General features: G+C 39.8%; 1 protein-coding gene across 9 annotated transcripts; it reads left to right on the top strand.

Annotated features, from left to right (window-relative positions):
• The first annotated feature begins 19,343 nt into the window (after positions 1 to 19,343).
• LOC18426503 (bystin-like protein) lies at positions 19,344 to 50,416 on the top strand. Of its 9 annotated transcripts, none has more exons than XM_020662527.2 (12): positions 19,344 to 19,874; positions 20,578 to 20,753; positions 20,829 to 21,035; positions 21,436 to 21,559; positions 26,772 to 26,823; positions 26,920 to 27,247; positions 32,836 to 32,915; positions 33,035 to 33,082; positions 41,372 to 41,518; positions 42,613 to 42,685; positions 42,895 to 42,970; positions 50,106 to 50,416. In XM_020662527.2, the coding sequence occupies exons 2-12, from the start codon at positions 20,607 to 20,609 to the stop codon at positions 50,186 to 50,188; spliced, it is 1,365 nt and encodes a 454-aa protein (XP_020518186.1). In that variant the 5' UTR covers positions 19,344 to 19,874; positions 20,578 to 20,606; the 3' UTR covers positions 50,189 to 50,416. The 9 variants fall into 9 exon arrangements, with proteins under 9 accessions (XP_020518186.1, XP_088727219.1, XP_088727221.1 ...); XM_088871093.1 differs by having other exon boundaries at positions 42,895 to 42,962; positions 50,083 to 50,416; XM_088871095.1 differs by having other exon boundaries at positions 42,895 to 42,950; positions 50,083 to 50,416.
• Positions 50,417 to 72,089: the final 21,673 nt, after the last annotated feature.

Raw genomic sequence — 72,089 nt, forward strand, 5'->3', positions numbered from 1 at the left:
TAGTCTCTTTTCACCGACTTCATCCCAACATATGGGTGATATGCACTTCCTCTCATATAGTGCCTCGAAAGGTCCCATCTAGCTACTAGCCTGAAAACTGTTGTTCTAAGCAAACTCTATCAGAGGCAGATGATCATCCCAATTTCCTTTGAAATCTGCAATACAAGCCCTCAATATATCTTCCAGGGTCTGAATAGTCCTTTCCGACTGGTCATCAGTTTGGGGATGGAAAGTAGTATTAAAAGTGAGTTTGGTCCCAAAGCCGACTGCAGACTAAACCTTGAAGTAAATCTAGAGTGTCCCTATCGGACACAATACTAATAGGTAGTCCATGCAGTCTCACTCTCTCTTTGATATATAGTTGTGCCAGTTTATCCATGATATATGTGGTGCAGATCAGTAAGAAATGAGCATCTTTAGTTAATCGGTCCACAATGACCCAAACACTATCGTGCCCAATGCCTGATCTAGGCAGGCCAGATACAAAGTCCATGGTGATGTGTTCCCACTTCCACTCTGGCACGGGTAAGGGCTGTAACAGACCGACATGTTTCTTATCACTTGCTGACATGTCAAGCACTTAGAGACAAACTGTGCCACTTCCTTCTTCATATCATTCCACCAGAAGACCCTTTTCAAGTCTTGATATATTTTTGTGCTTCTTGGGTGCACCATATAACGGGAGTGGTGTGCTTTTTCTAGAATAGCCCTTTTTACATTTTCTTCATTCGGAACACATATCCGACCTTTAAATCTCAACAATTCATCACTGCCTACAGCGCAGTCCTCTTTTCTTTCCAATTTCATTTCCTCGAGAATCTTCATGCGTTGAGGATCTCCTTTTTGTGTCACTCGGATCTGCTGAAAGAGCTGAGCCCCTACCCTTATACATGAAATCATTCCTACCTCATCACTAAGGGGTTGAGTCGGGTGTCATTCTATTGCATTTTCCAATAATTTCATCTCTCGGACCATCATGTGAGCCACTGATACCACATGCCTCCTACTCAAGGAGTTTGCTACAACATTTGTCTTTCCCGGGTGGTAGTTGATGCTATAGCTATAGTCATTTAATAAGTTCATCCATCTTCTTTGCCTCATGTTCAACTCGTTTTGAGAAAACAAATACTTAAGGCTCTTATGGTTAGTGAACACTTTAAACTGGGTCCCATATAGATAATGCCTCCAAATTTTCAGGGCGAAAACTACTGCCGCAAGCTCCAAATCATGAATGGGATAATTTTGCTCATATGGCTTTAATTGTCTGAGGCATAGGCTATGACCTTGCCTCGCTACATCAACACACATCCAAGCCCTTTGTGTGAGGCATCAGTATATGCTACAAAATCTTCATTTCCTTCAGGTAAAGTCAGTATCGGGGCCGTAGTCAGTCTCGTCTTCAGCTCTTGAAAGCTTTGCTCACAGGCATCTGACAACACAACCTTTACTTCCTTATGGGTTAGGCGGGTAAGGGGAAGTGCTACTTTGAGAAACCTTCCACAACTCGTCTGTAATAAGCTGCTAGTCCCAAAAAGCTGTGGACTTCCCCATTTAAGCACAACCTCGATTTTATAAGGGTCAACTGTAACCCCATCCTTGAAAACAATATGCTCGAGGAAAGCCATGCTCGGGAGCCAAAATTCACTCTTACTTAACTTGGCATATAACTTCTCAAACTTTAAGGTCTAGAGGACCATTCTTAGATGCTGTTCATGTTCAGTCATATTCTTCAAATACACCAAAATGTCATTAATAAAAACCATCATGAAGTCATCAAGGAAAGGTCTAAAAACTCGATTCATCAAATCCATTAAGACAGCTGGTGCATTGGTTAACCCAAATGGCATCACCAAAAATTCGTAATGACCATATTGGGTCCTGAATACGGTTTTGGAAACATCCTCTTCCTTAACCTGCAATTGATGGTAGTTCGACCGGAGGTCAATCTTAGAAAATACTTGGGCCCCTTAAAGTTGATCAAACAAGTCATGAATTCTAGGCAAGGGGCACTTATTCTTCACCGTCACCTGATTCAGCTGTCTATAATCAATACATAGCCTCAAAGACCCATCCTTCTTCTTTACAAACAGGACTGGTGCGCCCCATGGTGATACATTAGGTCGGATGAACCCCTTATCCAATAGTTCCTGCAATTGCTCTTTCAGTTCTTTTAACTAGGCTATGGCCATCTTGTAAGGGGCTTTAGAAATGGGAGCAATACCAGGGGCTACCTCTATTTCAAACTTTACATCCCTTAATGGGAGCAGAGAGGTTAACTCTTAAGGGAAGACCTCTGAATATTCTCTCACCACAAGTATCCCATACATATTTTGGCCAATAGGCGAGAAGCCCACAGGGCTGAGATGATATGTAGAGGGGAAACATCCTTGATACACATAAAACTCAGTTCAGGTTGGTTCGGGCATTTAAAAGTTACAGTCTTATCATGGAAGCTCATTGTAGCGTGGTGTGTGGATAACCAATCCATGCCCAAAATGATATCAAAATCTTGAATGTCTAGGAGTATTAAGTCTATAGGTAACATATGCCTCTCAGGCACAACCCCATAATGTTATACACTATGTCAGTTTCTATAGCTTCTCCCATAGGTGTACATACTACCAAAGTCCAATCAAGTTGTGCAGGTTTAACATTCAGGTGCGCAAACAGAAAGCGTACCTCAAATAACAGAGGTCGACGCCTTAGCCTCTTGCTTTGTCAGGGTGAAAGCTCAACCTTGAGTCCTTGGCCAGTCCTTTGGTCCCGTCACCGGGCAATCCTTCACTAAATGGCCTGGCTTGTTGCATCTAAAACATGCCCTCTCTTCCTGAAGCACTCGGCTGCCTTATGGTTACTTCGACCACAATAAGGGTAGAATGAGCGACGATTGCCCCTTATATCACTTTGAAAATTCCTCTGAGTCTTGATAGTGCCCTGATTATTTCTGTTCTTAAATCCAGCCCTTGGGGGTGGTCGTGCTTCCTCTTAAAATTCTCGAGCTGCGCTCGTCACTTAAATTGGACCGAATCAGGTAGCTTTTGAGGTCATCACCTGAATTGGACTCGAAGAGGCTTTTAACATCTTCACTCTCATTGGACGTAATCGATGACCTTTTAATGTCATAACTCTTGTTGGACGATTTTAGGGGATCTTTAAGGTCTTTACCTTGCATGGACTGTTGAGTGGGGATTTTAGAGTCTTCACCTTTGTTAAACAACTATGGGGCTTTTAATGTCCTCACCCATGTTGGATAGGTTTTGAATTACTCTAATAGCTATGTATTGACCCCCCTCAGGAAAAAGAACCTACCTTGGGATAAAATCATACAAAGTGGGAAGAGGGGGAATAGGGAGAAGAAATGATTCTTCAACTAGTAGTAGAGAAGGTTTTGCTTTTTCACTTTGAGATTTTGAAGGCCATTTGTTCTCCGTCTTTCTCTTGACAGGTACAGCCTTTCGGGTTTGTGGTATGGAAGCCATATTTGCTTGTCCACGAGGCTTTTCATTCTGCCATGGCCCTGATGCTTTTGCCATGAGCTGCGTATTTTGATAGGAGCTTGGGGAATAGGGACTTCCAGGGTTTCATGACTAAGGTTCTAAACCTACTCCATTATCTAGTGCAACAAAGTCTTGAACTCTTTAGTGACTTTTTGTTGTGCGGGTGGTGTGTTATCTATGAACACTTTACCGTTCTTCACGAGTTTATCCAAGATGACTCTGAACCCATCGCAGCGGAGCAAATCATGTCCCTTCATTTGGACCTCAAGTCCTGACCCTCCTTTTCAAGATATTTCGACTTCTTAGATAGGCATGGTGTAATCATCTCTTGTTGTACCAATGTGTCGAAGATCATAGGGAACATATCGGGAGATAGCATGTCCATGGGAATGCTACAAGGCTGTTTCTCTTGTACTCCAACCATATGTGAGGCTTCCATAGTCTCTTTTACCTTATGAGACCTGTTCGATTGACCTCTCTCTTTTGCCTTCATACTGTGAGAAGTAGAGGAGTGCGCTGTAGTAGAATTTTGAGAGGTTGATGGTTTAGGAGATCCACGAGTTTGAACTGGGATGTTCACAATGATGCGTCCTTCAGCAATGGACTCTTGTATAAACGTTTTGAAACTTGCGCACTGAGATATATTATGGGCCCACACTAGGTGGAATAGGCACCAGAGATTTTCAGTACCTTGAACCAACCCTTGCAGTGCCAGCATTGCAAAAAGATCCAAAAGAAGATTAGATGGTACTTCTTCAGGTTGCAAGGTCTGTATCGCTCTTCTTTGATAGTGACTACATGCGAAGCCTCTACAGTCTCAAAAGCCTTTCTAAGACTTTCTAAATTAATTTGCCCTTTCTGAATCAAGGCCTCGATGTGGTCTTTGAGTTGAAGGCAGTCCTGTACCGGATAGCTCAACATCTGGTGATAAGCACACTATTTCTTGTGATTGGCAAACCCAACTTGATCCGGTCTCTTTGGTTTAAGAAGAATTATCATGCCTTGTTCCAATATCATTCTCAAGAGTCGGCACCCAAGCTTTGTCAAAACTGTATTGTTTGTTCAAATTTTGTGTGAATTGTTTTGACTGATATAAGTTATGTGGTAGAGGCACCCTATTATAGCCCTGAGGCTGAAATTGCTAACATTGGAGTTCCCCCTGACCCTGTAACAGCATTATCCCCTGAGAGGTGTCTAAAGTCTTGAGTGGGGTGACATTAGGTGAGAGTTTGGGGAGAATGGGTGTGGCTGCAACTGCTACACTGACCGTGTTTCTTTGCTAGCTAGCACGAGGGTTAGGTTTATTATTGGTGAATTGCGTCCTTGACCTCCCGCTGAGGTTTGAGCCTAAGTTCCACAATGATGCTTGAGCAGGCTCACGATTTTTACTGCCTTGGAAATCACGTTTGAGAAGGTGAGGGGATTTGAAGCTTCGACTTGAAGGGTAATTTCTTTCTTCATGTTACTTATGCATGTCTACACGGCATCAATTTTAGACATGAGGTTGCTTTGATACACTACGAGATCCCTCCACTTATGTATTCATTTACCGGTTCATTCAGTCCTTAAGTCATCATGAGAAGTTTTATAGCTTGAACTTCTCGTTCTACCTTGTAAAAGCATTTGTAGAACAAATGTTCCACTTCTTCCCAAGAATGAATTGAATTTAGAGGTAAACATGTATACCACTTGAAGGCAGGTCCAACCAAGGTTTCCACAAACTGTCGAATCAGCAGTCTGGGGTCAGAAACTGACTCTTGACATGCTAACACAAAGTGTGCCACATGTGGCTGAGGTAAGCCGGCGCCGTCAAAGACAGGCAATCTTCCTTTTTGATAACCCAGGGGAAAAGTGATTTGATCAATAAAAGGTGGATACGGCTTCTTGTAATGAACCTTTTCCTGTGACTTTGAAGTCTGTAGGCCTTGGATACTTCTATTGATCATAGTTTGAATGTCTTATTGGGTCACTGTTGAGGAAATAGCTTGAGAAGCTATATTTAGTTGGCAGTCAAGAGAAACAAGGGGTTTGGAGGTCTTGGAATTTGGGCCATAAGAGGAGGTGGAGGCCTCCTTTCTTCTTCTTCGAATTGAGGATCAAGAGGATAATTGGCCTCCTGGTGTGAGGATACGCCAATCGGTCAGGCGTTTTCTAGGCCTTTGAGACTGTCCAATATATTGTTTAGGATCTCATAAAAACGCGCCATCGGATCTTCAAGACCATTATCGTTCTGACTGACCATCATCACATCAAATTGTTCTCCAGAGTTAACTGATTCTTCGATGGTGGTAATCCTGGTTCTTTTCACACCTCGATCTGGCAATCCAAGTAGCAAGAGCTCAAATTGCCCCAATTGAACTTGGGACTACCACAAAGATCGAGTGATTATTGGCTCTTGACAGCCTTGGGGTAGCATTACCGGTAAGCATGGCGCATGAAGGCCTTGAGGCCATCTCTCAATTCGGATGGGCTCATGATGGACTTAGGGCCATTGCTCAATTCGGATGGGCTCATGATGGCCTTGAGGCCATATTTCTCTTCATTGCTCTTGACGACCTTGGGGCCGTAAATCAGACAAACTAGGTTCATCTTGCACCTCTACGACACAACAATGAACAATGTCACTCGTCTCAGGTTCTTCCATCGTTCACAACAGATAGAATGAGTTCTGCTTTAGTAGATCTTCTGAAGTTGAAGACTCTACTTTCTTTTTCCGAAATGGCGCCTCCATCCCTTTTATTTGTTTGACTCATAGATTCCAATAAATTTTCTCCCAGAATTGGATCTGGTTTTGACATCCTGATCGACTGGTTTGTCCTAAGAGATGAGAACAAAGTTAATCAACTCGGACAAAGTGTGATGCCCTGAGAGGAGGGAGCTCAGAGAAGGAAGGGGTTGCTTTGTCATTTTTGGGGGCATCATTTTGCCTCGAGTCTAGCCTCGAGGGCTAGCTCGAGTGTATGAAGGAGTAGACATGAGAGTGCTCGAAGGGAATTTCTTCGAGTACCATGTAGTCATGGGTTTAGGGGTAGATGAGGGCTTATTGACCTTTTCCCTTGTACCCGGTAGCAATATTTGACCTCCATGTATGTGCAAAGTCCACATAAGTGTTTGGGGTGGCATGGGAACCAGCCCCCGATGTGGTGAGAGGTTTGGTATTTGGAATGCCAACCTTTGCAATTTGGATGGGTTTGGTGCATATTTGTATATGACCTTCGATTAATTTGAAGGTTGTGTGCTAGTTTAGGTATAGCCTTCTGACTGCCCCGAGCTGAAAGATTAACATGCGATGCATGGGTGGTTCGAGGACCACCTTTAGTGGGTCAGGGTCCCAAGAGACCCGAATTAAGTGAGGTGATTGGGGTGAGCTTTTGCTTACCTTGATTTATCATAGCAATGGTTGAACCATTTGCCATGACACATGTAAGCATGTGTGAAATGGCTTTGGAGGCATCTGAGCAAGATGGTCTGGCGAGGGAATCCCAGCAAACGTGTATGGGACAATGTACTGGTATGAGCAGTGCCCATGTAGAGAGAGGGTGGGGTAACTTTGCCACTACCCACGGAGATGGTGGTCTTAGATGAACCAACCATGGGAAGAGAAGGAGTGGTGTTAGACTAGTATAGTGTTTACTAGTAGCAAAGTGAACATGAAGAGGGTGGTAGTGAACATGAAGAGGGTGGTCTTAAGATCACTCATGCAGTTTACATCAATGGACTTGCCTTTGATGTCGGTAGAGAGCGAACAAAAGGTATGAGTACCCTTTCCCGAGTTTCCCTTAACTTGGGCTAGGGTGATAGTGTCAGAGGGACCATTCAAGAGATACATGGGAGTAGGGATGATGAAATCCCCAATTCGAATGAAAGAGGAGTAATTGAACTCCATAGCTGTTTTTATTTTTAAGAAAGAAAGAAATGAAATGTTTACTCCGGAGCAATCCATGCCAACTAGAGGGTGGTTTTTCCCCAGTGGAATCGCCAGTTGGTCAGGGCTTGGGTCGGACCAGTTCGCATCTAACCGCCTCTCGAACAACTACGTGGCCCCCATGAGGGTCGCTCGCACGTCTCGTCGTGTCATTTTGTGTGGATAGGTGTGTCTAACTTGTGAGAGGGTTTTAAAGAACATCGAAGAGATGAACTAGAGCACCTTCCTCACAGCGGTTGGGGTCGTGGGAAAAGTCCGTGAAAGAACACCCTCTAGATCACTTCACGAAAGCCCTCCGGCTATCCAGCAGTGCGGTTTGGACGCGAACCCCTCTCAAACATCAACACTTCATCTCGGTTCTTTCTTATAAAATGCTATGGGAATTCAAATGAAAATGCTCCTCTTTAGTGGGTTGTATGAATGAGTGGCTCTGACATGGCTTAGGAATGGGGGAGAAGAAAGTCTTATCGCAGCTTGCACACTATATAACTGGGTAGTTGAGATAGCGAGAGAATCAAAATTATGAAGAAGACTTACTCAGGACGACTACAACTCTAGTGAATGGGTGTCAGAGAAGTAATGTCTCTTACAAACCGCAATTCACTGTATGAGAAGGTAGATAGAGTAACAAATCCATAATTAAAACTCTAAAATATTATCGTATGACCTTCTCGGTTCAAGTGTTTTAAGCGATGAAAAAGACAATCAGTGAAATAAATGCAGACGGCTAGGTGAGGGTAGAGATACACAGAGGTGAGTGCAATTGAAGGTGTGCGAAGAGAGTGCTGGTAGGAATGTGCATAGAGCATAAGTACAAATGCGCGAAGAGAGCGCGGGTACTAATGTGCATAGGGCATAGGTACAAGTACGCGAAGAGAGTGCGTGTAGGAATATGTGTAGAGCATAAGTACAGGTGCACGAAGAGAGCGCGGGTAGGAATGTGTGTAGAGCACGAGTACAAGTGCGCAGCATGGTGCATGTACAAATGTACGTAGAGCACAAATATAGGTGAGCGAAGAGAGCTTAGGTAGGAATGTACGTAGAGCATAGGTACAGGTACACAAAGAGAGCTCGGGGGGGAATGTGAGTAGAGCACATATACAGGTACGCGAAGAGAGTGTGGGTAGGAATGTGCGTAGAGCACATGTACAAATGCGCAGCAGGGCGCGGGTAGAAATGTGCGTAGAGCACAAGAACAACTGCGCAGCAGGGCGCGGGTAGAAATGTGTGTAGAGCACGGGAACAAGCGCACAGTAGGACGCGGGTGAACGAGTGCACAACAGAGTACTTGTAGACACAGGGGGAAGTAAGGCCTGACCTAGGCATGGGTTGATGACCTCAGGCAAGAAAGAATGAGAGCAGAAGAGAGAGAAGAGAGAGAGAAAGGGAGGCGAGAGAGTGGTCTTATGGTGTGTGTGTATGCCTAGGTGCACCTCCACAAGTCTTCTTTGAGGCACGTGAGAGAGAGAAGGTAAGGGTTTAGGGGTAGTGTGGTGTATTGTGTACGATGTGGGCTATAGTGGAGTTGGGAAAGGGCAGTGGTGTATGGTAGACTAGGGGTATTTCTCTCTCTAACAAATTTTTCTCTCTCCTTTTCCTTTAGTCTTGAACTTACGAGCAAAGCAAAGATAATAAACAAGAATTCACTCTCAAATGCTCATGTATTACTATGATCAAGCCTTCAAAGACTAAAAATTCAATAACTTATAACAAGTGATGGGTTTCCTTATGAATAGCAACCACTAAACATGGGTGGAATGCTTAAAAGTATCCCAAATTATCAAAAAAATACACAATTACTGAATTACAATAATTATCCCATATTTGGACCAAATGACCAAAATACCCCTCAACACTTGTCAACAAATGACAAAACCATCCCTCCATGAGGGGCCTCTTGTTATGGCTAATCTTTGGGAGCTTTTTCGGATACCTATGATGGTAATTCGAACGATCAATCATCGTATAATTGATGCTTGCATACTTGTGAATGTTTTGATGCCTTTTGATTGTTTTGAGACTGATTTTTTAGGAAGAACTCAAAATCCGACCAAGTTCATAACCTTTGCAAATCTTTAACCCTCAATGTTGCTTGATTTGTGATGTTCCAAGTCTTCATTTTTGTCACAACTTGGAGAGGACATTGTCACAATTATTTTGCAGTAATTTTGGTCCGTTTTAGTCTGGAATTGAGCATTTTCCAAATTCGGGAGGTTATTAGAAAATAGGTTTCTAGCAACCGAAAAAATATGCCTTTCTTCAATCTTAAAATGTGCATTATCCAGCTTCCAATTTCGCATAAAACTTGTACCAAATTGTAGCTCTTCAACACACAGTTGCAACGAACCCATATTTGTGATGATCCGTCACCAAAATCTTGAGTTATGGCCTTCCAAAGAATTGGATGTTTTCTTATGAATCCATTTTTTGGGCACATCTTCTCTCTAGAAATTCTCTCACTTTGGGTCACGTCAGGATGCGTGCCGTATATCAAAATGATTGGGTCGTCATGGTCTAGCTTGTGTCCAAATTTGAGCTTAATTGGATTGAAAACAAGCAAAATATGACCATTTAAAAATCATCTAGAAATGAGAAAACACAGTTTCATAATGAAAACTGGTTCACTGAGGCCGCACCGTGATAGTAAAACCCACTTTTTTTTTATGGTAAGTTAGGCCCAGAATAGTCCCGAAAGGTCTGATTGAGCCGAAATTTGGTACTTGAGGTTTTTTTGACGTTTTGGATTCAATGACGATGGTCTGGTACTAATTGGAGACCTATAAAATATGGATATAGTTGTAGGGTCCACTTTCAGCATGATAGGAGCTGGTCTTGAAAACCAAGTTTATTCTGATCATATGAAAACTTATCAGAATGTGACAAAACTTTACAAATGTCCTTGGGGTATCCCAAACTACCATTTTCATGCATTTTGAAGCTGTTCCAATACTTCTTTAGAGGTTGCCCAATTTTTGGCTTATTTTTGTAGTGTTCCCATGGTCTAGCGATATCTTGAGTATCGGCAGGACCAGGGTGCTATTAGCTCTATATTTATTCGTTATGAGAATACAAGTACGTTAAAAATGACATATGACACCGTCAAATGATGAAAATACAATTTACCATTTGGAGTTATTTGAAATGGCATTAGGGACATTTCCAATGTAGCCCCAAGAACGCGCTTCACCATTTCATGACAATCCCCAAGGGATCAGAGGCTGGCCTATAATGACTGGAGATTCCTTTGGGGCATATGTCGATAAATAGCAAAAATACCTTGAATGACTTGAAGACACTCGTAATGTCACCAAAGGCATTGCCAATGTCGCCCAACCCACAATTCTACAACAACCCCCAAGGGATCCAAAACAATATCCTACCGGCCTAACATTGGGCATGCCGAACCCAATGGATGATTACCATAAGAGTATGTATCAATAAATGACCAAAAGTCCCCTCTGTCATTTGGAGACAATTACAACTTACTGGCAACCTTAGCAAAATCGCCATATCTTACTCTCCAAATTGACCTAGATCCGACCTAACACGGATACCAGATTCCCCAAATAATTAATTAATTGGTCAAAACCAATGATCCATCAATACTTCCCAACAGATACTGGAAATATCTGCTAGGGGCAGTCCAATTCGATATTCGTCCCTAGAGGCATGATGTTAAACTGATTACCTCATCCATGGATGCATGATGTTAAAGTACTTACCTCGTCCATCACCGCATGTTGTAAAATTTCTTGGATGGCTCCTCGATCGCATGAGTTTAAAATGCGAACCAAATTTATTTTCAATCTTTCAAAAATATCTCTTTTAAAAACCCAAAAGTTCAGTATTAGGGGCAATCTTGGTATGGGAATTTATCAAAAAAACCTTCACTATGTGTATGTCTTTTCCCAAGTTTTGGTTCAAATCGTAACCCAACGTTAGCATTTGTTCTAAAACCTTCCTCCCTGATTTCAAAACTTTCTTGCTCTGAAAAATGATTTTCGAAAACAAAGGAGTCGGAACAGCCCCGGTAATGATGATCACATTGCACTCATAATCACTCAATCCAAACAGGAAATAACTACGGCAACTAGGAACTACTTACCATACCCAATTTCCCCATTGTAGACAGAAAACAAAAAGAAAAACTCCCAATTCCTAAGTCATCACCAGCCTTAGACAACCCTAGGAACACACAGGGAACATGAGGCCATCTATGATCAATTCAGTCGAGATTTCTCCGCCCTTCTCAACTACTACGTTCCATACAAGATGATTTTGACTTAAATCTTCTAAGATGTGGTACACCGGCCCTACAATCTACAAACGAAGCTACAACCTTCAAGACCCAAATGATGATTCCGGGAGCGACCAAGCTGTGACGCCCCAAACAATGGGCTAAGCTAACCATCGGGTCCTAGGTGTGACCACCAGACATGACAGGCCCCTCTCTCAAGAGGCCATGACTTCATGAATGAAGAGTCAAGATTTTCTCATCTACTCAACTCTTTTACTACAAGGGTCTACTTCTTTGCATCTTTGTGTCTCACCATTTGAGTGTCACCATTTGAGTGAGACACAAGCAACAAAGAGGGGCAATTGTAGGCACCCCGATCTCGATTGGAAGGGTTATAGATAGGTCAAAATGTCACAAGCAGACTACCTTGGTGTTATAAACCATTCACCCCACCAGTATCCCTTCTCTGTAAACCTAGCCTCATTGTTCAAGTGGGACCAAGGGCGCAAGAGGTTGAATAAGGCGAGACAGACCCAAAGTGACCTGACTATGAAGCATTCAATAGGAAAGGCTCTGATGTTATCTCAACGGGCACCAAAGCCTTACCAAAAGTCTGACAGTAAGGTATTAGAAGCACCACAGTCACAGCATGGGCGACCCGGGACACCAAAGGCCTAGCACCAAGTCCCAAACCCCCATTTTCAAGCTACAATAGGATCCATTTTCAAGCTACAACAGGATCAAGGAGTCTAGCGGCTCCAACACCATTTCCAATAGCGCTAGGTCCCGAGACCTTCATTAGGAGAGACACAGCTTGACCGATATAATTGAAGTGATAGACTGACATGTCAGTCCGTACATGCCATCGCGGCAGGCCTGTACTGACATGTCAGCTGTCAGTACGGAATAATATTGTCAATCTCCTATTGGTTGATGATCAAATGAAGGTACAACAAGAACGACAGGACAGTCGGTATCCGGCAACAGTTGGAATGTCGTCGATGCTAATCCAACTTCAAACTACGATTGATCAAATTAGAGCTATCAGACCACAACATGTCCTGAACAGTGCTTGAAGACAGTCAAAATGCCACCGGCGCCATTGCTAATGGCGCCAGAATTTGACAAGTTGTACAGAACCCGCATTAATGAGCAATTAATATCTACTGATCGTCATTATTACAGCATTAATAACATGGTGTCATTCCAACTAGCACCAACGCCAATCCAAATAACGCAAAAGCTCTGAAGACTCAAAAACTCGCACAAAACTGGATATAAGTTGTCAGGGGCTCATTTTCACCTATAAAAAGCCCCTTTTACATAAGGAAAAAGGTCCAAGTTTTGTCAATCTTGTGCCTCGACTATGCCTAAAAATTTCTTGATCTTAAGCATAAGCTTGAACTTGAGAGAAGACCCCTTTTGAGCAACTCCTATCCTACCAAACCCTTCAAGCCAAAGCTACGACACAAACCCCTTCAAGCTAGACTTCAAATCGAAGGCAGTCTAGATAATCAAACCTTCAGACCCCCTTCTTCCTATTTCTATTTGTCCAGTTAATAACTGAGAAAGTTTGGGTTGATTGCAACTTTACTATCTAAATCGGCGCCGACTCTGGGTATCAGGCCTGGGGGACCGACCTAAATGTTTTCTTCTCTTCTCTCTCTTTTATTAGTCTTCTGAGATTTGTTCTCATTCATCACTTGCATTTATGGTTTGCATGTTTTTCATTTCAGTCAGATTTGTTTATTTTCCTTTAGTTCCCTTGTTCTTGATCCTATTTGTATTCCCTTAGTTAATATTATATTTATTGTACTATATTAGTTATATTTAATATCTTCTTCCTTCTTTTATCTCCTTTACTATATAATCATTTTTCCCTTTTAGATTTGTATTTATTTCTTTTGATTTGTTATATTTACCCATCTTCTTTATCTCTCTCATTTAATAAGGTAGACCTTCTTCTTTCACCCCCATTTCTTGTCCTCCCATTGAATAGTTACTCTTCTCTTATTAACAACACTTATCTCTTGATAGGTTTTATGTTTATTCCTTTCTCTCACTTCACTACTTTATGAAGTAGATCCCCCTTTCCTCCACCTTCACTACTTCATGAACATACATTCTCTTAGTTTGTGGCATTGTTGCCCTTTATTAATTTTCCTTAGTAAATAGTACAGTCCCCTTTTTCTCATTTATTAGTTTTCATTTCCTTTTGTGTGGTTATTTTTCTCTTTTCCTTGTGATATTAACTTCTATTTTAATTTGTTGTGCATTCCTCTTTTCCCCTCTTATTTATGAAATAATGTAAATCTCTCATGTCTCTCACGCGTTCTAATATCGCACTTGTTAGTTTTCCTTTATTGGGTCTTTCCATTTTAGCTTCAGATGTTTACTTTAACATCTTTTATTTGCTTTCATTTTATGGTATGAATCTTTTCCCTTATATTTTGTTCAATAGGTTTCCTTATTCTTTTCCAATCACATCTATCGTTCTCAGCTTTTTAACTATCTTTTGTTAATAGTTTGGGTTTGTCCACCCCTCTCATCCCTTACCCTCTCTTATAATTAATTTATTTTTTCCTTATGATTTTGTTCAATAGCTTAGTCTCTCTTCATTTCTTCTTGTTATTTTTGTTTTTCTTGATCTTCACTATCTTCTATTGGGGATTTGTATTTATCTATCATCCTCTCCCCTTTTTTTATGAATCATTCATTACTTCTCTCGATTTCAATCATCTTAACCCTCTTTCTTATGCTCTTTCCTTTTATTTCTCTTTTATATTTAGTTTTGTTACTTTTGTTGCATTTAGCTATCTTCTACTCTCATCTCTTCTATTTTACTTCTCCTCATGTTGCATTATTATCTTTATTCGTATTATATGTCATGCATGCTTAGATTAGTTTTATATCCTTATCTCCATGCTTTTTACTTTCTTATCTTTCTTGTACTTCGTAGTTAGATTCTTTATTCCGATTTATTTACATCTCCCTAGTTTAGCCGCTTATTTGTGATTCTCTTCTCTTGTTCTCTTTCCAAATTCATTTTCATAAAATCTTCCTCTTATCTCAAAACCCTTTTAAAATCTTCTTGGTCGAGTTCCAATGTTAAGATAGTACGGAAGCTGACTTTGTCGACGATTCAAGAGGGAAGGTTTTAGGACCAGATTCTCACTCGGAGCGTAAATTGACGGGACCCATACTCTACCAACTTATCGATTTGTCTGTACCCGAAAATCAAGGTGGGGGCGTAGTTCCCTACCCGCAATTTCGAGTATAAACATTTGGCTAATTGGATCATCCTATCTTTTCCTATATGAGCAAGCTTAACATACCACATTATGGAGTTGTATGTAATATAAGAGGTGGAAAAAGATGATGATGTCATATAGGTAGAAGGAAATAAAACATTAACATCTTCATTATCTAAAACAAACAAGTCATTCATAAATTCGGGCCTATCAATGAAAACTATCTGGAAATGTAAATGTAGCATAACTAAGCATGAAACTGCCTCTAACTATACATAGAATTGAAAACAAATTTTTTCTCATTTCGGGAGTATAAATGACAGACATCATGGAGAAGATGGGTCTGTCCACTTCGAAATTGGCGTTGGTAAGTTCCGACCCTAGCTCATCCTTTAGGGGTTGTTTGGATACTTGGAAATATATTGTCCGTGAAATATATTACTGGCATAATACATTACCTGTAAATGGATTGTTATTGTTTGGGTGGTATTTAGATGCAACCTGGGAAATACATTGTTATCTGGAAGGAATATAGGAAATGCATTACCAACCTTGTACCAGCACGTGCCTATAAACTATCATTTCTTTCTCTTTTGTCACAAAATTCCACTAAAATGTATAATTATCATTTCCTTCTTTTTTGTCATAAAATTCCACTAAAATACTGAATTAAAATCATTATCACACTATTCCAAAAATATTTATAATAGTAACATTATCACCATTCCAAAAAGATTTTCTAATAATAACTTGTACCATTTTACAGTCATGACACTATTTTCTACTTATTTTAAGTGCCTTTGGCACTTGTATGCAATCACATGCTTTCTAACATGACATTGGTTTCAACATGATAAGTCATCGAAACAATATGATTGGAATAACATGATTTTATTATGATAAGCGTTATTTTTATTTATTTTTAATAGAAGTTTTTCAAATGTCTCTCAATATAATTTCAAACAAATAATAAATTTATGATACTAAATTCAAAATTTGTAGGGTACAAGTTAAAAAATGGGAAATAGTTTGATTAGTAAACTAGAAGGTGTGGTAATTGCAATATAAAATTTTGAGGTATTGGAGGAGACTAAAGATGTATGTTATTTCAATTGAGATTTTAGTAATCTCTTATGAGGATTATGTTGTGTGAAATTTTTTATTATGATTGTGTTGTGTAATTTATCATTGATTACTATTTTTATTTTTATTATTTTTGTTTTTATATGATACTGATGCCTTCAAATGAGGGTATGAGCGTAAAAAGGGAGGGATTTTTATTTTTATTATTATATGACATTGATGCCTTTAGATGAGGGGATGAGCTTGGGAGGGATCACATTATGTTTTGTAAAAAAAATTATATGATTGTGTTGTGTAAATTATCATTGATTACTGATTTTTATTTTGATTATTTTTGTTTTTATGACAGTTGATACCTTCAGATAAGGGGACAAGCTTAAAAAGGGAGGGATCACCTAGTTATTATAAAGAGAGAGGGTTTAGAAGATTTTTTTAATCAGGGGATTGGGTAGGAAAAAAGGCACGCAAACGATTTCCCAAGGTGATGGGAAAGTTAGAAAAAGTTATTATAGCCTCGCACCATCAATGACTTTATGCTTTCCCAAAATTCTAGAAGAGGCCTAAGCAATCCGAACATCTGTTGCTCGTGACTAAGTTTGTTTTCAGCTGCTTCAAGGTCATGTATCATTTTAGACATTTTTCGAACACGGTGAAGAAAGGAATTAAAAAAATCACATTTTTATTTCTTAGAAAAGAACAATTTCAAATTTCGATTATTATCATAGTTAGAGTTAGATATCTTTTCGAGAGAATATTATCATAGTTAATATTGTTGAACTCTAAAATTTACATCTTTAAAATATATTTTGTTTAGGTGCAGTTTGTATAGAGTCGATGCTCTAAACAATCAAAGTATACACACCTTCAAATAGTGTAAAAAATGTGGTTTCAATACTGAAAAACTTTGTGATACCTTTAAAATAAATTGTCATCTTTAATTATAAATTTTAAAGCTTCAAAAATAGTGTAAATCGAGCAGATCTATGAAAACTTGAAAATCTTGAAAATTGACGATCTAAAAATGTGTTACAAGATGCACTATTTTCAAAACTTGAAATCCATTTTTTTTCTCATGTCCATGTATCTTGATGTCGGGATTATCAATTTGAGGACATTTAGGCTTCAAAATAACCTCTTCTAGTGAAATTTTGTGGTGGGCTCTAATTTGATTGTTTAGAGTCTCGGCTCTATATAAACTTTTTCCATTTTGTTTTGTGGGGACACAACATACACTTTTTCTAGATAAATTTCCATGTAAAAAATAAGTGAATTTATATAATGAGACCAGTTATGGTCACATTACTTTTGACCATTGGATGTGAGATTGGGTTATGCAATTATTCCATTGACCATGCTAAAACTTCAAAAAAACAAATTTCTCAGACTTTGTGACACATCAAAGCTATCAAATTTCACATTAAATGGTTTTAAGGAACTGTGACCACCTTGTATCAAAAGTAAATGGTCTCATTCCATACAATCCTAAAAAATAAACCATGTACTATAAATCTCTTTCGAGCTAACCTAGGTACAAAACTAAGTTTGTATGAACCGGCCAGGTCCACTGGAATAGAAACAAAGAAAAGAACAATAGAGCTCTAATCATAATTAGCAAGTCATGGATTATCAATAAATCAGTTCACTATAAAATTGGAAACAAATCATTTTTATTTTAAAAAGTCGGATGAAAAAATCGGGTAAAAAATACGGATCAGCAAAAATACTTCATATAAGGATATCGCTAATATATCGGATTAGGCTAAAAAAATCGAAGTAAAAAAATCGGATAAATTTATAATATTAGAAATTTTGAAATTCTAAAAAAGAAAAACTATGTCAAAGCCATCAATAACTAATTCATCCATAAAATCTTTACTAGATTGATATAATTAAGTCAATTAATTTAGATGCCCCGTGACTCTTATCCAATCATCCAATATTAAATACATAATTAACTAGTATATACTAAATGAAAATGTACCACATAAATCTACCCATTAAATACTTTGAGAAACATCACATCTACTTATTACATACCAAAAACAAATATACTATATAAACTTATTCATTAAATACTTTAACTATCGTATGGTGACAAATATACTCTATAAATTTATTCATTAAATACTTAAGCTATGGTATGGTGACAATATACCATATAAATTTCTTCATTAAATACTTAAACATCACACCTATTTAACCCAGTATAAAAAACAATACAATATTATTTGTTTGGGAAAATTGTTGAAAACCCCTTAAAATATACTTTTTAGATACTCTACCCCCGTCCTAAACTTTTCTCACTTCTTTTTCTCAAAAACTATCTTTTCTAACTAATACCCCATAACTCAAAAAGTGATATCTTTTTTGACAAAAATACCCCTTCCCGTACCTTCACTGTACGAACAAATCATTTAGACGGACCCCAATAGTATTTTCACCGGACCGCGGTTGTTATTTGCCGAACTTATGATGTATGTTGGATTGCATTTCTACAATACCAGACTTCTTATTTAGACAGTGATATGCTGGACCGTAGACTACTAACGCCGAACCACCCTACTCATGTATTAAAATGTTGAATCGAGACCATGAAATGCCGGACTTACGTCTTCAATAGTAAAATCACCGGAGTAAAGTTCTGTAATGCTGAACCGCGAGTAAGATATTGCCAGACTGCATCCTCCCAGTGCCAGATAAATCGACCATAACGCAGAAGTGAAATAGTTAAACGCCGGACTTAACATCATTCCAGAAACACATGTCAGACTGTACATTGCAAACTCCGGACTGACCCTATTCCAGTGAGTAAATTGTCGGAGCACTACTTCAAATCACAGGTCTGTCCACGTTACAGTAAACATATTGCCGAACCGTGCACATACACTGCCGGACAACTGCATCAAAACGCCGGAGTGATTTTATTACAGTACGTAAATAGCCGGACGTAACCCACAAAACGTCGGACGCCTAGTCAAATATTGGATCGACCATCACAAAATGCTAGACTGCCTATGCAAATGTCGGACTACCTACACAAATACCCTTTTTAACATAGAAGTTAAAAAGATGGGTAATTTTATCTTGATTTCTATTTTTATTAGGTTGAGGGTATTAATTAGAAAAATATAGCTTTCGAGAAAAAGAAGTGAACAAAGTTTAGGGTGGGATAGAGTGTCTTAAAATTATATTTTAGGGGGTTTTAAGTAATTTTCTCTTTTTGTCTCACAATGATTTAACTATGCTATGGTGACTATGGTCGCTCTATAACTATGGTTAAAGTTTTTAACTATGGTAGGGTGACTATGGTCACTTATTAGTTTTATAATTTTCTTTAATCGAAAAGAGGCTCGTAGGATTTTGGGCTCTGTGTTTACGGTTTAGAGAGAGACGAAGGGAGAACAAACAGAAGAAAATAGGGCTGGAGGCTCTTAGGAATTTGGGTTTCATATCTCTGCATTTACGGTTTAGAGAGAGAAGAAGGAAGAACGAAGGGAAGAAAATAGGGCTGGGCTCATAGCCATTAGGGTTTACAGAGAGAGCCAGTAGGGTTTATAGAGTTAATTAGGGTTTATAGAGAAAGCCGGTAGGGTTTATAGAGTGAGAAGAAGGAAGAAGGAAGAGATCATGGGCTTCACAAACCCTAATGGAAGAGGCCCTAACTGATTTTTAGAGAAAGAAAAGGAAGATGGGATGATGATTAGGGATAGTTTGAAGAGGATTGTTTGAGAGAAAGCCCTAATTCTACTGATTTGTGAAGTCGCCCTAACTGATTTTTAGAGAGAGAAAAGGAAGAGGGTTTTTCATTTTCTTGGGGAAACAACAAGCAGAGCTGAAGAAGGTTTGAGCAACTAATCCTATAGGTACAATTGCTTGCTCCTGTAAGTTTACAGTTTACACTATATTGTTTATCTTTGTTATCACGTAATAAAAGACAAAATATTGTTTACATAGTCCTGTAGTCACACTCTCTGTTTCTCATTCATCAGTAAAAGACTATGTTTTGAGTTCTAGTTTGTGCCATAAACAGTATTTTCACAAAAACAATTATCACAAATAATCACAGAAATCTGCATGTATTTGATTTTCTTTGCACAATGATATACTTTACAAAATGATTTGCTATAAACAGTATTTCATTACACAATGATTTTCCATAATAATAACAACTGAAATGTCCATCTATTTGTTTAAGTTTAAAAAAAAAGGGAGAAAAAAAATTCATACCTTCAATCTGCATCTGCGGCTTTGAAGAACACAGTGGGGATAAAACTTTCCATTTTAGGTTTTTTTTTGAAATAATATTTTTTTTTCAAAAGCATGAAAGTAGCAATGGCTGCAATAGAAGAAAAAAAAAAAAATGTTTCAAAAAAAATTATAGGTAAAAAAAGATACGATATTTTGGCCTGATTTAAATCGTATGAAAAAATCGTGTTTTCTTTTTATGAAAACTTTTTTTTATGAAAACTACTGATTTTTGCCGACCTTTTCTGAAAGTCGCCATGTAAAACTGTTTCAATAAAAACGTCGATTTTTTTAAACAATGCCAATTAAAAGGCTATTGGCTAACTATGGTTCTGATAGGGTTTCTGCCCATCAATCCACAAATCTTTATGGCGAAGAAGAGGAAAGAGAGGGGTGGCGATGGAGAAGGTTCCTCCATCTCCAAGAGAAAAGAGCGGATCGGTATAGCAGACAAACCTGAATTCATTTCCAGGAATCGCGCTCGCCTTCCCAAAAAACACCAACAAGATGAAGAAGTAATTTTCTCTCTCTTTCTCTCTCAACGATTTCTACTTTTTCTTTGCTCACCAACTGATTACTGTTTCTTTCAGTATGTGGCTACAAAATTGAGCCAAAAGATTTTGAAAGAGGCACGAAAGCAACAGAAAGAAATAGAGGACGATGAAGAGTCGGAACTTGCAAAAACCCAACTCTCGTTCTCGGATGCAGCTGCTGAAATTCGAAATAATCTATCTGAAAGTGATGATGAGGATTTTGGTGGGTTTTCGGAAACTCAGAGCCGTTATGAAGATTATGAGGTAAAGAAGCCATCTTTATACTTTTTAATGTTCATCTGGTTTTGTTTCTTATTTACTCTTTAGAGGAGGCGCTTTTTTCTTGATTGGGGGTTATATCCTTTTGATTTTCTTTTTGTATTTGGATGGATTTTTTTGTTTTTAATTGTGGAGTGAATATTATAAGTTATCTATTAAATGTTATGTTTATGTTTTTTTTTTTTTCACTTTGGTTAGGTGAATGAAAACTTTGTGCTTTATGTTCTGTGTCGCCGCTTTTGTTTCTTCTTCTTCCTTTTTTAAATGCATTTCTTCTACATTGTTGGGGTGCTATTCCCTATGGATTTTTTTCTGTAATTTATTTTAGTTTATTTTTTAGTCAATAGATTGAGGTTCATGACTTGTGGTTTTTTTTTCTTTGCAGGAGATCAATGAGGAGGACGAGAGAGTGTTGGAGGCATTCATGTCAAAAGATGCTCCTCCCTTGAGGACCTTGGCCGATATTATCATTGCAAAGATTAGAGAAAAGGATGCCCAAGTTGCTCAAGGTTGTTTTCTTCCTCTAGAGCTCTCCTCTGATCACTTCCACCTCTGTTATTATTGCTACCACTCTGAGTTCTATATCCTAAGACAGTATTACTACAATATTACATTTGATTAGGCATGAGTTGTATCATTGTGATGATAAGTAGCATAATTCATGCAACTTATAATGTCCTTTCCCTTCTTTATGAGATTTGTATTGTTATATCCATTTTTGCTAGGGGTTCTTCATAATGTGTTAGGTAGTAGGTTGTAAGTGGTATTACCAATCAATATGCTGTTGGGTCTTACCAAATGATGTCCTAGCTGATATTCGGATCCATAATAACAAATGGACTCCATAGACATATTGATTTGCCACTGGATTATCTCCACTTTGTGCGAGCAGTGGTTTTTTATTTCTGCTTACAGAACTGTCATTTGTACATTGTGTTCCTGGTTCATTATCATATGTTGTTGGTAGTTTTCAAGTATTGGTGCATTTTATGAAGCATGGTTTGGATCCCTAGTTGTGATACTGATTAGAACTTTGTGCTATTTATCAAGATAAGCAGTTTCATACATTTTATGGAACATGGTTTAGATCCCTAGCTGTGATACTTATTAGAACTTTGAGCTACTTAAAATGTTTGTTGGGAGTTGTAACTTTTTCTTTTCACTTCAGCTCTTATCTTTTCTATTTTGTTCCCAATTAGAATGATCAATTAAGGTCATTTGAATGATCCAAAGCCTGGTGCTGCATAAGTAATCATTGTGTTGTTGAATGATGCAAACCTGCGTAAGTTTCTGTTTGAATGTTGCGTTTGCACGAGCATGATGGTCTTTAGGTTTATAACTATTTTCATAGATGTTTTGAATAATTGATAATCAACTTGGACTGAAGTTGGTAGTCACATTCAGTGTATGAAAAGTTGGCTGCCTTTGCTGACTAGGCAGCTTTGCAGCCTCTAGATGATTTGGGCGCTACATGCCTGCAAACCAAGCCCCTATCCAATGGTGGAGAAAATTATAGATTCATAATAAATCTTCTAGAATTGCAGGTTTAAGTGTCCACAGTTTGTTGGGCCCAAAGAGAATCTAGGAGAGTTTTGGCATCTGAAACTCATCTATTTGGTTTGCCTTTGATTAAGGCTTGAAGAGGTTGGCATTCTTTGTTATTATTATTTTTTTAAATTTCATCTTCCGGGTTAAATAGACAATCTGATTGGATGGAAACATGCAAAACTACCAACTATACATACTAAATTTCATTATTTTGAAAATTTAAATTCAAAAAGTGAGATTTAGGCAATAAATGCTCTACCCCTCAACATCCTTTCCCTCCTGTTGTTGTCCATAGCTGATGGCGCCCTCATTCATGATGCAGTCGCCTAGGCTCCGCTTACAGCACTGTTCATGGTTTGGTTAGAACCTCTGTGCTCTTTACTAGGCCATATGGTTTTTAGGCTGTAGATTCTACTGGCTTCTATCAAAGTTTCAAAGGGAGAATCCTTATCATTGGGGGCTTTCCTACTCCCTACCTTTGTATATCGCGTGCTACTAAACAAATGTGATCAGTGTCCAGTTTTTGCTACTAAAATATGATACTACTGGCTGTTGGGATTCAATCCTATTACTTTATAGGTCAGCTCAACTTCAATGTTGCAAAAGGTGCCGCCTTTGTAACCCCTTTCTCTTCATCCATCTTTTTTCTATTTAGAGTCATATTTGTACTTGAGGGGTTGTGTTTTACTGTTTTTCTAAACCTCTCAAAGAACTTGATGGCACTATGGTGTTATCAAATGCAATATGTGGACTCAAGTTGCTGGGAGAGTTCGATGTGCTATGCATGTCAGTGCTGCCATGATGCAGGTACATCACTTTTGATGCTGGTAATACATATAAAAACAAAATTAATAAAATTTTAAGAATACAAATGACAACATGAATATATGATTTATGTGTCCGTAGGTATTTTAATTGAGTATTTTTCTCCTAAGATATAGATTTTATGAGTTGCTGATGGAGATTAACATAGACATGTTTTCTCTCTATTCTTTATATGGTTAACTTGTAAAATAAAGTGATCCAATCAATTTATTGCATTCAATAAAACACGAAAGATTATTGTTTGTTCCAACCAAGCGCTTAAAATATTAGCATTTTGCAGCTAAGTACACTGTAGCATACAGCCAAAAGTAATAGTCTAAATTAAAATTGTTTACTTGGTTTCATCTCCTGGGCCCTTGAAACCCTCAATAACTCAATAAATCTTCTCATGGTATCCTTCAAAAGATATCACAAAATCGATATTTTCCTGAAAAAGCCGACAAAGTTTGTTGCAATCCTTCAAATCGAAAAAAAAGTTTTACTTTTCAAATCTTGAGTTTCATCCCTTAGAACCAACAAAGGATTGGTTCTAAGGGGTTATTTGGGGCTTATATACACCTCCCACACCAAAACCCCCCCGGGGGAAAAACAGAAAAAAAATATCTCCCCCCTTTTTACAGCAGGATGTGTGGAGGGAGGGGAGTGTCTTTTTTTACTGGTGATCGTGGGCATTATTTCTTCCCAGGTCATGCATATATGGGTGCATCACATGGTGTGATTCACTGCTTAGGCTTGCGCATCTTGCAAGCCTGCGTCGGAGGCTTGTCGGCACTGCTTTGATGCAGCCACATGGTTTGTTATGCGGCTGTATCTGAGTATCTGATAACCATGGATGGAACTCATAGCTACTAGCAGTTATGGATCAATCAATAACTTGTTGGTCCTTAGATATGCTTGTATTTTTTATATCAAGAATCTTTGAGCAATGGCACGCATGCTAAGAAGGGATCTACTATTTTTAAACTAAAGTCCTTCAAAGTTTGAAGGTCCATGTAATTCCTATAATTTATCTGATGCAACATTTTTTCAGAGTTGAACTTTATTTTGATCCAAATTTGTTTCACATGATATTCAACAGTGTTTATTTATTTATTTTAAATTGACTTAACCTTGTGGACCTTCTTAAATGCTCCTGAATATCTATGTCATTATTTTATCATTACATCTTATGATTCTGGTTGTGACATAACCTTGTAGGAACTTTTAGTTGATTTATCAGGGATGATCATTGTGATTGATCAAGATAAAACATTATTTTGGGCTACTTAGCCCATGTCTCGGATGTTTCAGTAATGACCGTTTCAGAAGGATGTTCGGTGGTGTGAATGGTGGGTTCTTTTTCTTTGGTTTTGGTCACATTTTAGAAAGAATATTAAGTTTTCGGAATTGAGGGATGCGTCTTTTGCTTGTTAACTTAGAAGCTGTGTCTATCTCATTCTCTTGGAGTATACGATGATTTGCCGGTTGGATGCCACTTGATGTTTACTTTGTTTGGTTTTTCGTTGAAGTATTCAGCATTTGTCTGGTCAATGGTCATTTGCTTGGCTTGTTTTGGGATTTCAATACTAATGCTCTTACTATCCAATCATATATGCGAGAATCATATCCTTCTGCATTGTTCATTTGTCAAGATTATGTACTATATAGTGACTTTTTCTTTCTCTTTGGTGTCTTAAGTTGTAACTGCTTCGTAGACAATCTTTCGGGTTGTTGGATTTTTAACCGGTATTTTAAAATGCGGGATGCAGTCCTGATGCGGTTGGGGGGCTAATGCGGCGATGCATCTTGATCCGGTCTAGATGCGGGTGCATCACCCTGATGCGGTTAATAAAGATAATGTATGAAAAAAATATGGAGGTGATTTATGTGATAATAGGTATTTAATTTATTCATTAACTCCAATATTATCAGCTATTTGGAGATTCTGAATCGCTTGTTAGAAGACATTATAAAGTCGAAACTAGAAACTTGGAGTAACTTTATAGAAGACAATAGAAGACATCATATTATCATAATTCAATAACATCCAAGAACCATAATGGCAATTGCAAATTCTGCCCTTGAAACCCTTGATATGTTGGTGAATCTATGTTCAAACTTCTCAAAACAATGCCCAAGCTAATCCCAATTGACAACCCAACCCAACTCAGAGAGCAAATCGACAATTTTTTGCAAAACAAATTCGTCCTAATTTCTTTTTTCTCTTCGTTTGATCCAAAAACAGCCACGGGGTGTAATACTCCAAAACCCTTTCCTTGATGGGGATGGCCAAAATACCCATGCTCTTGGACATTATTTTCACCCACGAGCTATGTTGTGCATATGCGCTATGTGCTATTCGGCGGCATATGCGGGTGCATCCCACCAAATAGCATATGTGCCCCTATGCGATGCTCTTCAGGGAGCATAGCGCAATATGCGGCGATGCTGCTGCAGTTCAGAACAATGTTTTTTAACCGTTTTTTGAAATGTTGTTCATAAGAAATTTTCTACAGCATATAAAATTGAAGAAACAAGTGATCTTTAGGGGAATATATGCACATTTAGATTCTTCTTGATACTGGGTTTGATATTCAAGGATTTCATGCTAGGAGCTCCTTTTGACCAGAACTTTGGATCTGGTTCAGTAGCGTATAAAATTAAATTTTATCCTTTCTGTTTCCTTATTCTTCTTTTGAAATCTGTTTAGTTTTTAGTGACTTAACCTTAGTATTGCTCTTTTTAATTTCATGCCTCTTGTTTGCTTGGGGCTACTTCCCTTTGGTTGCGTTGGAAGATTGACACAATCCCCGTATATAATCGTTATGGTTAGGAGACGAGGGCAGTTACCCAATTGAAGAGTTTAAAGTGAATTAGGGTTTTTGTATGCTGTAGCTTCCATGAGGACAAACTTTGGATGGTTATATGTCTTGTGGATCAAATGCTAGACTTGGCTGATGTCATGCAAGCTGTGTCTTTTGGGTACATGAGCCGTGTCTTTTGGGTGAGTCTACCCTGATGAATCACGATCGTTTTAGTTCACTGCTTTTTAACCTTTTCCACATGGCTCATCCATCTATCATGATAAAGGACTTACTAGATGAATTACATACATATTATTGTACAAGAAATTTATTTTTTGAATGAAGAAGCATTGTTTTGTGGCATTGGCATAATCATCCTCCCTGGTGTTATAAGAAAAATAATTCTCCTCCACATGTTAAATTGTGTATATCACCATTTGTAGTCTATTTTAGTATGGAAGTCCTTCAAATTCCTCTTTGGAGATCTGTTTAATGTTTGATACAGCTGTATGCTACATAGATCATCTTTATTTTACGAGTAAACCTGTGTTCTTTTATGTTGCAGAAGAGCGACCTCTTCCAGCTTTGGACAGCGCTGTTATTGATGTTTATAAAGGGTATTTGGTCTTTGGAAACATAGTTTTTGGTTTTTTTAATTGCAATCATCTTTTATGTGAATATTTATAGATGCCTCGCTTTCCCACATAATGCAGAGTTGGTAAACTGCTGACCAGATTCACAACTGGTAAAATGCCCAAAGCATTTAAGGTCATTCCATCGCTTTCTCTTTGGGAAGATGTGTTATATCTTACTGAACCAGAAAAGTGGTCTCCTAATGGAATGTTTCAAGCAACTAGAATATTTTCGTCGAATTTGCCTCCTAAGAAGGCTCGGAGATTTTATAATCTAGTCTTACTTCCACGAGTGAGGGAAGACATTAAGAAGAACAAAAGATTACATTTTGCTCTCTACCAAGCCTTGAAAAAATCTCTCTATAAGCCATCCGCCTTTTTCATGGGCATTTTGCTACCATTGTGTCAGGTATGTTTTTAGTAAAATGGCATGTATCTGTTGCTCATTGTTTGTTTTTTTTTCTTTTTCCTTTTAAAGTTTTTGATAGATCAACATCAGCATTACTTTCATGGTTTATTTCTCAATGAATATTATGATGACCGAACCATTTGCTTCAGTTTTGTTTGTGATTCTACCTTCATGATATAATCCATGAGGATTTCATACTATGATAAGAAAAAGGCGTCATGTATGAGTTTGTTTAGTGATGACATCCAGATTAAAATGAGGAAGTTTATGTATAATTTATATTTCTTTGGCCTGATGTGCGAGGGGGAGGTTTGGAGCTTGTCCTTCATATGACCATTCTTACATGACTCAATATATAGGTGCATGCATGCATGATTTTCATTTCCTATGGCAGAAAGCTGTTTTGTAAGTCCACACACATTATCTACCATGAGAACTGGTCTTTAGTATGTAGTTCTTGTTAAAGAGGTTGTTTATTGAGATTTTACTTGCATTTATTTCATTCTCTTCTATCTACTTGTATCGTTTTGATTGTGATGCATATAGTGAAATGTATTAATCTCTCACTCTTAAAGTTACGAAATTCACTTTTCTACTCAAACGGGACATTTGTTTTTCGTTAATTAGAAGACTTGGTGAGATGTATGTACGATGGAGCGCTAACTAGTGTACCAACAACTAATGGAGAGAGTTCTATGCAAGAGCTCGATGGGGTAGAAGAGTCCAGACCCCTCACTGATACAGAAGCTAACCTTAAAACACAATACAAGCTGGACTACTTTTCTACCCTTAAGAAAGAAGAACTCTTCTGGTACCAGAGATCTAGAGTCAAGTGGCTTAAAACAGGGGACCAAAACACAACTTTCTTTCATCGAATAGCAAATTGCGAAGAAGAGACAATACGATTTCCACCATAAAAAATGGACAATCATTTTCTTACTCTACCCGATGAAATAGAATCTGCCATCCTTGTTTACTTGAACTCCCTGTACACTAGCCCTTTGGACCTCAGGCCTAGAATGACTACCTTGGACTTTTTAACTCTTCTTGCTAAGTGGTCACAGTGGTTGGAATGACCTTTCTCTCAAGAGGAATCGTTTGTGCTATTGACCAACTTGCCAAAGACAGCTCCAGGGCTGGGCGGCTTCCCAGTCACCCCCTTCAAATCCTTCCAGGGTGTCTTTTTACCTGATATCAGTAGCTTCTTCGAAGAATTCTACCATAGGGGGATCCTCAAGAAAGCGATAAACGCTACCTTTATTGCTCTTGTTCCCAAAATTGAAGGGGCTGAGGAGCTTAAGGACTTTCGCCCCATTAGCTTGCTCAATTCTTCATACAAAATTCTGGTGAAGGCTTTAGCCTCCAGACTAAAGCTCATCCTCCCTCTGATCATCTCAATCTGCCTTCATCCAAGATAGGTAGATTTTGGATGGGGCGATGATTGTGCATGAGTGTCTCCACTCAAGGCACTTATCCAAGAAGCCGGGTTTAATTTTCAAAATCGACTAGGAAAAGGCTTATTACCACGTCGATTGGTCCTCTAGTGGACGAAACGATGGCTAGGATGGGCTTTGGTAACCGGTGGAGAATATGGATGCAAGGCTGTATCACCAACTCCCATTTCTCTATTCTCATAAATGGGAGGCCGAAAGGTTTCTTCCCAACCTCGAGGGGCCTTTGCCAAGGGGACCCTTTGTCCCCTTTTCTCTTCGTTATAGTCGCAGAGGTCTTCAGTAGGTCCATTTCCCGCCTTTATCAGGAAGGCCTTCTTTCAGCCTTCCAATGTAGCACACAAGGCCCCTTGGTGTCTCATCTGCAAGATGCAGAGGATACACGAGTCTTCCTTGACGCGTCCCCACAGGAGATCGACAACCCGAGGCTGTTTCTCATTTGTTTTGAGACTGCCACGGGATTTAAAGTTAATATGGATAAATCAAAGATGATGGCGGTGGGCCTCACGAGTCAAGAAATCAGAGCCCTTATTCCTTCTTGTGACTGCAAAGTAGAGGACCTCCCCACCACCTAGTTGGGCATACCTTTGGGCTTGGGGAAGCCCAAAAAAAGACGATGGGCTCAAATTATTGACAGAGTGGATAGGCGCTTGGCCAGCTAGAAAGGGAGGTTTCTTTCCCTGGCAGGCCGATCCATGCTGGTCAAAGCCACTCTGGCCAATGCCCCTATCTACTTAATGTCCATTTTCCACATGCCAGCCTCGGTAGCTAACAAGCTGGACCAGCTCATGAGAAACTTCCTTTGGTCTGGCCAAGGGGAAAAAACCAGACACCACCTAATCTCGTGGGACACAGTCCGACTACCCAAATCCCATGGAGGGCTCGGAATCAGGAATCTTAGAAAACAAAACCTGGCTCTACTAGGGAAATGGTGGTGGATATTGGCTACTCAACCAAATTCCCTCTGGACAGGTCATTCGCAACAAATACAGGATCCCTGCTCATAAGTGGGTGCTTGACAGGACCTCCTGCAGTAGGGCCTCAGGTGCTTGGAAGTCCTTTGCATCCTCTCTTGCTCTTTTCAACCAATCCATTCGCTTCGACCCCAAAGAAGGTTCTAGAGTGCGCTTTTGGTCCGACCTTTGGATTGGACATGCCCCTCTTTGGGATCTTTTCCCCTCTCTCTTTCACCTCTCCGTCAACAAAGAATCAACCATCGCTGAAGAGATGGTCCTATTAGGTGGCAGAAGGTCTTGGAATCCCTCTTTCAGAAGGAACTTAACCGAGGAAGAGACTACACTCGTCATCTCGATGTCCGCAGCCTTACACCCCATCTTCTTATCTCCCTCAGGGACTGACTCATTGGTATTGATTCTCTCTCCCTCATGTACCTTCTCAGTAGTCTCTTTCTACAACAAACTTATTCAACCCCCTACTTACCCTTGGAACCCCTCTTCCGTCCAATCCAAAGTCTGGTCAACCATAGCTCCTCCAAAAGTCCAAACCTTCAATTGGATAGTTTGCTGCCAACAGGCTCTCACAGTCGACCGTTGTCAAAGAAGAGGACTTTCGCTTCCAAACAGATGTAGTTTGTGCCTGCACTAGGAAGGGACTAACCCTCACCTTTTCTTACATTGCAGCCTGGCTTTTGAACTCTGGAGCTGTACTCTTCAGCTGTTTAAAATTCAATGGGTTCTCCAACCCTCAGTCAAGGCTCTCATTTCCTCCTACCCCGGCTACCATTGGCCTAAGGCCGACAGAACTTTGTGGAAGTTAGCAATCGTTGCAACCATTTGAGTTATTTGGATAGAGAGGAATGAGAGTTTCCAACGCCACAAAAGAGAAGTTCCAGTGCTTTTCCAGAAGGTTACGTCCTTAGTAACTTTTTGGGCCTCAACTCACAAGGATTTTATATGGATCCCTTCTAACACCTTTCTTAGTAAGTGGGAGAATATTTTGAACCTCCAACCTCACAAGAAACAAAGGCCTCACAACTAGTTGGCCCCTCAAGTCAACGCCATCAAACTCAACTTTGATGGTTGTTCACTGGGAAACCTGGGCCATCAGGGGCAAGAGGGGTATTTCGGGATCACAACAGCAATATTCTCCTCACCTACTCGGAAAATGTGGGACATTGAGATTCCCAGTTTGCTGAAGCGATGACTCTCCTGCTGCGTCTCAAAAGATTCAACCCCTCTTGGGGCCAACACTTGGTAGTGGAAGGAGATGCCCGAAACGTCATCTCTTGGGCAGCTGGCACCTCCCCTTCTTCTTGGTACCCCACCACGATTTTTGATGAAATTAGTCATATATGCAGGGATATGAACGTCTTATGGAGGCATACTTGGCGGACGTCAAATGAGCTCGTTGATCTTCTTGCTAAAGACGGAGCACGGGCAAGTGTGGAAGACTTTGACGGTCCATCTCCTTTTTTGCTCTGGACCATAGAGGCTTCCTTGGACTATAGCTACCTTTGCTTTTTTATTGTACTCGGGCGTCTCTTATAAGCCCCTTTTTTTGCTACACTCTAATTTTTGTAATCTGGCAGGACAGGGTCGATTTTTTGTATAGGGTCTCCAGACCTATGTTTTTGACTAAGGTACTCGCCTCGTGGGTCCTCGAGGTCATCTCTTCCCCCTTTCACTGGTACTCTCTCTTACAGCAATACAAAGTTAACATTATCAATAAAAAAAAACACTAGCAGAGAGAGGAGTAAGTTCTTAGTGACAATAAGTCTGCATCAAGGGTCAGTGTGAGCCTATACCTCTTTGTCTTAGTTATGGACGACTTAACTAGGCACCTGCAAGATGAGGTATTGTGGTGCATGTTATTCGCAAATGACATAGCTTTGATCGATGAGACTCGAAACGGCGTCAACACAAAGTTAAAACTTTGGAGGGATGCTGTAGAATCTAAAGGTTTTAAATGAGCCGGACTAAGGCAAAGTATATGGAATGCAAGTTTACTAATAATAGGAGTAGAGACGAGGAAGTAGTTACGATTGATGGACAAAAAATATCAAAAAGACTGTATTTTCAATGTCTCGGGTTGATAATCCAGGAAAATGGAGAGATTGAGGAAGATGTTGCATACAACATTTGTGCTAGGTGGGCGAAGTGGAGATATGCAACCAATATTTTATGTGATCCCCGCATACCAATGAAGCTGAAGGGCAAGTTCTATAAGATAGATGTGAGACCAACTTTGCTCTATGGGGCGAAATGTTGGGCGGTCAATATATGTGTAAAATAAGTGTAGCGGGGATGATGATGTTTAGATGGATGAGTGGCAAATCAAGAAGGGATAGAAAATGAAATGAATCTATTCCTAAAAATTTAGGTGTGGCACCAATAGGCGATAAGATGAGATAGACTTAGGTGGGCTGTCTATGTGTGGTGCAGACCCAGTACAACACCTGTTAGGAAGTGCGAGTTAGTTCAAGTGGAAGGTTCAAAAAGAGCAAGGGGTAGGCTCAAAAGGACATGGTTGGAAGTAGTGAGAAAAGATATGTGGACTTATGGCTTCATTGAAGGTATGACTCTTAATAGAACAGAATGAAGGACCAGGATTTGTTGTAGCCGACTCCAAATTAATTGGGAAAAGACTATGATAATGAATTAGAAGTCTTATAGTCGCCGTAACTTTTGTGATGTTTACATCATGGAGAATGAACATTAGATAAAATCAAATTCACAGGGTGAAATGGAAAAACTATACAAAGTCGGTCACTATTTTGATGGGATTGAGGCTGTTTAATTTCTTGAGCTTCTAAAAGGAACATTGGCAAAGTTCTTAAAAGACTTGAAGGATCCCTTTGATTCAAACAATGTTTTGTAATATATCACTTTTCCTATGTTCCTTTTGGATTCATTTAGAAAGTTCTGCTGTGGTTACTATTGAATGCTTCTTGGAGTTTTCTGGGGATATTCATATATCCTCTTGTTGTGCTTCTCAAGCATTGATGATCCATGTAGAGAATCAAGTTAGTTCCACTATTTCTGGTAGTTTCTGTAGGGGAATCCAATATTAATGAATCGATCTTAAAATCCAATTAATGAAGAGCAAGCCTCGAGATTGTTTTGTGACTATCATCTAGTGTAATCCTGGTTTATTTAGATCGGCTCATTTGTTTTGCAGTCAGGGACTTGCAGTCTCAGAGAAGCTGTTGTTATTGGAAGTATTATTCAAAAAGTCTCTATTCCTCCACTTCATTCTAGGTAAATCTGCTTAATTGTAGATGTTGCTTTTGGTAACATGTTATGCTTTACATAAAGTAGTTATGCTTTCTCGGTTTCTACTCCATTTCTTATAGCATTCTTTGAATTCTGCAATGCAGTGTTGCATTAATGAAGATTGCGGAAATGGATTATTGTGGCACAAACAGGTATGGCTAGAGTATTATGTGAAAGAATATTTCCTGTAATCTGACAATTGATTGCCAATTTTGATCATGTTTTCCTGGTCAGCCGTATTATAAGATTCACATCCTAATAAAGTTGGATGATCTTTGCCTGTAACTCAACCTCTATTATTTGTCTTTTGAGGCTTGCTGCTTTTGCCCTCTTTAATTCTTCTACATGTGTTTATGGTTATCTTGATTTGTTTTGTGTTATTTACTGAATCTATTATGTAATGGTTGTCATTTGCAAGTTGTTGGGGTGCATTTATGTCTTGATTTGTTTTGTGTTATTTACCGAATCTATTATCTAATGGTTGGCATTTACAAGTTGTTCGGCTGCATTTATGTGTCCATCAGGATGCCACATGCTTAAAATCTTTATGTTAGCCAATAGCATTAACGAGGGTGGTATGCATAAATTTTTGTCACATTCTGATGGACTTAAATGCTCCCGAACAACTTGCAAATGCCAACCATATGCAATTTAATAGAATATATTTCCTCAATTCAGGTAATGGATTATATGGTTAAGGTAATGGATGTGATGAAAGAGATTTTATCTATATCACCCTCATTAATGTTACTTTTAGCATAATAACTAAAAGATCTGATTGGGAGCAGCTGAAGATCATGAATGTTACTACCTAATTGAGAGCACCTTGCAATCATAACAAAGGAGACACTAGTTAGCATCCTTTGTGTTACAGAATTGATGAAACTAAGAGTGTGATAATTAATAAATAAATAAAAGTGAATGATACTTTTATTTAGATGAAGGTTACCTGGATTTAGGATGAAATGTCATTATATTGTGTCAAAATCACTACTATTCAACATTAATTATTTACATTTTGCATTCAAAGTCTAAAAATTTAGGTTAGATCGCCTTGGCTGCCATGGTTCCTGGGCCCCATTAAGGGTGGGTTTTTGTTTTTTCATTTTTGGTTTGCTTTTTTTGTTGGGGGGGAGGGGGGGCTGATTTGGTTGGATATGAGACTCCTTTAATTGAACTTATGTAATAAATAATTAAAATAAACACAGAAGCGAAACCTAATTGAAAACAAACAATTCCAAACTCATTCCTGAAAAATATCATGAAACCCTAAACCCAAAATCTAAACATACTAACCTTTTGGAACTCAATCAAAGTTGGCTCCAAGCAGTGTGCTTTGGTTGCTGAAACACCTCTATTGCCACTGCTTCGAGTCTCACAAACGATTGGCTTTAAATAGTATGATTCCTTCAAACTCGAAATTCCCAAAAAATTCTAATTCTCCAAAATATTATAAAAAATCCTTTTTTTTTAATTTAGTTTTTCTTCCTCAAAGTCTAGCACAAGGGGTTTTGCCGTGTAGAATACCCCCCCAAAACACTTGTTCCCCATTGGAGGGGTAAAAAAAGCACTCCCCTTCATGATAAAGTGTGCCAAGGTGCTAGACGTCGGACTAGGTGGCGCCTAGGCCCAAAAGGCAGACACCTAATGCAAGGACAGCCCCACCTTAGAGGATGCGCCTCAGGCCTTGGCCCAACTCATGGAGCTGCCAAGGCGCCATGCCATTGCAAATTTTAGAACATGGTTGCATTAATTATGTCCTGAACTTGTCCATACATACCATTGACATCCATTAATTATTTCATCACCTCCTGATGCTTACGGAAGGACAGTGTTAAAAGCAATGGTTTAAAAAGCGGATTGGTGACCCGAATCGGGCACCTCAAAAACCAATCCGGATCGGCGATCCAAATCGGGAATCGGCTGAATCGATCGGATTAAAGCTTCAAAAAAATCCGAAAAAATTATTAAAATTCATTATAAATGTTGTTTTTTAAGAATCCAATAAAAAATGAGGGTAATACATTATTAACTTTCATTTTTTTTATCAATTTGTGAATATTGAGATGCTCTTTCCCTGTATAAACTTATTTTAACTATTAAATTTGCATCACATAAAAGAAAAATCATAAAATTATCATGGATAAAATATATAATTATATATGAACTATTATAAAGAGTAGACTAATCAATGAAAGAATGGCCATTAAAATCTCGTTTTGGCGAAAAACCCTAATCCGCTAAAAAAACCCAAACTATTACAGCCTAACTATAATCCAAAATTATTACAACCTCACAAATTATAATATTATATACTGAAATTATAATTATTAGTTTACATTTTATAATTATTTTATTAGACAAATAATAACAAATTAAAAATATTTTATAATATTATCTAATTTAAAATGTATTATTGACAACTGTAAGAAAAATAGTACATTACATGATTTATAATGTAAAAATTCATAAATAAAATAAAAAATTTGGTTATCAATGTAAAAATTAATAAAATGCGTACAAATTTTGGAAATAACACTTCAATTTTTCAAAAATTTATTTTTTTAGGTTTCTATAATAAATTTAGTAAAAGAGATTGTTAGTAGAAAGATGGAGATTTCAAATAGAATAAAATTTTTATTTTTATTTTTTTTATACCTTTCATATTATTTACAAAAATAATTATACCACTATATATATACAACAAAAATTAACTGTTATATAAAAAATTAATTTTTTTATTTTTCATTTTCTTATGCCTTTTATATTATTTACAAAAATATTTATATTTATACCAACCACTATATACACAACAAAAATATTTATATTTATACTAACCACTATATACACAACAAAAATGCAACACATGCCCAAGGGGATTCGACCTTGGGACATCAAGTAAAAAAACAGAAGTCATAACCACCAAGCCATCTAACTACATGTTGTTGATTAATAGATTATATTTACATTTCGTTTTCATTTAATGATGTTTGAGAATTATCCCACATCGAAAGATAGGTATTCAACTTTGGTATATAAATACCTATGTAATATGAACTATAACATGTGTACAAAAATATTAGAGCAACCTCACACGTGCGTTTGGATGCACGTGTGAGTATGTGTAGGGCACGCTCGCACGTGCGTTCGGACACGCGTAAGTGTGTGTGGGGCATGCTCGCACGTGTGCTTGGACGCACGTGTGCACGTGTGAGTGTGCGTGAGGCATGCTCGCATGTGCGCTTGGACGCACGTGTGAGTGTGCGTAGGGCACGCTCGCGCGTGCACATGTGAGTGTGCGTGGGGCACGCTCGCACGTGCGCTTGGACACACGTGTGCTCGTGTGAGTGTGCGTGGGGTACGCTCGCACGTGCGCTTGGACACACGTGTGCACATGTGAGTGTGCGTGGGGCACGCTCGCACGTGCGTGTCATGAGTTACGTGTGTGAACCGAGCTGAACCGGATGGGAATCGGCGGTTCTTCTCTAGAACCGGGCGATTCCCGATTTTGTGCTGGAACCGGCACGGACTGTGCTGGTTCTCGAGTGGAACCAGGCGAGTCCAGTTCGACTCGCCGTTTTTAAAACACTGGTTAAAAGTAATGTAGGGTTTAGAAAGTGCTGTGTGGGTTTCACAACACTTCCATAAAAGAAGAATCTGGGATAACTGAAAACAATACAAGGGAGCTGATCTTTTATTAGTTTTGTACAATTTCACGCTTTACAACCTCTGAAAGCATGTGTGTGTGTGTGTGTGAGAGAGAGAGAGAGAGAGAGAGAGAGAGAGAGAAGAGAGAGAGAGAGAGAGAGAGAGAGAGAGAGAGAGAGAGAGAGAGAGAGAGGCTAATAGTGATCACTAAAAAGTGGGATCAAGAAGCCTACATTTTAAAATTGCAATGGCATCAAGAACCCTATCCTGGAACACCAGAACAAGCTCTCAAAGCGGGATCAATCCCAGAGCTACAATGCATTCTCCAGAGTTTTTGAGTTTTGGTGGTTTGTACATCATTGGTTGCTTTTTTTGGAAACCAATTCCTAGTTCAGGCAAACTAAGGGATTCTGCCCCTTGTAAAACCCTACCAATTTCCTTTTTGCTAGTTAGGTTTTTTGAGAAAAAGTGGATGAGCAGAAAAGGAATACTCAATTTAGATCGGTTCTGTAAGATGGCCATGTTTTGCCCAAGATTCCGCTGAAAGCCTGCCCAAGATTCTGCTGAAAGCCACGAGGCTGAAGCAAGGAGAATTTCACGACCTTCCCAAGACTACCTTGATTTTTTGCTCTACGCATTGATTTATGCCTTCACGGAGTGTAAGAGCAATCATTCCCATTGATTCATATTCTTAAGAGAATTGCCAAATGTGACTCAATGAACTAAGAGCCCTCGTTTGCTCCACCCTCCTGATTGTGATATGTGATCCCCTCATGATCAAATGGGCGAGAAGAGAGGCTGTTTGGCCTTGTAATAACTCAGATACTGTAGATTATTGCATTAGGAGATTGGTCCTATCCCTTTTATTTATTAGTAAATCCAATAAAGAGGTCAAGTAACTTTCTTAAAAGGGAGCTGGGAAGGACTCCCCTAGCTGCTGGAACTCTTTGATTCCCTCACAAACTTTGTTTCTTGATTAGATATTCATTGGTTTCATCCTTGATGTGACTTGGTGTTTCCTTTGTTATCATTTGTTATCTATAGGAAGAATAGAAAAGCCTGTAACGATTAAAAGGGTTATTAAGTGCCAATAAGATGCGATAGAGATACAAAAGAATCAAATATGTTCTTCGGAGATGAAATAGATATTGAGAATTTCAAATTGCACTAGACAGGCACCCAAACCAATGTGATCCGAAGTTCTTGTCATCCTTAACTTGGTAACAACATTTGTGGTGATCCTTCTATTACAAGTTATTTTACTTCTCGTTTTTATCAACTTCAAAGTTTTATTTTCTCGCCAAAATGAGGCTTAGTGTTATTTGTTATGGAAAAGGCCACTGATTCTTTTTGTCATTGTTTGCAATGTGTTAAGCTCTCCATTTGTGGAAAGTAGTAATTGCCCTTACTTGTATCCAGAATTCAATAACCATATTGTCCAAATATCTTGTTTCTTATAATTTATATTTTCCAAATGTCCATTGGATATGATTTCAGAATACAGATACATGTAGAATTTTTTTTTTTGTGTTTTGTTTTTGGGAAAGTGGTGGCAACATATATTTCTCTGTAGATATGTTCACAAAAATATCCTACCAGGGGTGGGATGATGCAGCCAATACGTTGGGTGCTCTTCATAACTCTACAAAATGTACACAAAAGCAAAAACAAAACCATAAAGACAAAAAGGCCATTTTTGGACAAAAACATGAGGCCTATACATATATTAGCATATAACTGTGAAAATGTTGAGACTTGAGAGAAAGTAAGGTAGAAGAAAAGGAGATAAGATGGATGAAACAAAAGTCTAGAGAGAGGAGAGTAGGGAGAGATGAAAGCATAGGCATAGGAGACGAGAGTGGGGAAAAGTAGAAATGGGAGAGAAGGAATAGTAGGTTCTTATAAATGGGAAAACGGAGAAAGGATAGACGAACAGGTGACCATAGAGAGAGTAGAGTGGGAGGCATGAATAGTAGATGAAGGAGGGGGGGGGTGAATAGTTGATGAAGGAGGACATAGGAGGGGGGGGGTGAATAGTTGATGAAGGAGGACATAGGAGGGAGGAGTGGATAGTAGATGAAGAAGAAAGGGTAGAGCTGAAAGAGATAGAAGCAAAGCAAAAAACAAAAAATTATGTGGCGAATTCATGCAACCCAAGATTTGCCCCCTTTTGCTGAAGCATCAGCAATCGCATTGGCCTCTTGCTAAGTATGTGGAAGTTGACTCTTAAGAGGCATGCAGAAATGAAAAATGTGATCAAATACGTGAGATAATCTCCAAGGGTAAGAGGGACTTCCTCAAAGCCCAAAATATAACTTCTTCGGAGTCTCCTTCAACCAGTAGATGTTATCCTTAAGAAGGGTCAAATCTCTTAATTCCCTCAAGAATGGCATTTGCTTCGGCCCAAGAAGAATCCCCTAGACTGATATATCCCTAGGAAACTAAATAAAGTGCATTCGTGTGAATTTTATAAAGGTAGCTCCATATACACAGTGGCCTAGGTTGCCAAGGGAGAAGCCTTTGACCATAAGTTTGATGACAACTGTGCTTAGGGGAATCCAAGTGGTAGATCTACAACTTCTCAAGGGTTTGAGAGTGATAATGTTGGCCAATTGGATATGAGATACGTGGCTTATTGAGGTTTGATGTTTTCTAGCCCAAGAGATAGTGAGATCTCTTGCATATTTAGCAGTGGCATTTTCTAACCTCTTTAGTTGCCAGGAATATTTTGGAGTTGCTTTCTCGCCAAATACAGGTAGTCCCATCAATAGGTCGGGTAGCAAGTAGAGAGTTAAAAACCAACATTCGTGCAGTTGGGGGTGACCCATGTCTAATTGAAATCTTAAAGATGCCTAGCCCACATCAAGGTAGCTTAATTATGGGGAGGTTTATTTGATTTGATTATGTCATCTTATACCTAGTCCTAGTAGTATCGGTTATCAGTATTGGTATCAACATGATATGATACCAGCGCAATAAATATATACAAGTATTTGTTCTTCATACATAGACTAGAAGAGCTCAAGAAAATCGAAACTGCTACCATGGTGTATACTTGAGTCGTCATCACCATCATCATCTCTAGAGCATTTCCCAACTAATTGGGGTCGGCTACATAAATCTTGGTCTGCCATTCTGCGTTATTTAGGGCCATACCCTAAGTGAGGCCATATGTCCCCATATATTTCAATACTTTCAACTGTCTTTTTGGGCCTACTCCTTGTCCTTTTTGAGCCCTCCACTCAAACTAACTCGCACCTCCTAGGTTTGGGCAACACATGACCAAGCGATTTAAGTCTATTTTCTCTCATCTTATCGCCTATTGGTGCCATACTTAAATTATCCCGAATGTATTCATTTTGATTTTTATCCTTTCTTGTCTTGCCACTTATCCATCTCAACATCCTCATCTCAGCTACACTCATTCTATGGATATGTTGTTTTTTGTCCGCCCAACAGTCTGCTCCATAAAGCAAAGCTGGTCTCACAATTGTCCTATAAAACTTCGCCTTCAACTTCATTGGTTTGCGGCGATTACATAAAACTTTGGTTGCACATTTCCACTTTCGCCCACTCAGCTCTAATTCTATGTTCGATATCTTCTTCTTTGTTTTCCATTTTCTTGGATTATTAACGTATGATATCGAAAGTGCGCTCTTTTTGGTATTTCTTGGGCGTCAATCTTAACTATTTCCTTGTCTCTACTCCTATTATTACTAAAATTGCATTCCATTAATTATGGTTTGGTCTGACTAATTTTAAAACCTTTAGATTTTAGAGCGTCCTTCCAAAGTTCTTTGTTTTGGCACTATTTCAAACTATGTAATATGCAAATAACATGTACCATGGTACCTCATCTTGTAGGTGCCTAGGTAAGTCGTCCAATACTAAGACAAAGAGGTATGGGCTCAACGTTGATCCCTGATGTAGACCTATTGTCACTGAAAACTCATTTGTCTCTCCACTAGTTGTTCACACACTAGTTAGCGCTCCTTCATACATATCTCTTACCAAATTGATATGTAGTATCTGGAGACTCCTTTCTTTTCTAACAACCACCAAATTAAATTTTAAGGTACTCTGGCATAAGCTTTCTCTAGATCAATAAAGACCATGTGGAGGTCTTTTCTATTTGCCCTAAACTTCTCAATCAGTTGCCTAAGTAGGAAAATAGTTTCAGTTGTTGAGCTCTTTGTCATAAAACTGAATTGGTTTTTTGATACAATTGTTTCATGCCTTAGTTGTTACTCAATGACTCTATCCCATAGCTTCATAGTGTGGCTCATAAGTTTGATCATTTGATAGTTCGCATAATTCTATGTCTCCTTTGTTCTTGTAAATAGGTACTACAATACTTTTCCTCCATTTGGCATTTTTCTTTGTTCTTACTACCTTGTTGAACAACATAGTTAGCTAGTCAATGCCGATCTCCCCCATGCTCTATCGAGATACTATTGGGTCCTAAAGAATTTCCTATCTTCATCATCTTTAAAGCTTCTTTCACTTCCGATATCCTAATCTTACAGGTATATCTATGACCTTCACCCACATTTATGCCAACAGGTTGGTCTTGAGTAAGATCCATTAATTATGTATGCCTTTATTCATTTGGAGGTCTTGGAAGATCTTTTATTTTTTATTTTTATATTGTAGAAGAAGTTCATTTATTCTTTTTCATATTTATGTTTTCTTCTTTTGCTGTTGAAACTGCTGTTTGTTTGCTTTGATGATACTGATTTACTGTCACCTAATAATTATGGGTACATTCGTAATCTTACATTTTGGTATCCCAGCTACTTCATCAAACTATTTCTTGACAAGAAATATGCGTTGCCCTACCGAGTAATTGATGCTGTTACTGCACATTTTATGAGGTTCATGGAGGATACCAGGGTAATGCCTGTCATATGGCACCTGTCTCTTCTTTCCTTTGTTCAAAGGTATGGTTCTTGCAAATTTTTACTAGAAGCTGCCATTGTTGTAATTGGTCTTTCTTTATGGAGATTATTAGTTTGACAACCTGTTATTCAAGAAAGTGCCAGTAGGTTTGTAACCTTTTATCTTATGTTATTTATTAATCACCAACTTCTGGACGTCTATGTTTACAACATTTTATACACTCATTTCATTGTGTTTATGACATATACTACACATATCCCTATGGACTTAGACATGTGTACCCTCGAAATGAAAGTGTCCCCTTGTGAAAGAATGAGCAATGACTCATTGCAAGAAATAATACCATAAATAATTTGCACTGGAGGGAAGGCCAGGGGATTTTAAGCCCATAGGTATTTCGCTGAAGGGAAAGATATTTGCGTTTTGTAAGAGAAAAAGATCCTGCCAAAATTTATCTCTTAGATATTGTCTTTTGTTATGCAGTTCTTTTTTATGCATCACATGTTAGTTGCTAATGTTGCAGTGAACCTTTGCCAAATATTACTGTATTGCACAATCCATAACTGCGTTTGCAGCGAGCCTTAGCAAATTATACTGGAAACTTCAAAGTCGAAAAAGGCTTTTAAAATTTGAAGAAAAGCTGATGTCTTCTTATGCCATGAGTTTACTGATTTGTATGCTTCTTTCGGCTTACTTGATTTATTTATGTTCTAAATGTTATTGTTTTGTACTTCTTGTAACAGAATGCATGGTTTATCATCATTCAAAATCTTGTTACTTTTGTCTGCCTTGAAGTTTGCTTCGATCTTTCCTATTGAAAGCACAACAATTGCCTACCTCATTGATTTCCTTGCTATGCCTCTGAATTTTTCTTCCCCCCCCCCCCCCCCCCCCCTTTAATGGATCAATTGCAACTCCTAGACAATGGATGAAGTTTTATCATGCTTTACATGGATCAATAACGGATGTTTTCATAGCCTGTGTATGATTGGGGTTTCTTCATCTCCTCTTCAACAAATTAGTGGACGGATATTTAGGAAAACACTAATAGATCCAGCATAGAACAATAAGTTGCTATTTTCATTACTTTTCTCTGTGTTCATATCCTTATAAAATGTAATGCATGTCTATACAGGTACAAAAATGAACTTACGAAGGAAGACAAAGATAATATTGATCGTCTAATTCAACATCAGAAACATTATAAGGTGATTCATAGAAGCCTTTACCTGTTTCCTGACTTTTCTTACTGTCTATGGCTTGTATTAGATGGTGGAATTGGGAGGCGAAGCCATCTTTTCTCAGTTTGCGTGAAAGAAGTGTCCCTAAATAATAGTTTCAATAAGTGCCGTGTAAATACTTCTCACAGTGAATTCTTGAAATAATGTGTATCTGATGCATATGCTTTGTTGTGTAGGTTACGCCTGAAATCAAGAGGGAGCTCAGAAGTAGTCGAAATCGTGGTGAAAAAGAGTTCGACTTTATGTCAATAAATATCCTTATATGCTGACCAATTGTTTGTTGCTGTTGTTAGAAATAGCATTGCATATTTGTGAAGAAATCGCTACATTTTTTCGATTCTAGGGCTCAATAACTTTAGGTGTGTGTCTTTGTGTGTGTGTGTATATATATATATAGGGATTGTCCATAAAGAGACCATTTACCTTTTGTGCATGGTCACAATTATTCCCACTCATTAGATATCAAATTGGGTGGCTTGGGGTGAGTCACGAAGTCCGAGAATATTTTTTTTGGAACTTTTTGTCTAATCAATGATACTCTTACAACCACCCATTTTGAAATCTAAGGGGCAAGAATGATTGTGACCTCCTTGTACAAAAGGTAAATGGTCTCTTTATAGGCAATCCCATATATATATATATCTATATATATATATATATATATATATATATATATATATATATATATATACATCATCATCATCATCATAGCCTTTTTCCATCTATTTGGGGTCGGCTACACGAATCTTAGTCTGCCATTCTGCTCTATCAAGGGCCACAACCTTAGTGAGGCTATAAGTTTTCATATCTTTTCTCACTACTTCTAATCATATCCTTTTGGGTCTACCCCTTGCTCTTTTTGAGCCTTCTACTGAAAGTCTGAAACACTGAAATGCATTCTAACATGGTTGGTTCTTGTTTGTTTTTTACAACCATTTTCATGTCAGGGTTTTAGCCTTTTCAGAATGCAATTGATGATCTTAGACACTACAAAGTTAATGTTTATTCACCATATTCTCGAGTATGATTCCTTTTAGTATGTTATCAATGTAGAAGCCCAAATACTGACTACACAATGACTTTGTGTTTGGCTTTGTTCTGATAGTATAATTGTTATATGTTATTACCTGTTATATCTGTATTTGGTGCAACAGTTCAGACCTTAACTCGAGGTTAACTCGAGGTTTTGGCGTGCTAATATTGTGATCCAAAATATTGGAATCTGCTTCATATTTTGCTTGTGACAGTTATCAACATTCTATCGGATCTGTTTCAAAAGCTAAGATGTGAAACCCTTGGGGATTTTAAGTTATTGACCCTATCTTCTGAGTCACATCCCTATGGCAAGTTTTGCAACAGACCCAATCTTACCATTCTCACATGGTCTAGATGTCCACCAATACGTTGACCCTCCTATGCTTCACTCTATTATGTTATTTTAAGACCCCATCTATGTTTCTTGAACAGCATATTTTAAATCGTCTTTTGACTGGAATCTTGTTGAGCACTAATCAAAATTTGATCTTGGCCGAGCCTGAGGTAATGGGATAATCTCTGAAGTTTCTACTTCATTGATTAGTGTTCAATTATAACCTAGTATGTCTTCTTGAGCTTCTACACTGAAAACACCTCAGGGGACATTGTAACTAAATCAGTGGCTACAGAATGCTTCTGGTCCTATTGCCTCAAGTAATTGTCCTTCATAACTCTTGTTCCTAGCACCCATGAAGTTGCTTTTGCTCATTACTCTCTGGGGAATGTGTAGATGGCATTGAGTTATCAATGTAAGGTCCCTCTTCTTCCCAGCACCAATGAAGAGACAAGGACATAGTCAATGTTGACCAGAAGGGCCCATTTGACAGTTCACACGATATTGCAAGTAATTTAGTTGATAGAAGCTGGGAATTCAACCTTTCCTACCCACCTGAAGGTAAGCAAAAGGATTGAATGTTTAAAGATCATATTTGGATCCTTCACCATGAATGAGAAGTCTCTAATGTTCTTGGGTTGATACACCTCCTGAGAACCACAAGCAAAACTACCTAGTTAAAACTATTTTTATCAACCAAAGCTCTCTTACAAGATACGATTCAAATGATTCTACTGGTCACCTGTTTGGATTCTATCCACTACATTGATGTATTTCTCATACCCTGGCCTACAACTTGGGACTGTTTGTAGAAAATCGCTCCTCCCAACAACTCATCTCTCCATAATGGAGGGAAGAGCCACACCAATAGCAATTCACAAGCTGCCCTCCAAAATTCCTCATCCTTGCATATGTCACTATGGCAGGGTCTTCTCAAACCCATGCGCTTCTATCCATAGGGCAGTGTCTTCTCAAACCCATACACGTCTAGTGTTTATTTAGTTTTGGCTAGTTTCTTGTGCTCAAGAAAAGCTAGTTAAAAATAAATTTATTGACCCAAAACTATCTAGTTAAAAAAAAAAAAAAAACTACCTAGTTAAAAATATCTCTATCGACCAAAGCTCTCTTAAAAGATGGGACTCAAATGATTCTACTGACCACCTGTTTGGATTTCATCCAGTACATTGATATATTTCTCATGTCTTAGCCTCGGGACTCTTTCTAGAAAGTCACGCCCCCGAATAATTCGTCTCTCTATAATCTAGTGGCATACCAACTTGCATATGGAGGGAAGAGCCACACCAATAGCAACGTTTTTGTTTTTTTGAGAATGTTAACTGTTATATATATATATATATATATATATAAATAAAAGAGTACAAAGAGATAAAGACGAGAGAGGGGGGGGGGGGGGGGGGGGGAGTGGTATCCGCACATGGATAGCTCAGAGTACATGAAACCCTTCTGAAATGGGGGGGGGGGGGTAGGACAGAATCCAAAAGCCTTCGTTTTAAAGATTACAATGATAAAGATGGAGCAACCAAGAAAAAGAAACTGATCCAAAAATCCAAAACACGATCCTAAGATCCATCATAGACAGCTGCTTCCTTGGCTAAGGTGTTCGTTGCCTGGTTTGACTCCCTCCATATATACTTTCACAAGACGCGCCTACCCCTGCAAAGGTGGTGAATCTCATTCAAAATGTGACCTATAATCCAAGGAGGGGGGGAGGAATTGCTGGCCCAAGCAATCACATTCATGGAGTCTCCCTCTATGATCATTGACTCGATACTATGGAGATGGATGAGTTTGAGTCCCTCAAGAAGTGCAGTGGCCTTTGCCTCCATAGAGTCAGTATGCCCAATAAATTTGGATGGAGCGGTAATAGTAGTTCCCGTGTGGTCCCTGAGGATTGCCTTGCCCCAACCCTGCAGGCCTAACACCCGTCGAAATTGAGCTTATGTTGACCCTGGTCAGGTGGTCTCCAATTTACCGCACGAGGTAGGCACCTCTTGTGGTACTGCAAAGTAGTTGCCCAGTCCTGGTGAAAGGTTGAGGGAGGGACCCCTTTAAAGCTTTTGTGGTTAGTAGCCCAAAACACAAGCTTAGCTTTAAACTTAACGAAGATGTTGTGGACGGAGGAGTCTTCCCCTCAAAAAATCATGTTATTGCGCTTCATCCACAGTGACCAGATCTACTAGCTACAATGGATTTCCATAGCTGAATTCCAGCCTTAGCCCAAGGGAAAGGTTGAATAGCACAAGGGGTCAGGGGGACCGTTTCGGGGACAACCCACTGGACTTGAAAATGCCCGAGTAACTTCCTCCAAAACTTGTATGCATAGGGACAGAACAGGAACAGGTGGGGGTTTGTCTCCTCAGCATTAAGGGAAAGAACATAGTGATTGAGTAGGGGAATTCCTTGCCTTTGAAGGTGATCAACCGTGAGAGCCTTTTGGGAAAATTCAATCAACAAGAAGACCTGAATCCTAGGAGGGGCAAAGGATGACCAAGCTTGTGCCGCCAAAGAGGGGGGGTTATGTGGAAAGGTAGGTGGTTGAGTGAGGTTGAGGAAGAACGAGGAAATCGAATGTATCCCTGATGGAGTAGGGGTCCAGATGATTCTGTCCTGCCCTTGAGAGGCAAGAAGCTTGAGCGAAGGATGCCCGCCAGGTCTGAGAAAGTGGGGATCTCCGAGTCGACAAGCGCACGCCTGAACACTGCGTTCCAGGCTCTAGAGGATCCAGCCACTATCATTTCCTCTGCCACTAATCGCTCCTTGAGAACAGGCGAGCGAAAAGATTTCCAGGAACCTCATCTTGAGAGAGGGTCTTGACCAAGCCAGGCGCTACTGCCCTCTTTAGGATGGAACCGGATACACCTTTTGAAAAACTAAAAAGTGGAACAAATAGAGCACCAAATTCCAGAGGATCTATGATAGGTTCTGCTAACAGGTAGCCACAGGGATTGGGGTATCTGGTATTTAAGCCTCAAAATGTTTATGCACAAGTGGCCCCTAAGAGTAAGGAAGGCGCCATCACCACTTTCCGAGGAGTGCGACATTCTGCATTTTAAGGTTTCTAATTTCTAGGCTTCCTAATCTCTTTGGGAGGCAGAGTTTTTCCCATTGAATAAAGTGAAACTTATGGTTTCCAGCCTCGCCCTCCCAAAAGAATCTGCGGATAAGCTGCTAGATCTGAGTACTGACTGCCGTAGGCATCCAGTATAGGGACATTTGGTAAACTGGGATGTTTGCTAGTGTAGTCTTTAGAAGAGTAAGCCTTGCCTGCGCGGGATAAGAACCGGCCCTTCCATCCTGCCAATTTACGGTCTACCTTGTCAAAAATGTGCGACCATTGTCTCTTTTTAGGTTTGCCCTAACATAGAGGTAAACCAAGGTAATTGGATGGGAGATTAGTCGCCTCACATTCCCAACTATCCGCGAATGCTTTCAAAGTAGGAAAATCCATAGCTATTCCCATCATCTTAGTCTTCTTGAAGTTGAGTTTGAAACCAGTAACTAACTCAAAGCAATGTCAATTCACAAACTGTCCTCCACAATTCCCCATTTTCACAGACTTCACCGAGGAGGAGGTGCCTTTTACCTATTGGGCAGCGTCTTCTCAAATCCATGTGCCTCTAGTGTTTATTTAGTTTTGGCTAGTTTCTTGTGGTCAAGAAAAGCTCTTGATAGAAAGAAGTTAAGGAACCTTGAGCTTATGCCATTTCCCAAATGCAGGATTCTAGCGGATCCCCTAAGTCGGCATTCGCTACTGGATTCACTTTTTGCTTGAAACTTACTTCAAAAGTAGGAGCAACAAAATGGAGAGTGGTGGATAGTGCATCTGTAGGAGAGAGAGGCAATGTCCGAAAAATTCCGGGCAGTGCTTAAGCTGCCTTGGGAGGGGGTGGTCCTGACTGCTTGGGCAGCCGCACAGATTTCTGGGCGGCCCAGGTGGAAGAACAGGGGTGGCAGGTGTCGAAAGAACTGATTTAGGTTCAAATTGTGTGTTAAAAATGCATATTGCATACATTTTTTTATGTTCAATCAATCCAAACTCCAAAGACAAACCAAAGTATTTGAGATTTGGACAATTAGTTAATAACACATTAAGAAAAATAGGAAAATATAATCCAGCATTCAAATTCGGTATTACGGGCAACCCAGGACTGGCAGGAATAGGGGGCATCTTTAGAAACCATGTTGGAATTTCCTCTCTTTCGCCTCTTCTATTGGCATAGCGGATTCCGCTGAGGTAGAAGCCTGTGCTCTCTTGGAAGGCCTCAAACTTTTCAACCCCTCATGGAGCACTGTCCTGGTTGTTGAGGGTGACTCTAGAAATATCAACAACTGGGTCTCACAACTATCTTTGATGAGATTTTCTATATTTGCAGGCATATGCAGGTCTTGTGGATGCATACCTGGAGGGAGGTCAATTAGGTGGCCGACGCACTAGCTTAATAACGAGCTTCTATGGAGTTGTCCTAAGCTGTGTCTCTTTATGCCTGCTTCTCCCGTCTCTGTGTGACTGTTTGGTGTATCTTTTGAACTTTCATTTTGTGCTTGTAATCTGTCTGGTGTATCTTTGGAGATGGATGAGTTTGAGCCCTGCTCGGGCAGTTTTTGCACCTCTTTTATTCTTACCCTTAATAGAAGATCAACAGTTGCAAAAAAGCATTCAAATTCAGTACTAAACTACTGGTAGACTAGATAACAAGTACCAAGTACTAACACAATCACAAGGAAAATATAATAATCATATAATCACAAACTCACAATTTACAATTCACAAAACAGAGCTTATAATCCATATTCCATAGTCCAAAGCCCCTCCCAATCATCATAGAGCCATACTTCTTATTAACTCGTACACGCAATGACATGGCACATAGTCTATAGTCCCACCCCAAAGGGGGGGAAGTAAAAAAATGCGCCTCCACGAGGGTCATTTTTGCCCCTAGGCGGGCACAGTCCTTGAGCACCCGTCCCAGGGCGTTGCTGGGGCCCCACCTAGGTAGGCGCCCAGGAGGGATGCCTAGGCCTGGGTGATGCACACAGGCCCCCCTGGATCGCCTAGGTGCTAGGCGGGCCCTTTTTTGGAACATTGGAGAGAGGTCACAGTAGTAACATTCAATAAATTAGGCTCTAGTCCTCTTGTTAGCACAAAGCCTTTGCATTTTGCAAGATGCATTTGCAAAGCTTTTGAAGATTTTAATGGGAATCCAAATAAAGAACCAGAGCTTCTACAAGGCACTTAGATGAGCTGTTCATGAATGGGGTATGAGCCGTGCTGACACTAGTAATCCACCACAATTATCTCTGACGACACATCCTCATTAGAAACTTCGGCAATCTCAGTCTGCCTGATTATGTTCCTTTTCCTGGTCATTTTACTCAATTTCCAAGCTTTTGATGTTTATTGGTTTAGTACTCGCATGGACAGACATGGTGTGTTTTGGGGTTTGCCATTCCTGTATAAACCTTCTTAAGGTGGAGAAACAATAGTGGTACATTGACACACTCCCCTGACTCATCCGCCTTAGGGATGAAATTATGGAAACTAGCGTAAAAGTAAACCAGATGGATCCCCTATAGATTCCAACCAATAAAAAAAAAGCTCATTTGTGCCATGGCCTTCAGGATCTGTCCAGCTAGGGTCTTAAATTTTATTTCAAGTTTTTGGTAAGATGAAAATGTAGGAGCAATTGCAGATTGTTGGTTCTTGTAAATGTGATTGGTTTCTATGAATCGGTAATCTTTGATCAAACTGCTTAATTAAAAAAAAAAGGAAAGAAAGAAAAATGATAATCTTTAATATTTGGTTTTCAGAAAGCTCTTGTATACAATTTTTGATGCTCATTCAGTGGCTTTTGAGGAATTTTGGTGCTTGGTGCAGCTTCAAGAGATGGTAACCTGCCCATTCCGGCAAGTGAAACATCAAAGAACACACTTGTAGTGTTATTTATATGTTGATTATGATTCAATGGTTCAATAGTTTGTTTCCTTGACTTTCCGTACCCCCTTTGCTGGTTTCTGTGATCAATAAGCCAATTGAGGAAGACAGATGGAGCTTTCCAGAAGTTCCCATGGAGGAAGACTAATGGCACCTTCCATCTTGTAGCAGTAACCAGCATCTGAAGTTTTGTTCTTGCCAATTATTCTTCCCTTTCTGTATTAATTTCCATCATATGTATTAATTTTCCCATTTTCTTGGTCTCAATTCGAGCCAAGTTTTGTCCTTTCGAGACTGATAACTGCGAGTCTGAATATGCAAGTTATTTCAATTGACTTAACCATTATTTGTTGAGATGACGAGTCTTTGGATGAAATCTGTAGAGTTTCATGGTATGATTGCATGGTTCTGAGAGGAAATATTGGGTTATCCCAGGCTTCCACCCAATTCTTGAAATAGATGGTTTGAGCATGACAAGAAGGTTTTGTTTTCTATATTGCAACAATGGACCAATAGGCAGAGTTAGGACCCACATCAAAAGATACTTAGTTGTGGATAATCATATTGTTGAATGAACTTGAGATCCTTACTAGTGTTAACTAATATGTATTCGGCCGCCTAGGCGGGCACCTAGTTCACTAGCCCTAGGGAAGCTATATAGAGGGGTTGGGAACTATAGGTTTTTTAAGCAAGGGATTATATATAATGAGACTGTTACCTTTGGTGCAAGGAGGTTACAATTGTTAATAACCATCCGATGTGAAATATGATAGTTTGGGTGTGTTACAAAGTTTGAGATTTTTTGTTTGATCTTTGAGTTTCAATGGCATAAATGGAGCAATTTAATTTTACGTCCAATGGTCGAGATTAATTGTGATCACTTTGTATCAAAGATAAATGGTTTTATTGTATGATTTTCTTTTTTGAAATACTAGTAAGGCATGTTATCTGACTTTTAGTACACCGTATTGTATATATATATCAAATGTGAACTTGCCATTTAATTACATAAATAAGGTTTTAAAAATTAAATAAAAAAGGGTTATATACAATGAGGCCATTTACTTTTGGAATAAGGAAGTCATAATTACTATCAATCGGAATCCGATAGTTTGGGTTTATTGTAAAGTTCAATAAATTTTTTTTTGAACTTTGAGTTTGATCAAAAGAATAAATGCAGCTGCCTAACTTTACATCCAATGGTCAATATTAGTTATGACCTCTGTGTACCCAAGCTAAATGGTCTCATTGTATATTTTTCCAAAATAAAAATATGCACTCCACACAATTAGAGCATGAGCTATATTTTCACCTTGGAATACATTGTTAAAACAAGAAGAGGACATGTTCACCGAAATCAAATCCTGAAAGTGAAAGCAAATTGAAATTTTATTAAAATGGAAATAAAATGCTTTATAATTGATAATTACATAATGGGTTTTGTTAGGTTATATCACGTTTGGTGTAAAGCCTTATCTTGCACAACAAAAAGTTGACCAAAATATATAAAACTTTCCTCCAAATCTCTCTCCAAAATATATAAAACTTTCTTCCAAATCTCTCTCCAAGAGTCGTGGTTCCCAATTTGCCATTCCCTCACGTCTTTGATATGAGAGATGTAGATAAATGGAGTCTCCATCCCACATGGAGTGTGTACGCCCCACAAGCATTGTCCACGGCCTTTGCCTACACCCCATTTGTAATGGGCCTGCAATACCATACTAGGGGCCCGAAAGCCATATCTCAATGACACTTATTTCTCTCTCTAGAGAATCTGTTTGTTTTTCTCTCTAAAGAGTGATTTTTCCCTTTACACCATTGCTTTACCAATAATTGGATTCAATCAGGGAAAATTAGTGGATTCTTTGTATAGTTTTTTTGAATTGTGATTTATTTTGCTCAAGGTTTCATTGAGGGCTATTTTTCCGACCTTTTTTTAATGTGTAAAAGTCTTATGGAGAGATTGGAGTTCACATATTTGCCTGATTTTTGAGCTTTGTGAGTTGCGATAAAGACGATGGCAGTTAGAGTGAGAAGCGATCTTGAGAGAGAAGAGATTCTTGAGAGAGAGGAAATGGTCCACTATGTGGACAACAAATGTCATTCAGCGATCTTAGACAGGAATGGCATTTAGCCCTTCTTGAGAGAGAGAGAAAATGGTCCCGTCTGTGGATAGGAAATGGCATTCACTGAAAGCCTGTACAGAGAGAGAGGGCAGATAGGTTTTGCTAGCTAATAGTTGATCAGGGCTTCGCTTCATTAAAGCTTTGTACAACCGGGTTTGTTATTGCACATAGAGAAATAAATTTGAAACTTTGAGATATTTTCTCTCTCTTAAAAATTAAAATTTGATATAAATTTTCTCTCCAAAATTTTTAAGGCAATTTCTCTCTTCAAAATTTTTGAGATAGTTTCTATCTCAAAAACATTTTAGGTAGTTGCTCTCTTTAAAATTTGATATAGCTTCTCTCACTAAAATTTTAAGATGCTTTCCCTTTGTAACTTAAAATTTAAGATAATTTCTCTTGAAATTTTGAGATAGTTTTTCTTTCTAAAATTTTTTAGGCATTTTCTCTCTCTAAAATTTGATGTAGTTTTACTCTCCGGAAATGTTAAGCTACTTTCTCTCTTTAAAACTTGAAATTTGATATAGTTTCTCTCTTAAAATTTTTGAGATAGTTCTCTCTCTAAAAAGTTTCAGGTTGTTTATCTTTCTAAATTTTGATATAGTTTCTCTCTCTAAAACTTAAAATTTGATATCATTTCTCTCTCTAAAAAAGTTGAGATAGTTTCTTTCTAAAAAATTAGGGAATTTCTTTCTCTAAAATTAGATAGTTTCTTTCTAAAAAATTAGGGAATTTCTTTCTCTAAAATTTGATGTAGTTTATCTCTCTAAAATTTTAAGATAATCTATCTCTCTAAAGCTTAAAATTTGAGATAATTTACCTCTCTAAAATTTTGGAGATAGTTTTTCTCTTTAAAATTTAGGTATTTTCTCTCTCTAAATTTTTGAGATACGTTCTCTATCTGAAACTTAAAATTTGAGATAGTTTCTATATCTAAAAATTTTGAGATATTATTTCTCTCTAAAAACGTTTAGGTAGTTTCTCACTTTAAAATTTGACATAGTTTCACTCTCTAAACAATTACGATGCTTTCTCTCTAAAACTCAAAATTTGATATATTTTCTCTCTCTAAAAATTTTCAAGAAAATTCTTTCTAAAATTTGATATAGTTTCTTTCTCTGTCTCTAAAATTTTAAGATACATTTTCTCTCTAAAACTTTAAAATTTTATATAGTTTCTCTCTCTAAAAATTTTGAAATAATTTCTCTGTAAAACAATTTCGGATAGTTTCTCTTTCTAAAATTTGATAGAGTTTCTCTATCTAAAATTTTAAGATACTTTCACCTTCTAAAACTTAAAATTTGAGATACTTTTTCTAGTTTCTCTCTAACATTTTTCCAGAAATTTCTCTCTGGAAAATTTGATATAGTTTTTCTATCTAAAATTTTAAGATACAGTTTCTTTCTAAAACTTAAATTTTTTTATAGTTTCTCTCTATAAAATTCTTGAGAGAGTTTCTCTCCCTAAAAAATTTGGATAGTTGATCTCTCTAAAATTTGAAGAGACTTTAGCGATCTAAAACTTAAAATTTGATATAATTTCTCTCTCTAATTTTTTTTTATATGTTTTCTCTCTAAAAAGTATCAAGTAATTTTTCACTCTAAAATTTGATATAGTTTCTCTTTCTAAAATTTTAGGATACTTTTTTTCTCTAAAACTTACAATTTGATATGGTTTCTCTCTCTAAAAAAATTAGAGAGTTGCTCTCTCTAAAAATTTTCAGTAGTTTCTTTCTCTAAAATTTTAATATATTTTACCTCTCTAAAACTTAAAATTTGAAGTACCTTCTCTCTAATTTGTAGGAATGTTTTGGTAGAATTAATTATATTTAATAAAATGAGTTGCTCTAGTGTGTAAAAATGGTAATATCATCAGTTGTATTCTACTGTACTCCCTCTTTCATGCTTACACAAAGTCATGTTTTGGATAACCTAATTTTTTTTTTGTTTTTTGTGTACCTATATTTTGATTCTCTATTTTGGTTACAGAAAATATAGTTATGTATAAAAAAAGTTGCCAAATATATTTTTATGCGAGATACCCTAAGAATAGAAAACATGGTTTTGGATATCGTAGGATCCCAACGACCCAGCGTTAGAAGCCATTTGTTTACAAATACTTGAAAGAAGTGACATCTTATTTTTTATTAATTTCTTGCATAGAAGAAACATTCATTTATATTTGTCGTGTAATTGCTGTAGCCCGTCAATGGTACCCGTCCACTTTGCCTTATCGTTCTTATTTAGTTATTTATTTTTCTATAAGTAAATCTGGCTCATGACTATGCTCGGTTAGAGATTTAGTAGGATATTAGTTGCGTTCTCTATAGATTTGAATGTATATTAGTTAGTTTGTTTTACATTCTAAAAAATTAGAATTAAAATTAGGATTATCTCAATCGCTACAGTCTTGGGACTATTGTAACCAAGTTGTATATGTACCATGTTCCACTACTGAATGGAATACTCCAAAGATTAACAAGGTATTAGAGCTTATCTGAGGTGCCATAGCCATTGGAGAAAAGCTATAAGTAGCAGGTGTGGGCTCTTGTGAAGCAGATACTATTGGCCTCAAAGGTCCAGCTGGAAATACCTTCACATATTTTTTGTTCGAGCTTTCCTTCTTCTAACTTTGCATGCGGGCTGGTTAAAGCAGGTCCTGAAATAGTTTTGCTAGTGCTAGTCCTAATTTCTAACTGGCAAATTAGGAGAGGGAGAAAGGAGCGTCTAGAGGGAGAAGGGAGAAAGAAGAAAGTGGAGTCTTTTTTTGGTGCATAGAAATAGAGAGAGCGCTATCACTTGGAGGTTACACAGAAGCTAGCAAAGCGAAGGTCTTCATCACTCTCAAATATGGGGTTGCTTTCCCAAACTCCAGCAGTTGCCATGTCCTCTCTCTCTCACTTCGGTGGTCTCAGTCTCACTGACTCTCTCTCTCACATCGGCCTATGTCCTCTTTCTTTGTTTCTGTCTCTATGAGGTCCAGTGTTTTGTTGCTGTTTTTTTTTTTTTTTTGGTGCTACATCGTGCGTGCACGAGTCCCGGGTTTATGCACAGGTTTGTGTGGTCTTCTTGAGCACATGCTGTTGTTTTCTTTTAGCACAAATTTGTGAAAACTTTTAGTGTAGTTGGTGACTACGATTCTGTGCACAAGTTTGATCAATTTCTTCAGTCTTTTCAACTGCTTCCGTGCACAGATCTGTGCAAGTTCTTGAGTGGTTACTGCTGTTTTTTTTGCATGTACTAGTCTTTGCAAGTTGTTGAAGTACTTATTGCTATTTCTTTGGTACACAAGCAAGAATTTGGCTATTGTTTTCATAAACGAACAAAGTCTTGGTTTTTTTTTTTTTTTGTTTGCCACATCTTGCACTAGTCCCGGGTTTATATACGAGTTTGTGCAGTCTTTTTGAGCACATGCTATTGTTTTCGTTTAATGCAAATTTGTGCAAACTTTTAGCTTAGTTGGTGACTGCGATTCTGTGCACAAGCTTGATCAGTTTCTTCAGTCGTTGCAGCTGCTTCCGTGCATAAATCTGTGCAAGTTCTTGAGTGGTTGCTGTTGTTTTTCTTGCATGCACTAGTCTTTGCAAGTTGTTGAAGTTGTTACTGCTATTTCTTTTGTGCACAAGCAAGAATTTGGCTGCCGTTTTCGTAAACAAGCAAGATTTAGGTTTTTTTTTTTTTTTTTGCCACATCTTGCACGAGTCCCGGGTTTATGCACAGTCTTCTTGAGCACATGTTGTTGTTTTCTTTTAGTGCAAATTTGTGCAAACTTTTAGCGTAGATGGTGACTACGATTTTGTGTACAAGCTTGATCAGTTTCTTCAGTCGTTGCAACTGCCTCCGTGCACAAATCTGTGCAAGTTCATGAGTGGTTGCTGCTGTTTTTTTTATATGCACTAGTCTTTGCAAGTTGTTGAAGTAGTTACTGCTATTTCTTTTGTACGCAAGCAAGAATTTGGCTGCTGTTTTCGTAAACGAGCAAGTTCCTGGTTTTTTTTTTTTGGCCACATCTTGCACAAGTATCAGGTTTATGCACGAGTTTTGCGGTCTTCTTGAGCACATGCTGTTGTTTTCTTTTAGTGCAAATTTGTGCAAACTTTTAGCATAGTTGGTGACTGCGATTCTGTACACAAGTTACACAAGTTTGATCAGTTTCTTCAGTCGTTGCAACTGCTTCCGTGCAGAAATCTGTGCAAGTTCTCGAGTGGTTGATGCTGTTTTTTTTTGCATTCACTATTCTTTGCAAGTTGTTGAAGTAGTTATTGCTATTTCTTTTGTGCACAAGCAAGAATTTGGTTGATGTTTTCTTAAATGAGCAAGTTCTTGGAGTAGTTACTGCTATCTTTGGTGCATGAGCAAGATTTTGGTTGCTGGTTTTGTGCAAAAGCAAGTTTCGTACTATCGTTTTTTTTTCTTTTTGCAAGAGTAAGTTTTGGTGTCAGCCTCTCAACAATAGGTCAGATCTTCCATTGATCGAGCAAAGAATTAGCTCATTCAAATGGCGGGAAGTGGGAACAATGATGTGGCTGATACATCGAATTAGATTATCATAGTCTCTTCACCATTTCATTTACATTATTCAGACAATTCAGGTATCATTTTGGTCATAAGCCCTTTAGTTGGTGATAATTATTCTACTCAGAGACGAGCCATTTGCAAGGCTTTAAGTGCAAACAATAAATTAGATTTCATTGATGGGACGATCTCTGAACCTGAAATTGGCTTCGCCAAGTATGAACTGTGGCAATAATGCAATTACGTAGTTCAATCTTGTATCGTGAACACACTTTCAAAATATATTTTGAACATTGTGATTTATATTGGGACGATCAGGGGAGTGTGGCTCGACCTTAAGCAAAAGCTTTTTCAAAGCCACGCACCTTAAAAGTTTGAACTTAAGAGATGTATAACTACATTGCAAAAACAACAACGTCTACTTGTTGAATACTACTCCACATTTAAAGCTTAATGGGATGAACTCGCATCCTACGCCACTGATTCCAAGAAACTGAATGACGAAGAGGAGAAGGTATACTAGTTCCTAATGGGGCTTCATGAGACTTTTACAACCCTCCGAAGCCAAATTCTTGCTATAGAACTGTTGTTGACAGTTGGTAAAGCCTACTCTATCCTAGTTAAGAAGAGAAGTGGTGGCTTTTACAAATGACGCCCAACACCCCAAATATGACAGCTCTTGCGGTTGACCATCGCTCCAATTCACGAGATACAAGAGGAGCCAATGGTAAGAGCAAAGAAAAAGTGAACATTATGGAGCGATCAACCACAATAAGGCACATTGTTTTGAAATTATTGGATATCCAACCAATTGGAACAAGGAGAAACGATCCATGTAGAGCAATGGAGAGGGCATATTTGTTGGGTCATGAGCTGCACAAGTCCATGTTGATCCATCAAGCGTGGTGCTGCCTAACGTCGCCGCAGCTGCTTGTTCTCCTTTCTCAAAACTAACCACTAAACAATATAAACAATTGTTGAACCTTTTTTCGATCGATTATTCTTCAACCTCTGTCAATCTCGTAGATACTATCTATTGTCATGCACATTCTACACTACCACTTGATACTTGGATCATTAATAGTGGGGCATCGGATCACGACACCCCATCTCTCTTCCTTTCTTGATGTCACCACAATATCAAACATGTCACTTGTGAAATGGCCAACCAGACGCACACAACCCATCACACACAAATGAATTGTTCACCAAAATTCTAGCTTGGGATTATCTGATGTCTTATGGGTTCCATCTTTTAACTTTAACTTGCCTTCCATTAGCAAATTGATTCAGTCGATGAATTGTGTTGTTGTTTTTTCCCAACCTTATGTGTATTTCATGACTTTGCCACAAAGAAGCTGATTGGATTGGGTGAAGTTTGTGATGGATATAATCATTATGTCCAATCGTCATCACCATTAATCTTGTCAGTTGTTCGAAAAGAAACCCAGTCTTATGGCACCACCGGTTAGGTCAATCATCTATGCTATGACTTTCTTGTTGTTCTCCTGATTTTGCTCGTTTACGTTATTGCTTGAATAATTCTGAGGTTTGCCATATGGCAAAAAGGTTGCCTTTTTTCATTAATATCAATAGATGTCATGAACTATTTAAATTGATTCATTGTGATATCTGGGGCAGAGGGGGTTATAAAAATGCATCTTTTCAAGGGCACACTACTTTCTTACTATTGCCAATGATCATTTGCGTTGAACAAAGGTTTATTTGATACGTCATAAGTTCGAAACAACACATTTTTTAAAATCATTTTGCACCATGGTAAAAAGTCAGGTCCAATGTCAAGTTCAACAAATTCAAATCGACAATGGGATTGAGTTCTTATCTCAAGATATGCAGAAGTTTTTTGAGTGCACGGTATCCATCATCAATCATCAAGCGAACTTACCATTGCATTTTTGGAGAGAATGTTTGATCACTGCCATATATCTTTTAAATCGTTTGCCTACACTTATACCGTTTTATCAAACCCCTAATGAGGTCCTTCTCAGTTCCAAGCCATCCTATGATCATCTACGGGTATTTGGTGTTGTATGTCATTTTTGACATACTTATGTCCCTCACACAAATAAGGAGAGAGCCAGTGACAACTCGGTCCTGCTAGTACTCGAAATACCGACAGACTAAAGTTGTACTGTGAAATAAGCCTCAAATTAGACAACCTGGGAAGAATACTATCGTACCAAGGAAAGACCTTGCAACTGTAGCCCTGTACGAGTGGTTTTAGAACAGTACCAGACCACCGTCATTGCATTTAAAACGTCAGAACGCCCCCGAGGATTAAACTTTGACTCAATCGGACCACCCAAAACAAGTAGGTTTTACACAATCACGATGCGACCTCACTGAACCAGTCCCCAACCATGGAGGCTGCGACTTCATGTTTCGAGATGGACTTCAATTGACCTACAGAACCTTCGTTTGGAATCAGGAAAAGCTCAAAGTTGGACATGTTCTAGATCACGACGACCCCGTCATTTTGACCTAGGCCATGCACCATGGTGCGACGCAGAGTCAAACCTTTGTTAGAAGGAAGGTAAGTACGAAATCAGAAAAATTAGGGTTTCAAGAAGAAGACACCTCGAACCTCATGAAGCACATGGCTCCAGATTCATGCATCAGATCATCCCAAAATCGAGTTCAATGCGACCACCTCATGAAGAGCTGCAAACTGATATAACTGTTGTACTTGATCTAAGGTCTGATAAGCACAAAACCCAAGGTTATAAGAAAAGCAGGTCCGCTCAGTTGCCGAAATCCCTTTTTTAGTTGACCTCCCAAATTAGGAATGCCCCAAATGAAGACCAAAACAGACCAAACTTGGTGCAAAACGATTGTGACAGTCTCCTCTTTAATCTGCAAACAAAAGAAAACTTAGAGCATCACAGGTCGAATAGCATTAGCGTCCAAAGTTCATAAATCTGGCTGGACTTCCACCCTGTGGGTAAAGGCTGCCTCAGTACTTTTAAATGGCATTAAAATGCTCAGAATCGAACAAGCATTGAAGATATAATGGAAAATCATCTGAACCATCGCTACAAGTTTTTGGAAAAGCTTCCAAGATCTGGCAATGGTGGAAGGCCCCTCAGAGAGGGATGGTTTCATCATTAGCATGAAAGGTTTTAGGGGCATTTTGGTCATTGTACTTAATTTCAAGATTTTGTTCTAAATTCTTTTAATGTTAATTAAGATTTTTTTTTTAGCATTAACCTTTGTTCGGTGAGTTCTCTATATAAACAAGCTTAAGTCACTTGTAAAAGGGCAGAATATTCATCACTCAAATAGAGTTATCACACTTGTTTTCACTCGTCTTTTGCTTCTAAACCCTTAATCCCACCGAGAGGAGAGAAAAATTTCAGAGAGAGAAAATTCCCCTGAGTGTGGGGTCCCATTATATCTCTTTCCTAAATCAGGCTACAACCCGAGCCCTCTCTCTTCTCCCACAGCAGCCCCGTCCTCGGTGAACTTGTTGTCACGAGCAAACCCAAGAGTTCTAACCCTCGGGCCACCACTCTAACTTCCTCTCGTACAGTTGAGTTGAACCGAGAGACGCATACGCTCTCTCCCTCAATCACTCGAGAGGAGTCAGCCTGAGCTGGTAGCCAAGAGGGATCCAACTCTTTGGTTATCGCAACTACCAGACCACCCGTGGAGAGGGAGAGCTTCACCGCCCTTCCTCCACATCCTATGCTTTTCACCAGTCAGTATTCTTGAGGGAATCGCCACGGAGAGGGACGATTGAATCCTCATTGCAATTGCAAGCACGAGAGAGGGAGGAGATCTTTTGAAAACTTGAAGAGAGTGCATGTCCAAACCTCGCTGGCAGATAGCCGAAGGGCTTGTTATTGTTCTAAGAGGGTGAACTGCTTGAGTGTGTCCCCCGAACCCCAAGCGACGAGGCAAGCGTCTGAGCGCGCCCCCGCTGTAAAAATCTCTCTCATTGTTGGTTTCTGTCCTGACTCAGGAGAGCTCGCGTACGTGCACCCATGAACGTGCAAGGCGCACGGACCCTCCATGGTTGTTTGACAGAGGATTTTCTCCCCCACGCGCACCTCCCATTTGCATGAGGACCGAAGCGAAAATCAAGCCCCGACAACTGGCTACTCCACTGGGGACACGCCACCCTATCGTTGGCTTGGACAGTTTTCTGGTGAGGACTTCCCTTCTTTCTCTCTCTAAAATTACAATGGGATTTCATTATCCCTCCTTTGTCTAAATTGGGGATTTTTGCATCCCCATATTTGAGACCTCATCTGGGGCTCAGCCATTCCTGCCTCCCCCCCCATCCTACTCAAGTGGCCTGACTAGCCTTGCTATACTAGTCCAACCTAGGAAAAATCGGGGCACTGGCATTCAAACCCCTTGTCCCTCCTCCTTTAGCATCAAAGGGAAATCCATTGATGTCAACTGCATGGGTGGCACCACAGTCTCCCCCTCGCATAAGCACCATGTCACTGGTGAGCACCCCGCCAATCGCAAGCTTCAACGTGGTCCACACATCACTACTCCTCTTCCCTTGGCAGGTCTTAAGAAGAGCAACGTCTCTACGGGTAACCAAAAGGTAACCCCACTTGAGCCGCACAAGGGCGTTGCTAGTGCTAGCACGTCACTTTACACACCATGCTCTAGCAATTTCCACGTCAGCCCGTGCGGCCCTGCAACTGCCGCGTACACATACACTCACGTCATCGTTGACGGTCTAATTGTCACTGTGACAAGACGGGGCAGGCAACAGCCCACCCCAGTCTCCTCAATTGCTTCGGGTTTCTTCAGACCCAGGCGCAACACATGTGGTTCTAACGCCACCAATACCATGCATGCTAATCCTGCAGCTCGGGGCAGCCCAAAGGTTGTAATCAAAGGAGCACACGACTTTCAAGATAATCGAAGGTCTCATAAACAAATGCACATGCATGCTAAAGGTCCTAAGGCCTCTCAAATCAAACGGGCTAGTAATGCAAATACTCAGCCCCCTGCTTCACAAGGGGATGGACCTAGAACCACCCCAAACACTGTTGTGGATCGTGCACACACATGCAGGTCCAAGGATGCTGTCGGCAGGAAGGGGAAACAAGCGTCCGCCACTCCCCCGACTGCCCCAAAGCCACTCCCTACATGCTACTCGAAGAAGTTCCCCTCGAGCACCATCCTCTCCACTCCTCCTTCATTGCACACACGAGTTAGCCCCCGAGGCAGGGCTTGAGACAGGAGGATGCCCTCGGCGACAACCAGTCAGCACCCCCCTCCTTCAGACAAATCTAACCCCCAAGGCCTATTGTGAGCTTCCTTCTTCCCCTGTGACATACTTTGCTAGAATCGATCAACTTTGCCCACACCTCCGTCAATCGAGCCAGTCGGGAAGGAAATTGGAATTGTTTCCGACTTTGGGGAAAGATTTACTGGAGCTTGCGGCTTAAACAAGACAAAGGGATAGAAGTGCCACCCGTCCAACAAAAAGCTGAGTCTTCTACCTCAGAAGACCTACAAAAATAAAATCAGTTCCACCTGTTACAAGACTTGGAGGAACCCGAGAAAAATGACATTGTTTATTGCAATGTCGTTGAAATACAGGAGGGTGACCCGACTTCGCTCGATCTGTGGCCCCGAGGCTGTCAAGAGCCAATAGATGAGATATGGCCCCAAGGCCATCTTGCACCCATCCAACTCAAACGATCGCCCCAAGGCCTTCAAGTGCCAAGCTCGACAGCAGTCCGACTTCAAGACCGTCCAGAGCTGGTACTCACACGTGTTGCAAGGCAGTCCGAAGCTCAAATGGGGCAAGCCCAGCCCTTGCTACTTAGAGTGCCGGATCGAGGCATGAAGACGACCAGGATCACTCCTCCCGCTGAATTACTCGACTCGGAGGAGCAAGGCGAGGTAATGGTGGTGAGCCATGATGGGGAAACCTTGAAAACCCAATGGCTCGCTTCGAAAGCGTACTGAGCGACATCTTGGATAGGCTCAAGGGACTTGAAGATGCTCGGCCAGCAGTGTCCTCTCACTAAGAGGCAAACTCCCATCTCAAGCCACAACACCGAGAGGAAGAAAGACCTCAGCCTCCCCCTAGGGCCCAAACCCCGAGGCCTCCAAATCTTCCTGTCTCCTTTGAGGATCAGCCCAACATAGCTTCTCAGGCTGCGCCATCAATGTTCACGCAGGAGGACGTCTAGTAGATGATCAATAAAAGCATCCAAGACTTGCAAGCATCCGACATGATTACAAAAGTAGCTAAGATTGAAAGCTTGTTGAGACATCGTGGAGGAAATCAAGCCCAAACCTCAGGGGGGACAGGGGTCAAGCTTGTAACCACAAGTCTAACCCCCACGTTAACCATCAAAAGAATCTAATCAGCGTGGCGGTCATGACCATCTCTAAACTTGTAGCTAATGTTGCTCCTTTGCCAACATTAGATACCTCTCGGGAGCTACCACCCAATAATCAAGGGGGGAAGTAACGGTCACCTAAAAAACAAAATTTTAGTAGAGGGCCCCCGCCACAAACTGAAGAGTTCGAACAAAGATTGAATCAGCAATACAACTTCAACAAGTAGTGAGTACCAACTCTCTTGAGGATGCTGATCGAACAACATATGGTGATCCTCCCTGCCATCAAAAGGTCGGAGCAGGCAGAACTTGCAAACTGCACCAACTACTGTGCCTATCACCAAACGCTAAGTCAATCGGCAGCTGAAGGAGCACATTGAGGCCTTAATACAAAAAAAGGGCAAATCAACTTGGAAGACCTCAAGAAGGCTTTCAAAACTCTGGAAGCTTCCCATATGGTCATAGTTTAAGAGGAGCCAGTTGACGATGCCCCTGTGACTAAACTATCTCCACGCCTGTTTCCCGCCCTCTTCGACATAATGGTGCAGTACGAGATGATAGTACCTTGTGCACCCAAGAAACAAAGACAGACTGTTGAAAGAAATCAAGACTCTTGGTGCCGCTATCATCAACTAAAAGGATACGACTTGTCCCACTGTTTCGGATTCTGATCCATCTTGGAAAGTTATCTACAAAGCGGTAGGATACCTAACCGATGGATAGTCTCCACCTCTAAGAGAAACTCATGAAGCTGAAGCCCCACAATAAAAGGAGGCCGAATAGGCTTGAAGTCCTATCCCCAGCACTTCAAAAGCATCCACTCCCTGCGTTCCTACTAGAACGCTCGCACCATGGGAGATGTATCATGGTCACGACAAGATGAAAAGCCTCAATAGGGAGGCTGCTCGTCAAGCAGACACGACACCTGAGCCCTGCGCTCAAGGACCTTCTACGCATGAGGAAAGGGAGAAAAATCAAAAGATCCCAGCGACACAAGGTCACAAATTCAAATCCCCTCGACACCTCGTCGAGGCGGGATCCTTCCCCCATTCACCTACCTTGTATGACTTCATCCCAAGGCAAGTTCTCTTTCTCGAGGGAGGTCAATACATCACTGCAAGGACCATCTAGGGTGCACCTTATATGGGTGAGAAACCCTAAAAGCAGGTTGTGCTAGCAGTCTTGAAGGCAAGACTTTTAATGTGCCTCCCCATGGTTACGGCGATATGACCTTAAAGTTACCTCCCAAAAAAAAAAAAGGAATGCAAAGGCCTCGAACGAAACCCCTGTCGGGCATTCAAGACAACCATGAAGGAATTCAAATGCCTTCCTAGTAGGCCTTTGAGTTCATCTCCTCGTTTCCCTTCTCGAAAAAGGCAAGAGACAGGGTTTGAGGTAGAGGCATGAAAAGCAAACCATCAATGGATTAAGCATAAAAACAAGAAAAGAAAAAGAAGAATCATTTCATATATATGTCAAAGGGTGACAAAATTAAACAGGCTTCAAAACTCCACAAAGCAAAATAATAATAATAATAATAAAAGACCCTAAAAAATGGTTGAGAGCCTCGCGCATCTTTGCCTTCAGCTCCTACGTGCTTTCCAGTGCAGCCTACTCCTGCTCCTCATTGCGGGCAATGTCCTGAGCAACTGACTCAGACAAAACAACGACCGCCTTTGCCTCAAAGCTCAGTTGGTCCAATCTGCGAGAATTCAAGGCCATCACCTCCTGATACTGCTGCCGACGGTCTCTCAAATCAGTTGCGCGGGCTTGTAATAAAGCGATCTAGTCTTCTGCATTCAGGATCTCTCGAGACATAGTCGCTTCTTCCTCCACGAGGCGAGCTTGGTGAGAAGTGTGTTGCTCTTGCCTTTCCTTGCATCCCTTCACAAGAGCTTGCTGATTAGCCAGCCATGCCCTCAAAGAAAAGACCCTAAAAATGGTCGAGAGCCTCGCGCATCTTTGCTTTAAGTTCCCACGCGCTTTCCAGTGCAGCCTGCTCTTGCTCCTCACCACGGGCAATGTCCTGAGCGATTGACTCGAATAAAAAAAGGACCGCCCTCGCCTCAAAGCTCAACTGCTCTAGTCTACGAGAATTCAAGGCCATGACCTCCTGATATCGCTGTCGACATTCTCTCAAATCAGCTATGCAGGCTTGCAATAAAGAGATCTTGTCTTCCGCATTCAGAATCTCTCGAGACATAGTCACTTCTTCCTCCACGAGGTGAGCTTGGTGAGAAGCGAGCCGCTCTTCCCTTTTCCTCGTGGCCCGTCTCGAGCAACACTTCATCCGACCACACGGACACATGTCCTTGCAACGGTACCTCGTTTAACTGCCATTTAAGTATTTTGTTGTCTCGCCTTCCAGGTGTCATTTTCGAAGAATCACCGGCCAAATATTCAACCGTTTCTCCTCTTAGGCATCATCATCAACGAATCACGAGACAGATTTCTCGTTGCTTTGCCTCCCAGGTGTCGCTCTCTCTGACCATGTGTCAGCCTCCAGACACCTTGTCTTCCAGACGCCATCTTCCCATCCATGCATTAATCCCCAAGAAATCCTACCTTTCGGGTGACATTCCCCATGTATGTAGGTTAGTCATCAGATCGACCCACTTTCCCAGTGTCAAGGGACCTCCCCATGGTTCCATTCCGCTTCCTCCAAGTGTCGTCTTCAGCAATCAGTGGCCCACAAAGACAAGTACCCCGCGTGCTCACACGGGAGCACGAGTTGCGCTTCTTCGACACGTCATCCATGAGGCTTGCTGCTCCAGTGAGTCTCCTCCAAAAAAAAAGTCGGGCACGACGAAAATCATCATGAGTAAAAGGAAAAGAGCTTCAGGCAGACATAGGCACCAAAGCTATGGGTAAAATTGCCAAAATAAAAAAAATGGGCATGGTGAAAACCCTCAAGGGCTCCATGAGTAAAAGTGACAGGCAGGCATGGCCACAAAGCCATGAGTAAAAGTGTCATGAAAACAAGAAAATCAGGCATAACGAAAACCTGTAAAGGCGTCATGAGTAAAAATGGAAATCAAAAGGCGGACATGACCTCGAAGTCACGGGTAAAAATGCCTTAACAAAAGGATTTGGTACCCTTCGTGGCACCACTTCCACCCAATTCAAGTGAAAACCTGCAAAGGCGCTTGAACAAAACACAAAAATCTCCGGCCCCAGCGCCAAAACAAATTTCTAGCCCCAGCGCCAAAACAAATCTCCGGCCCCAGTGCCAAACACAAAAATCTTGGGCCCCAACACCAACAAAAAAATCTGCGGTCCCAGTGCCAACAAAAAAATCTTCTACCCCAGTGCCAAAACAAAAAAATCTCCTACCTCAACCCAAAACACAAAAATTTCCAGCCCCAGCGCCAACAAAAAATCTCCTGCCCAAGCGCCAACAAAAACAATCTCTGACCCCAGTGTAAAAATACAAAAATCTCCAGCCCCAACGCCAAAACATAAAAATGTCTAGCCTCAGCGCCAAAACAAATCTTTGGCCCTAGCACCAAAACACAAAAATCTTTAGCCCTAGCACTAACAAAAAATCTCCGGCCTGAGTGCCAACAAAAAAATCTCTTGCCCTAATGCAAACAAAAAATCTTCGGCCCCAGTGCCAAAACACAAAAATCTCTGGCCCCAGCGCCAAAACACAAAAAAAATTTTGGCCACATCGCCAAAACACAAAAATCTCTGGCCTCAAGGCCAAAACAAATCTCTAGCCCCAACGCCAAAACACAAAAATCTCTGGCCCTAGTGCCAACAAAAAATCTCTAGCCCCAACGGCAACAAAAAATTTCTGGCCCCAGTGCCAACAAAAACTTTCTGGCCCCAGTGCCAACAAAAAAGTTCTTGCCTCAGCACCAACAAAATATCTCCAACCCCAATGCCAACAAAAATTTATGGCGCCAGCACTAACAAAAACTTTTCGGCCCATGCGTCAACAAAGAATTTCCTGCCACAGAACCAACAAAAACTTTCCAGCCCCAGTGCCAAAACAAATCTCCGGTCCAAGCGATAAAATTTTATTTTCTTTTCGGCTAGATAGGGATCAACGCCTACAAAAAAGCACCGACTACTCGACCCTAACTTCAAAACAAAAATCTCTCGCCCCAGTGCCAACATCAAAATCTTTGGCCCCAACGCCGACACAAAAATCTCTGGCCCCAACGCCAACATCAAAATCTTTGGCCCCAGCGCTGACACAAAAATCTCCGGCCTCAACGCCAACCTCAAAATTTCTGGCCCAGAGGCCAAAACCAATTTTCTTTTCTTACCAGCTAGATTGGGATTAACGCTCGCTAAGGGAACCCATTAGCTGGGCCATCAGGAGGTTCTTTTGACATGGAATGGTAAGCCCTCCACGCTCTCCCATAAAACGGACTCCAACAGAATTGGGAAAAAGCCCCTAAGTGAGGCTCCAGTTTGTTAGAGACAACTTTGATCACCCCTCAGGGAAAAGCTCAGCAAAGTCTCCCCCTTAAGGACTGCACTGATGCCGGTGATCAAGAAGAAAAACATCTATTGAGAAGCAATAAACACGTCTTAGTGGGGATTCAAAAGATGAACTTCGACGACAAAGTTTTCATTATGAATATTGTACCTCTCGCTTCTGTCGAATCGCAACATCCATCGGGGCAAGTTGTTGTGCATCATTTTTGACGTGCTTATGTCCCTTACACAAATAAGGAGAGAGTCAGTGACAACTCGGTTCTACTAGTAGTCAAAGCACTGACATACAAAAGTCGTACTATGAAATAAGCCTCAAACTAGACAACCTGTGGAGAGTATTATCATACCAAGGAATGGCCTTGCAACTGGAGCCCTATGCCATTGGCTTCAGAACAGTTCTAGACTACTGTCGCTGCATTTAGAACATCGAAAAACCCATGAGGACCAAATTTTGGCTCAATCGGGTCATCCAAAAAAGTTATATGCCCAAATTACCTCAAAACTGATAGGTAAACTAGATTTACACTATCGCGGTGCGCTTCACTAAACCAATCCTCAACTATGGAGCCTGCGACTTCACATTTTGAGATGGAATTCAATGACCTACAAAACCTTCATCCAGAATCGAGAAAAGCTCAAACTTGGACATGTTCTAGATCATGACGACCCTGTCATTTTGACATAGCGCATGAACCATGACGTGACCCAGAGTCAAATATTAGCTAGAAAGAAGGTGAGCACGAAACGAGAAAAATCAAGGTTTCAAGAAGAAGAAACCTCGAACCTCGTGAAGCACAGCTTGAGATCCGTGCATCGGATCATCGCGAAACTGAGTTCAATGCGACCACCTCGAGAAGTGCAGCAAACTAGTATAACTGTTGTATTTAATCCAAAGTTCGATAATCACAAATCCTAAGGTTACAAGAAAAGCTGGTCCGCTTGATCACCGGAATCCCTTTTTTCAATGACCTCCCAAAATAGGGAATGCTGCAAATGAAGACCAAAAAGACCAAACTTGGTGCAAAACGACTGTGGCAATCTCCTCTTTCACCTGCAAACAAAGTAAAGACTCAAAGGATCATAGTTGAAATAGCATTAGCATCCAAAGCTCACGAATCCAGTCGAACTTCCACCCCTTGGGAAAAGGCTGCCTCAGCACGATTAAATGGCATCAAAATGCTCAGAATCGAACAAGCATTAAATATATAATGGCAAATCATCTGAACCATCATTACAAGTTTCCAATAAAGCTACCAAGATCTGGCAATGGCAGAAAGCCCCTCAACGAGGGATAGTTTCGTCATTAGCATGAAAGGTTTTAAGGGCATTTTGGTCATTGTACTTAATTTTGGGATTTTGTTATAAATTCTTTTAATGTTAATTAAGCCTCATTTTTTAGCATTCACCCATGTTCAGTGAGTTCTCTATATAAACAAGCTTAAATCACTTGTAAAAGGATGAATTATTCATTACTCAAATAGAAGCATCACACTTGTTTTCACTCGTCTTTTGCTTCTAAACCCTTAATCCCACCGAGAGGAGAGATAAAACTTTCAAAAAGGAAAATACCCCTGAGTGCATGGTCTCATTATCTCTCTTTCCTAAATCAGGCTACACCTCGAGCCCTCTCCCTCTTCTCCTCTAATCACCACCTGCCCTCACACAGCAGCCTCGTTCATGATGGACGCGCGATCACGAGCGAACTCAAGAGTTCTAACCCTCGGGCCACCTCTCTAACTTCCTCTCATATAGTCGAGTTGAGTCGATAGACGCATACTCTCTCTCCCGCAGTCACTCGGGAGGAGTCAGCTTGAGTTGGTAGTCAAGAGGGATCCAACTCTTATGTTACCTCAATCACCCGACCATCCAGCACTCGCATGGAGAGGGAGAGCTTCATCGCTCTTCCTCCACATCCTGTTCGTCACAGAGAGGGACGATTGAACCCCCATCACAAGTACAAGCACAAGAAAGAGAGCGAACCATTTAGGTGTGTGCCCTGAACGCACCCCCGCCGCAAAAATCTCTCGCGTAGTGGTTCCTATCGGCATTTAGGAGAGCGTGCATATGCACACCCATGAATGTGCGATGCGCGTGGACCCTCCATGGTTGTTTTAGAGAGGATTTTCTCCCCCACACGTACCTCCCATGCTCTCGAGGACTTAAGAGAAAATCAGACCCCAAACATTTGGTTGTCTTTGTTATACTCACTATCATGCGTCTGATAAATACAAATTCGCTCCTAAAGCATCTCGTTGTACATTCATAAGCTATCTTTTTGCACAATCTCGAAACTCGCAAAGTATTCACATTCAAATGTGTCTTTTGGAGAGGATAGATTTCCTTTTCACGAATTATCACAAAAATTTCTAGAAGTAACCACAATATTACATTTACCAATTCCAGACAATGACACTTTTAACTCCGAACCCGAACTAGTTCCTAATCCTACTCCTATCATATCTCTTGCTGAAACTACAACATAACCACAAGAAGAACTATCATTGAATGAATCTAAATGATCCACAAGTGTTCGCAACATGCTAACAAGGTATAGGGATTTAGTTATCTCTATGGTCCATCCAGAAGTCACAACAATTTCACCCATGACACAAGGCTCTTCAACAGGTACTCGAAACCCTCTTTCCAATTTTGTTTCATATGCCAAATTCTCACCACCACAGTTTGCTCTTCTCCAAGCTATATCATCTCAAGAAGAGGCCAAGTCCTTTACCCAGACCAATAAATATCTCCATTGGAAAACGGCAATGGAAGCTGAGATTGATGCATTACAACACAATAATACATCGACACTACATCCCGTTCCTCATAGTAAGAGCTCATTGGGTGCAAGTGGGTACACAAGATAAAATACAAGGCCGATGGAACTATTGAATGGTACAAAGCTCGCTTTGTGGCCAAAGGATATACACAGGTCGAAGGGCTTGACTCTCATGAGACATTTACACCAGATGCAAAACTTGTCACTATGCGGTATGTACTTTCTCTTGCATTTATCTAAGGATGACCCTTCTATCAGCTCGATGTTCACAATGCTATTTTGCATGATGCTTTGCATGAGTAAGTTTACATGTAGATTCCACCAGGTTTGCTTAAAAGTGGGGAATCGAGTTTGTTGTTTTAACAAATAATTATATGGGCTCAAGCCAGCATCTCATCAATGGTTCAATAAGTTTTCTTCCACTTTGTAATATGTTGGTTTTATTCACTCTGTTACAGATTATTCAGTATTCACCGTATTTGTTGGAAAGACTTTCATTTTTCTCTTGGTTTATGTTGATGATATTATCATCACTGACAACAACAACCGCTTCATTTCGCTGTTAAAATGGTTTCTCCACTCCAAATTTCATATCAAGTATTTGGGAGTTGAAATTTTTTCTGGGAATATAAGTCGCCCATTCACCAAGAGGAATATTTGTTTATCAAATAAAATGTGTTCTTGATATTTTGGTCGAAGCTGGACTCAGGTGAAAAACCAGTTGCTTTTCCCATGAACAAGAACTTCGGCTTACTGCCACTGATGGCGATCTCCATGATAATGGTCAGTGTCAACGTCTAGTGGGACGACTAAATTATCTCGCTATCACAAGACTTGATATATTATATCTGGTCCATATCCTAAGCCAATTTGTGCGTAGTCCTCAATGACCTCACTACATGGCTGCTCCACGTGTACTTCGTTATTTCAAGACACGATATCATTTGGACTCCTTTTACCATCCAATTCCTCGCTCCAGACAATAGCTCACTGTGATTCAGATGTGGCAACCTGCCCCATGACCTGACGATCGACTACCAGTTATTTTACTTCCCTTGGTGCTTGTCCACTTTAATGGAAGACTAAGAAACAACCAACAATATCATGATCTTCGGCTAAAGCTAACTATCATGCCATGGTTGTAGCTACGTGTGAATTCATATGGCTCAATGCCTTACTCAGGACCTTGGTGTATCCCACTTTCATCCAATGCGCCTATGTTGTGACAATCAAGCTGCTTTCCACATGGCTGCTAACCCCGTGTTTAAAGAACGAACTAAGTATATAGAATTTAGGATTATCTCAATCCCAACGATCATGGGATTATTGTAACCAAGTTGTATATTGTAGACACCCCGATCTCGACTGGAAAGGTTATTGATAAGTTGAAATGTCTCAGGCAGACTACAATATTTGAACCATTCACCTCACCAATACATATTCTCCGTAAACCTAGAGGCTGAACAAGGGCATCAAGAGGATGAACAAGATGAGGCAAACTCAGAGCGGCCTGACTATGAAGAATTTAAGAAGAAAGACTCTGATGTTACCACAACGGGCACCAAAGCCTTACCAAAACTCTGACAGCAAGATACTAGAAGCACCCAGGTCACAACATGGGTGACCCGAGACACTAAAGGCCTGACGACATTCCCATTGGCGTCAACACCATTCCCATTGGCGCCAAGTCCCGGGCTCCCATCTTCAAGCACCAACAGGATCCACCTTTCAAGACCAGAACATGATCAGGATTATTGGTGGCAAAGCTAATGCCGCCATCATCATTTCCAATATTGTCAGGTCTCGAGACCTTCAACATCCGGGACATAAGCCTGACCGA

The sequence above is a fragment of the Amborella trichopoda genome, chromosome 7 (assembly GCF_054954075.1).
Source record: "Amborella trichopoda isolate Santa Cruz 75 chromosome 7, AtrichopodaSantaCruz75HAP2 v2.0, whole genome shotgun sequence".
Classification (NCBI taxonomy): Eukaryota; Viridiplantae; Streptophyta; class Magnoliopsida; order Amborellales; family Amborellaceae; genus Amborella; species Amborella trichopoda.

Coding starts and splice junctions, on each gene's coding strand:
- LOC18426503 (XM_020662527.2), top strand. CDS start 20,607: ATGGCGAAGAAGAGGAAAGAGAGGGGTGGCGATGGAGAAGGTTCCTCC. Junction 26,824..26,919: donor GTTATTGATGTTTATAAAGG/GTATTTGGTCTT, acceptor CACATAATGCAG/AGTTGGTAAACTGCTGACCA. Junction 42,971..50,105: donor GTTCGACTTTATGTCAATAA/ATATCCTTATAT, acceptor GACTTTCCGTAC/CCCCTTTGCTGGTTTCTGTG.